The sequence below is a fragment of the Artemia sp. Qi Xiang Cuo genome, chromosome 9, assembly GCF_049724085.1.
Source record: "Artemia sp. Qi Xiang Cuo chromosome 9, ASM4972408v1, whole genome shotgun sequence".
NCBI classification, from domain to species: domain Eukaryota; kingdom Metazoa; phylum Arthropoda; class Branchiopoda; order Anostraca; family Artemiidae; genus Artemia; species Artemia sp. Qi Xiang Cuo.
The window spans coordinates 60,726,727-60,790,075 of NC_142802.1; the positions used below are offsets into that span (position 1 = coordinate 60,726,727).

Sequence of the window (63,349 nt, forward strand, 5' to 3'; positions counted from 1 at the left end):
TCTATTGCTGTGGAGAGTTGGTGCTGGTTAAGTAGTTTGTCAAAGTGCTCCTTCCAGCGATTTATTATTTCGGTATTATTCGAGAGTTGATCGCCGTTTTCACCTTTAACGGATGTGCTAGTTGGTCTACTTGGTTTACTTCTAATTAGATATGGGAGCTTATACATCTTCCTAGTGTCTAATCAGCAAGTAATGGCTTCAATGTCCTTAGTAACTTTCTTCCTGCAACTTTTCTTATCATTCTTATCTGATTAGTGGCATTTCCTTTTCAGGCCTTTGAATAACTCTGATTTTCTGGCTGATATCTGTTGCTTATGTTCAGCCAACTGAATTGTGCGTGTTGAAATCCACTTTTCGGATAGTCTTTTGCGGTATCCTATCGTAGTTTCCGCAGCCTCGTGAATTGTATTCCGTATGGTCAACCACTCTTCATCCAAACTTTGAGTTTGCTCGTCGTTCGCTTGCACTTGGAGAGCTTCAAAGCGGTTAGACAACTCTAAGCAGAATGCCTGTCGTATATTAGGATCATCGAAGCGATTGGTATCAAATCTTCGTGGAGGTTTCCTCTTGGAGCGTGCTGCTAGCCGCAACTCTAGATCTAGCCTGACTAGAAGATGATCTGACCCATGCTTCTAGCCGGTATCTGCTCCAATGTACGATCTACTATTCGTTGCCATTGATTTCCAACGGCGGGACATGAGGATGTAATCAATCTGGCTTTTTGCTCTACCGTCTCTTGAATGCCATGTGGCTCTATGGCTGGGCTTGTGTTTGAATAAGGTATTGGTAATGACCAAATCATTCGTCATGGCAAAGTGAAGAAGTCTTGATCTCCTGCTACATCTAGCTCCAAGACCGAAGAGGCCAATGGCAGACTCAGCATTGGATACTTTTCCCCCAATTCTGGCGTTAAAGTCACCTCCAATAAAGATGAGGTTTCGTTTTGGGACTTTCTTAAGCGTACAAGTTAGAACTTGGTAGAAAAAGATCTGCTTCGCTCTCCGGCGCGTCTCTGGTTGGAGCATAAACTACAATAACTGATATGTTGAATAGGTGGCATGTGAATCGTGCTCTTGCTACTCTATGTTAGATAGGTTCCCACTCTAGAAGTGACTTTTTTGATACGGGGTTGAAAATGGTGCCCATTCCCCCGTACGCAGATCCATCAAGGGACCCGGAGTTGAAAAAGGAGAAAGAAGCGTCGTCCTCAGGAGTTCTAATCTCTGAGCCTTCCACAATGCCTTTGATTCGAGTTTTCTGAGACGCACATTATGTCTATGTTGTAACGCCGACTGGGTCGTTAGGAATATTATTGAGCAGACGTTCCAGCACCCTACACTGAGGGGCTGTCTATGTTTTCGAAGTAGTACCTCAGCTTGCCAATTTTTCGGAGAAGGCGCTGATGAAACCTTCAACGCATCGCTTGCCGGGGATGCCGTAGTATGGGCTAGCCAATTATTTCGGAGAGGACGCCAATGAAACCTTCAATGCATCGCTTGGTGGGGATGCCGTAGTATGGGTTGGACTCTTTATATTGACTTGCATTTGGACAAGGGTGCTAGAACTTTAAATACTGGTTTTTATTAGCATTCTGTCGGCATTTTATGACCATTTATTCATTATGGACCATTTACTCCTGAAAAAAGAACACACATAAAAATTATTAAATGAAAATTTTAACTTTCGCTTTTTAGGCACTTCTTCTGAAAAAAATAAGGTTTTTTTGAGACCCTCCCTCTTGTTTTGTAGACAATCATACGATTGTACTTTTTGTTTAATTTTGAAAGATTGTGACAAATTTGGCAAGGCATTAGTATCGGACATTTGGAGTACAGTTTTAGCACGGGGGAAATACATCTTGTATATTAATGTGGCTTCATCATTATGTCTAATATAGCAATTATTAAGAATATATTTCTTCAGCTTTTTCTCTCATATCAACGAATTTAAATGCTTTATCAAAAGTGGCCTCAATTGGGGAAGGGTCTGAGGGTAATGGATGGATAAGGGAGAAGCCTTGCCCCTAGATTTTGAAAAATACTTTTTCTTTTGGGTTTTCTCATTTAATTTTGTTTTAATTTTCGTGGAAGGAATTGAAAAGCGACAAGTTTGCCCCACCCCCTAAATTTTGAAAGTAAATTTTTCCACCTTTCCCCCTTAATTTTTTATTAATTGATACTGCTATTTGGCTTTTATCTGCACTATTTAAATGTTTAAAACGTCTAAACATGTAAAGCAAACTATAATAAAAAAAAATCAATAAAACATTCAGGTTCTTTATTATTTTTTTTGCCCTAAGTGTAAGTTACCACACATCAAGGTCGTGTCCAAGGGGGGGACAAGGGGGGGGGGGGGGATGGTTACCCGGTTTGAACCCTCCCCCCCCCCCCGAAATTTTTGACCGAGTCGAAAATCTGTCTAAAAAATACCTGTAAAGACAAAAATACCTGTAAAGATGAGAAAAAATCGGGTAAACCCCCCCCCCGAACAAAAATCCTGGATCTGCTCTTGCCACACAGTATTAAATTTTGCTGTCAGATTGGAATAAGATAAAATCTCTGAATTTAAATAATCAGCAAAATGCTAGCAGAGCCCTAATGCTGCTTCTTTTTCTATTTACGTCATCTTACGCTGTAGATGCATGATTATGAGCATTTTCCAATTCAACTCGGGAAATCTAAAAAATTGTTAACATCCATTCCCAGAAGCTCTTAGGGTATCTTCCCACAATAGTCGTTATTTTTGGTTATTTAATATTGCTTTATCGTGGACTAAATCCAAAGACACTATGTGCACCCAGGTTGTCAATGAAGTGCATCTGCGATATCTCAAGAACGGCTAATGATATTATGTTGGAACTTCCAGGGAACGTTGAAGAGGATATTGAACTAGATAATAAGATACCAAGTACAGCAAGGCTGTCAAAATTGCATATTTGAATGAAACGTCAAAGGAACCTTTCCCTCCCTTCCGGAGATCGTGTTTGTGCCATACAAAAGCATGCAACTATGAATTTGACTTGATCAAGCTTTTTTTCTGTCCGAAACTAACATTTCAAACAAGCCATTGCTTGCAAGCAAACGAAACTACCATTTCATATGCCCAAGTTGACAAAATTAAAATTTAAACTTGTAATTGTGTTTTATAACATGTTTCTTGCAGAATTGTGGTTTTGAGAATTTGAGACAACATGGCTCGGGTATAGGAGTCTCGAACCCTTACGGCATATTGGAACTATAAAACACACGTATCAATTAAAAACCAATTTTCAAAATTGCTTATAATCTAGGTCAGAGAATAAATTGACAGAAATTAGTTTTGACAAGTAAGCATCTATTAGTAATGCTCTTGTGACGAACTTATTTGAGCTTCTCTGAAGAGACGTTAATTGCTAAAACTTCTCATCAGTTATATTCTTCCGGATAATCAAAGACTTGATTGGTAAATACTGCAAGTGTTCTTTCTTTTTTACTACTGGAGCTTCTTTGAAAGTTGATAAATGTGAGTTTCTTTCTTCTACATAGGATCTTGCTTCTTCTTAAAGTTTCTTGCGAATTGACACTACTGTTGATCAGCTATTTGGCTATTTTCTGCACTATTTAATTGTTTAAAACGTCAAAATATTTAGAGCAAGTATGATGAAAAAAATTAAGTGTTCTTGCCCTAATATTCTTGCCCTAAGCGTAAGTTAGTATTAAATTTTGCTGTCAGAATGGAATAATGAAAATATCTGAATTTAAAAAATCAGCAAAATGCTAGCGAAACCCCGAGACTGCTTCTTTTTATGTTCACGACACTGTACGCTGTAGATAGAGGCTTGCCACCCGGTGGCAAAAAAAAATTTACTAGATAGTTGAAAAAAATCACTAAATAAACAGAAAAATCACTGAAATTATAATTTAGCTGCTTTGACAATCTTTATCAATGTAATCCATGGTTAGTTTGTTTCTTTAGCATGTTCTATACAGAAGCACTTATAGGAATGGGCTAAAATTACCTCTCTAGATGCTGAAAAATACCTTTAGATTGGTGTCTTGTGGTTTCCTAAGCAATATCTACCCTTGAAATTTTTTAAAATGCCTTTTCATCTTTTTTTGACGGGAATAAAACAAAATCCTTGCTTTCAAGAGTCTTCTCAAAGCAGTTGATATAAGAATTCAACGTTTATTAGAGAACTTCGCTCTAATTAGAGCAAATATTTTAGAAAAATCTGCGATTCAGGTTTTTTGGGTATCTATGAAGGAAACTTGAAGACTAATCGTCTCTTGATATGTGACTGTAGAAATGACAAAAGTCAAATACGTACTAACGATAATCCCCATTCAGACAGTCAAACCAAATAGTGGGCAATCGCAGTTGCGTCTTTGGTCCCAGAATTGTTTGCTCGCCAGCTGTCGACGTCTAACGAGTAATGTAATGTCATATCCGTCTGTGGCTTTGCAAATGTTGACTTCCTTTTTGAGAGCTTCTTGTGCAATTCGCAGGGGAATTTCCGGGAAAGACTTGTACACATAAAACAGTGAAGATCCGACAAGGTGAAAAAAGAAAGAGAAACAAAAACCCAAAAGTTCGCAAAAGGATGGATTGTTAAGAAAATAAAAGAAAAAGTGGTATCTCTACAAATATTGTTTGTAACAGTCACCCCTGAACTACTACCAGCTCATGTGGTGACATTAAAAATTTATTTTTCTCTGGTTCCATTCGAAAACAATATCAAACAGTTCGTGGTAACGAACTGTAAGTAAGGAGTGACACCAATAGTAGCCAAAACTCTAGAAATGGAAACTTAACATAAGTAGACACATTGAAAAAATCAGTTTATTATTCAGATTCCAAATATATAATGCCCATCAATTTAAGTGTTACCCATCAAAAGTTACCAGGCTGAGGAAATTTGCCTGATTTTCTGGAAAGGAAAAAAACATCCCCTAAAAGTCAAAGAATCTTAATGAAAATTACAGCATCAGATTCAGCGTAGCAGTTAACCCTGCTGTAAAAGCTTTAAGCTTCTATTTACAAAAATGTGGAATTCTGCATTTTGTTTTTCCAGAAGTAAGTTTAGTGACAAAAAAGATTGGAGGTCAACTAGCCCTCCTCCCACGCCCCTTTTTTCCTCAAAGTAATCCGATTAAATTTTTAGATGGCCATTCTGTTTAACATAGTTGAAAAATCCAATAATTTTGTCTTTCGGGGTAACAAGACCCCCATACTCCGTGGGGAGCGGCCTGTAAGTTATAAAATTTCCCCATTGTTTACGTATAGTATTTGTTATTGGGAATAATACATTTTCAGGTGGGGGGGGGGATTTGTGCTTTGGATGGGTTTCCATAAGGAGAATTTTCCTTGGGGAGGGAAATTTTTTGGGTGGTGAACTTTACTGGGAAAATTTTGCAGATTTGACAGAACCCTTATACGAAATTCTTTTTAATCGTCTCCTTCTCTTTGCCAACTCAATTTTGTAGGTAGAGATGTTCCAGGGAATTATCTGGGGGCTATCCCGTGAGAAGTTTCCCGTTAGGGGGTGGGGATTTTTCATGTTAAGTGAGCCAGATTTACCAGCATTATTCGAAAAGTGATCAGAAATTAAACATAAAAAAACAAGTTTTTTAACTGAAACGAAGGAGCAACATTAAAATCAAAACGAAGAGAAATTATTACAAGTATGAAGGTGCCTCTTCTTCAATACCTTGCTCTTTAAGCAAAAGTTTGACTGTTTTTCCCAATTCTTTAAGAACGGCTTCTGAAACACAAGGATCGTTTAATTAGAATAGGAAGGGTTTTTTAAATGTGCTAAAACTTTAGCGTAAAGAGCAAGGTATTGAGGAGGGGGTAAACCCTTCATATACAGAATAATATCTGTTTGTTTTGAGTTTTAATGTTGCTCCCTACTTTCAGTTAAAAACACTCGTGTTTTTGTTTAATGAAATTTAAAAGCTAGCTAGCAAATCTTGCTAGTCATCGAATAATAAAGGCTTTTGTTGGTCTAAAATAAATTTTGAATGTCCCCTATAATAAAAATAATCCTCTATCTTTTTTAAAGTTGTCTCTGTTGTGAAAGATAATTTCAACCAGGTATAAATTACCTTATAAAGTTTGTCACAACGCCATTTTGGTCGCAACTTGTTTCAGGCCAGAAAATAAAATAAAAAGGGGCTCAGTTGGCCTTCCATCACTTTTGGCTCTTAAAAAGATCACTAAAACTCTGGATTTCTGTCCGAGTGAGACTCCAGAAATTTTGTACATGAATACCATGTCTGCATCTTTTTCCAGACCCATCATACTGATGGGCCAACTGCTGCTCCAAGCTTCAACCTTTTCTGATTAGGAAAATCGTGCCTTCAATCTTCACTCAGAATGGTCAGAAGTCAAATTTTCTACATTTTGAAGATGAATATAACCCAATTAAGCAATCTAGATGTGAGCAGCACGCAAGACACCTAGACTATACAGTGTTTCCACAGTTGTAATCATAGATTTATAATTTTAATAATACGTCTATGGTTGTAATGAATGTTTTGGTCACTAGCGTAACATCAGTCAGTGTCGATCCTGCATAACCTACAACAGCAAAAGATTTAAATAAAAAGGAACAAGTGTAAAATTTTTCGTAAGGAGATTTTTGCTATCTTGGAAGTTTGTATAGTTAGTTGACTGGAATTATTATGTCAATCACACCCTTGCTAGAGTATTGACTTTTCATGAACTTGAAAATTTGGTAGGCTAAATTTTTCGTTGTTCATATTATTGACTTATAAATAAAGTATATAGGGGGGGGGGGCTGAAATTCATTTCCGATAGAAATGATTATTATATTCGTAATCAGCATAAAAAAGGTATCAAGTGTTATATTCACTTTATGCGTAAGTCAATAATATGATTTGGTAGAAATTTACCAGTGAACATAGGCCTACCACTTGATGCCTTTTTTATGCTCTTTACAAATATAATAATCGTTTTTGTCAGAAATGAATTTTAGTCCCACCTTGGTAAAATTCTACTTTAGTTACTTTTGGCTATCTTGGAAAGGGGGTGGGTTAGGAAAATGAAACTTTCAGGGATGGATCTACATGATAAGGTATGTCTCGGGAAGGTTCTTTGAAGTACCTGCCTCCACTCCTCCCCCCCTCTATGTAATGGTAAATTACTGCACATTACTATTTGTTTTAGCTCAAATTTCATCCTATATTACTATCATAATTATAAATCATTGCTTACCTTACACAACTTCAGCTTTTAACCTTGTTCATTAAAATATATTCCAAAATCCTATTTTCATTTAACAGCCATCCCTTTAAACTTATTTACTATTAATAGCTAACATTTCTTATGGAACCCATTTGTGATGTCACAACTTTGCTTATCATAACCCCTTTAATAGTAGCATGCAGGTGCCATGGGGTAGAAGACAACTTGGTGTTGATAAGCCATTTAAACTTTATTAATTAGGGAAAGGATTTGACAAGAGATAGACCAGTAAAAAAATCCAAATTGTTTTTAGAGGACAAATCATGTTATGAGAAGATATTTTTATTTTTATAGGTCTATGCACTCATAAAGTTTCTGTTGAGTTTATTGAAACACTAGCATGGACTTTCTGTAGTTACAGACTCTCCATAAAACGTTTAAAACTGCAAAGATGTACCTTAGCCAGGGGGGGAGTTGTGCTTGGGGTGGATTTCTAAGGGGAGAATTTTCCTTCAGGAGGGAAATTTCAGAGGAGTAAATATTCTGGGGGAAATGTTACACTGGGGGGTATTGACAGAATTACTATATGAAATTCTTTTTAATTGTCTTACATTTTCTTTGCCAAATTTTTTATATGGAGATTTTCAGGGGGCTTTTTTCTGTGCGTTTTGTTTTCTGGGAAATAATTTCCACAGAAGGGGGCATTTCTGGAGTGGCCAAGAAACCGATCTATAGATTAAAGTCTTATTCCAATGAAAAAATGCTAAGGAGAATTTTTCAGGGTGAATTGTCCACAAGCAATTTTACAGAGAGGGGTGATTCTCAGCAAGGAAAGAATTGTCCAGAGGGAATTTGACAGGGGGGGGTGCACTTTACATTGGATGAAATTTCCACAGAGGAGTTCTGTGAGGGGGAGGGGTATATTTCATAGAGGGTGAGCCAGATTTAGCAGCATTATTAAAAAAAAAACACAGAAATTATGCCATATATGAAGGATTGCCCCTCCTCAATACCTTATTCTTTATGCTAAAGTTTGACTGTTTACTAAAATTGAAACACAGGGGCTTTTTAATTAGAATAGGAAGCTTTTTTAAATGTGCTAACAGCTTTAGCGTAAAGAGCAAGGTATTGAGGAGGGGCAACCCTTCATATCTGTAATAAATCTGCCAAAACTAATATGCCAATTGTGTTTTAATTTTTCATGCACTTTGAGCCAAAATCAAACCAGCATTAGTTGAAAAACGTTCAGAAATTAAATAAAAAACAAGTTTTATTAACTGAAAGTAAGGAGCAATGTTAAAACTTAAAAATGAGCAATAATTATTCGGTGTATGAAAGGGGCTGTCCCCTCCTCAACCCCTAGCTCTTTACGCTAAAGTAACGTAAAGATCAAGGCATGGAGGATGGGACAGTCCCTTTCATATATGGTATAATTGCTGTTTGTTTTAAGTTTTAATGTCACTCCTTACTTTCAGTTAAAAAAAAAACTTGTTTTTATTACTTAATCTCATAAAGACAATACTTTTGTCAGCATATGAAGATCTGTGTATATTGCAATTATATCTGTCTGGTTTATATGCAAAGTAACACAAGAGACAAAAATTAACGTACAAGAGAGTAGTGAAGAATTATGGTATACAAAGTAATATTTGGCAGGGTTAGTCACTAGTGATAAATCACTAGGGGTGGCAACATGATTGGATGATTTTCGGAGATTTGGGGAACCAAATTTTTTTGGGGGTAGCACATATATTTTTGGGGAAATCTCTGAAAATTTGGGAATAGTGCAAGCCCTGCTTGATTTCTAATCAGGAAAATCAAAATACTTAAACCAAACACTGTGGCCTCTTCCAGCGGCGCGCACGCAGCACGCCAGCGACGTTGTGACACTTCAGCAGTGGTCAACCAAGCCTCTTGTTGGAGGCGGTTGGTTGATGTGCCGGCATGGTGCTGGGGTCTAGGTAAGACACAGAGCGCTACAAATATCAGAATCGACTTTAGAGGACAAGTTATGTCATGGGAAGATGTTTCTGAAATCCCCCTCCCCCCAAACTCAAAAATTTCTAAAATTCTATTTTAGAATCTTTTTAAATATTTCTAAAGCACTAATAGATAGAGCGCTACAAATATCAGAATTGACTTTAGAGGACAAATTATGTTATGGGAAGATGTTTTTTGAAATCCCCCTTCCACCCAAACTCAAAATTTTCTAAAATTCTACTTTAGAAGCATTTAAAATATTTTTAAAGCACTAAAAGATAGAGTGTTAAAAACATCAGAATTGACTTCAGAGCACACGTTATATCACGGGAAGAGGTTTTTAAAATACCCCTTTGCCCCAAACTCAAAATTTTCTAAAATTCTACTTTAGAAGCTTTTTTAAATATTTCTAAAGCGCTAAGACATTGAGAGCTATAAACATCAGAATCGACTTTAGAGGACAATTCATGTGATGGGAAGATGTTTTTGAAATCCCCCTTTGCCCCAAACTCAAAATTTTCCAAAATTCTACTTTAGAAGCTTTTTAAATATTTCTAAAGCACTAAGACATAGAGCGCTACAAACATCAGAATCAACTTTAGAGGACAAATTATGTTATGGGAAGATGTTCTTGAAATCCCCCTTTGCCCCAAACTCAAAATTTTCCAAAATTCTACTCTAGAAGCTTTTTAAATATTTCTAAAGCACTAATAGATAGAGCGCTACAAATATCAGAATCGACTTTAGAGGACAATTTATGTCATAGGAGGATGTTTTTGAAATCCCCCTTCCCCCCAAACTCAAAATTTTCCAAAATTCTACTTTAGAAGCTTTTTAAATATCTCTAAAGCGCTAAGACATAGAGTGCTACAAACATCAGAATCAACTTTAGAGGACAAATTATGTTATGGGAAGATTTTCTTGAAATCCCCCTTAGCCCCAAACTCAAAACTTTCCAAAATTCTACTTTAGAAGCTTTTTAAATATTTCTAAAGCACTAATAAATAGAGCGCTACAAATATCAGAATCAACTTAAATATTTCTAAAGCACTAATAGATAGAGCACTACAAATATCAGAATTGACTCAGAAACTCAAAACTTTCCAAAATTCTACTTTAGAAGCTTTTTAAATATTTCTAAAGCACAAAGACATAGAGCGTCACAAATATCAGAATCAACTTTAGAGGACAATTTATGTCATGGGAAGATGTTTTTAATTTCCCCCTTCCCCCCAAACTCAAAATTTTACTTTAGAAGCTTTTTTAAATATTTATAAAGCGCTCAGACATAGAGCGCTACAAACATCAGAATCAAATTTAGAGGACAAATTATGTTACGGGAGGATGTTCTTGAAATCCCCCTTCCCCCCAAACTAAAAATTTTCCAAAATTCTAATTTAGAAGTTTTTTTTTAATATTTTTAAAGTGCTAAAGAGCGCTACAAATATCAGAATCGACTTAAATATTTCTAAAGCACTAATAGATAGAGCACTACAAATATCAGAATTGACTCAGAAACTCAAAATTTTCCAAAATTATACTTTAGAAGCTTTCTTTAATATTTGTAAAGCGCTAAGACATAGAGCGCTACAAACATCAGAATCAAATTTAGAGGACAATTTATGTCATGGGAAGATGTTTTTGAAATCCCCCTTCCCACCAAACTCAAAATTTTCCAAAATTCTACTTTAGAAGCTTTTTTAAATAATTGTAAAGTGCTAAGACATAAAGTGCTACAAGCATCAGAATCGGCTTTAGAGGACAATTTATGTTATGGGAAGATGTTTTTGAAATCCCACTCACCCCCAAACTCAAAATTTTCCAAAATTCTACTTTAGAAGCTTTTTTCAATATTTGTAAAGCGCTAAGACATAGAGCTCTACAAACATCAGAATCGACTTTAGAGGGCAATTTATGTCATGGGAAGATGTTTTTGAAATTCCCTTTCCCCCCAAACTCAAAATTTGCCAAAATTTTACTTTAGAAGCTTTTATAAATATTTCTAAAGTGCTAAGACATAGCGTAATACAAATATCAGACTTAACTTTAAATGACATTTATGTCATGGGAAGATGTTTTTGAAATCCCCCTTCCCCCCAAACTCAAAATTTTACTTTAGAAGCTTTTTTAAATATTTCTAAAGCACTAAGACACAGGGCGCTACAAACATCAGAATCAACTTTAGAGGACAAATTATATTATGGGAAGATGTTCTTGAAATGGCACTTCCCCCCAAATTCAAAATTTTCCAAAATTCTACTTTAGAAGCTTTTTTAAATATTTGTAAAGCGCTAAGACATAGAGGGCTACAAACATCAGAATCGACTTTAGAGGAAAATTTATGTCACGGGAAGAGGTTTTTGAAATCCCCCTTCCCCCCAAACTCAAAATTTTCCAAAATTCTACTTTAGAAGCTTTTTTAAATCATTTGTAAAGCGCTAAGACATAGAGTGCTACAAACATCAGAATCGAATTTAGAGGACAAATTTTGTCATGGGAAGAAGTTTTGAAATCCTCCTTCCCCCCAAACTCAAAATTTTTCAAATTTCTACTTTAGAAGCTTTTTTAAATATTTGTAAAGCGCTAAGACATAGATCGCTACAAACATCAGAATCAACTTTAGAGGAAAAGTAATGTCATGGGAAGATGTTTTGAAATCCCTCTTCCCCCCAAACTCAAAATCTTCTAAAATTCTACTCTAGAAGCTTTTTAAATATTTCTAAAGCACTAATAGATAGCACGCTACAAACATCAGAATCGACTTTAGAGGCCAAATTATGTTATGGGAAGATGTTTTTGAAATCCCCCTTTGCCCCAAACTCAAAATTTTTTAAAATTCTAGCCTTCTTTTCCATGGGGGGGGGGGTATTTTCCCCGGGGGGTAAAGTATTTGGACAGTTTGAAGTCGGAAAATAATTATTTTTAGGTAATAGGGCCACTAAAAAATTACAGAAGAATAGCGAGGTATCTGGAAATGTTGTTAACTAAAAAAAAACAAAAAAAAAAACATCCTTATATAAAGTAAATGTAATCCTTCAATTAAGTTTTTTTTTAAAAAAAATCAGTGCTGACCCGGAAGCATTACGGTTTCTGCCAAAGTTAAATTTATGCAACCTGGGACTAAACAAGCTGAATCGTTGGGTCAACCATGTAGGCTCAACACTTGGATATTTGCATCTGTTAAGAAGTGACTATTTCAGATGCAGGAAAAACGCATACTAAGTTGACCTATCTTTCCAATATATTCATAACCCAATTCACTTTTATCTTTGTTCGACTATTCCCGCCGTTTAACAATGAAACAATTTTGAAAGCCGCAATTGATATTATGAGTTATAGCTTCAGTTTGTAAATGACAATTATTGAAATATGTCTTGCAATTTTTGTGAAATAAATTTCTGTGGTGGTATCATTCAATTTTCTACTGTGGATGGCTGGTTCACACCTTTCTCTGCTAGAAAATTTCCATTTTTTGATGATTTGGCTTCAAATACCGCCTCCAAGGGAGGATTTCATGATCAACAATGTTATTTGGTGTAAAAAAAACCTTTGTGGATTGGAGCCAGTTCTGCAGAGAGGTTTGTATGTACATATGTCATTCAAACTCCACTCCTTTGGGAGAAGAAGGAGTCATTGTTGAGATAGATGAAGCCAAGTTTGGGAAGCGTAAATATAATTGTGGTCGGATTGTTGCGGGTGCTTAGGTATTTGGTGGAATAGAGCGAGGAAATGGTAATTCATTCATGGTTTCTGTGCCGGATAGAAGTAGTGCCACGTTGTTGGGAATTTTCCAAAACCGAATCCTGCCAGGGACAACAATTATCAGTGACTGTTGGAGGGCCTACGATTGCCTGGCTAGCCAGGGCTATCAGCATTACGCGTCAACCACAGCATAAATTTTGTTGACCCTGGAACAGATGCTCACACACAAAACATCGAAAGACACTGGCGTGAAGTTCGAGACAATATACCCAAATATGGCAGAAGAGAAGAACATGTGGACGGGTATCTGGCAGAGCGCTACTTAAAAAAAAAATATTCAATATCCTCGAGAATACACCATTTCATGCAAAATTTATTAAAGCTTTATAACCCCAAGTAATTTCTTTTTCAAGGGCATTATTTAGAATTTAATTTTTAAAACGTTGTAACAGAAAATTGGCAATTTAAGATGTCTAACTCCATTTGTTTTTAAAGCAAGTCAAATGTTTTTTTCCAAATAGTTTAGTGTAGCAATCTTAATTCCTGAAGATATTAGACGCTACTGAAGTGTAAATAGGGAGGGGGAGAGAGGGGGCGGAAGTAAATATTTAACTATAGAATAATTGGTACTTGTGCATTAGAAATAACCCACCACTATACAAAAAAGAAATTAAGTTTGGTTACTGTTAATGAAATAAAATGAAATAGGATGAAAATATTATCGTTTAGAAACAAATTTGGGCTATATATTTGCACATTCGGGGGTGGGGGGGTAAGTCATAGCATATATTAAATATGTAATCTAACCCAGGTACCTTTTTCCCTCCCTAAACCCAAACAAACAATAGTTTAAATATTGTAAACGCAATAAGAAATCACGCTTTGCGATCCATTTGTCTAACAAATACCCGTTTGTCTGATTTCCTTGTACAGTCTATAGCGGTGGGTTATTTATAATGCACAAGTACCGAATAATCTATATTTGTTTTGATTATTTTTTTTGGAAACCCCTTAACATTTTGAGTTGGGTAACCACATAAAACATATTCAAATAGCTTAATCCTATAATGTTGAAAAATTTTGCTTTTCTTTTTTACATCTGCAATTTAAAATATGTAAAAAAAAGCTGGAACTTATGTAAAATTTTCTTTCGAGGGTGGAAAGGTTAGCTCCAAGGGGATTTGATAGCAGGGGGAGGGCGGGGACGGTGGACAGCAACCTGCTCGCGGTGGATACCCCCCCCCACGGGAAATACCCTCACGGAAAATCCCCCCTTCCCCCCCCCAAAAAAAAAAATACCCCCGTGGAAAATAAGGCTTTTCAAATTTCAAATTATCAACCAGATTTTAGAGTATGAAGGGGGAATGGGATGAATGGTAAGAGGGATTTCAAAAACTGAATGGCGTTTAAAAATTAGTGAGTTATAGCAATGGAACCTTACAAAATAGATCTTCTGTTTAAATGAAGTACAACAAAATTGTTTTCAGCTTCAAAACTTTGCTCATTCCCAACTTATAAGGTTTTAATATATATGAAAATACATTTCCTAAATTTTGGAAATAAAACATTGATATGGCTTAAAATTCTGCTCAAATAACTGAAATTGCATTTTCAGAACTAAAGCCAGAGAAAAAGAAACTGATACCGTAACTGAAAATTAAGGTAAAATGTTGTTTTGTCAAAATTTCAATGGGTAATGGGTTTTTCAAAAACATTTTCAAAGGTTTTCAAAGGGGGATTTCAAAAACATCTTCCCATGACATAAATTGTCTTCTAAATTCGATTCTGATGTTTGTAGTGCTCTATTCTTAGCACTTTATAAATATTTAAAAAAGCTTCTAAAGTAAAATTTTGGAAAATTTTGAGTTTGCGGGGAAGTAGAATTATGGAAAATTTTGAGTTTGGGGCAAAGGGAGCTTTCAAAAACATCTTCCCATGACATAAATTGTCCTCTAAAGTCGATTCTGATGTTTGTAGTGCTCTATGTCTTAGCGCTTTACAAATATTTAAAAAAAACCTTATAAAGTAGAATTTTGGAAAATTTCGAGTTTGGCGGGAAGGGGGATTTCGAGAACATCTTCCAATAACATAATTTGTCCTATAAAGTTGATTCTTATGTTTGTAGGGCTTTATGTCTTAGCGCTTTAGAAATATTTAAAAAAGCTTCTAAAGTAGAATTGTGGAAAATTTTGAGTTTGGGGGAAAGGGGGATTTCAAAAACATCTTCCCATGACATAAATTGTCCTCTAAAGTCGATTCTGATGTTTTTAGTGCTCTATGTCTTAGCACTTTACAAATATTTAAAAAAGCCTCTAAAGTAGAATTTTGAAAAGTTTTGAGTTTGGGGCAAAGGGGATTTCAAAAACATCTTCCCATGACATAAATTGTCCTCTAAAGTCGATTCTGATGTTTGTAGCGCTCTATGTCTTAGCGCTTTACAAATATTTAAAAAAGCTTCTAAAGTAGAATTTTGGAAAATTTTGAGTTTGGGGGGAAGGGAGATTTCAAAAACATCTTCCCATAATATAATTTGTCCTCTGAAGTCGATTCTGATATTTGTAGCGCTCTATCTATTAGTGCTTTAGAAATATTTAAAAAGCTTCTAAAGTAGAGTTTTGGAAAATTTTGAGCTTGGGGCAAAGGTGGATTTCAAAAACATCTTCCCATGTCATAAATTGTCTTCTAAATTCGATTCTGATGTTTGTAGCGCTCTATGTCTTAGCACTTTATAAATATTTAAAAAAGCTTCTAAAGTAAAATTTTGGAAAATTTTGAGTTTGGGGGGAAGTAGAATTTTGGAAAATTTAGAGTTTGGGGCAAAGGGAGATTTCAAAAACATCTTCCCATGACATAACTTGTCCTCTAAAGTCGATTCTGATGTTTGTAGCGCTCTATGTCTTAGCACTTTAGAAATATTTAAAAAAGCTTCTAAAGTAAAATTTTGGAAAATTTTGAGTTTGGGGGATGGGGGGATTTCAAAAACATCTTCCTATGACATAAATTGCCCTCTAAAGTCGATTCCGATGTTTGTAGTGCTCTATTCTTAGCGCTTTACAAATATTTAAAAAAGCTTCTAAAGTAGAATTTTGGAAAGTTTTGAGTTTGGGGCAAAGGGGATTTCAAAAACATCTTCCCATGACATAAATTGTCCTCTAAAGTCGATTCTGATGTTTGTTGCGCTTTATGTCTTAGCGCTTTAGAAATATTTAAAAAGCTTCTAAAGAATAATTTTGGGAAATTTTGAGTTTTGGGCGATAGGGGATTTCAAAAACATCTCCCCATGATATAGCTTGTCCTCTAAAGTCGAGTCTGATATTTGTAGCGCTCTTTGTCTTAGCGCTTTACAAATATTAAAAAAAAAACTTCTAAAGTAGAATTTTGGAAAATTTTTAGTTTGGGGCCAAGGGGGATTTCAAAAACATCTTCCCATGACATAAATTGTCCTGCAAAGTCGATTCTGATATTTGTGGCGCTCTATGTCTTAGCGCTTTACAAATATTTAAAAAAGCTTCTAAAGTAGAATTTTGGGAAAATTTTGAGTTTAGGGCAAAGGGGGATTTCAAAAACATCTTCCCATGACATAAATTGTCCTCTAAAGTTGATTCTGATGTTTGTAGCACTCTATGTCTTAGCACTTTACAAATATTTAAAAAAAGCTTCTAAAGTAAACTTTTGGAAAATTTTGAGTTTGGGGCAAAGGGGGATTTCAAAAACATCTTCCCCTGACATAAATTGTCCTTCAAAGTCGATTCTGATATTTGTGGCGCTCTATGTCTTAGCACTTTAGAAATATATAAAAAAGCTTCTAAAGTAGAATTTTGGAAAATTTTGAGTTTAAGGCGAAAGGGGGTATCAAAAACATCTTCCCATGATATAACTTGTCCTCTGAAATCGAGGGCTCTATGTCTTAGCACTCTAGAAATATTTAAAAAAGCTTATAAAGTAGAATTTTGGAAAATTTTGAGTTTGGGTGTAAGGGGGATTTCAAAAACATCTTCCTATGACATACATTGCCCTCTAAAGTCGATTTCGATGTTTGTAGTGCTCTATTCTTAGCGCTTTACAAATATTTAAAAAATCTTCTAAAGTAGAATTTTGGAAAGTTCGGAGTTTGGGGCAAAGGGGATTTCAAAACATCTTCCCATGACATAAATTGTCCTCTAAAGTTGATTCTAAGGTTTGTAGCCCTCTATGTCTTAGCGCTTTATAAATATTTAAAAAAGCTTCTAAAGTAGAATTTTGAAAAATTCTGACTTTAGGGCAAAGAGGGATTTCAAAAACATCTTCCCATGACATAACTTGTCTTCTAAAGTCAATTCTGATGTTTTTAGCGCTCTATGTCTTAGCACTTCATAAATATTTAAAAAAGCTTCTAAAGTAAAATTTTGGAAAATTTTGAGTTTGGGGGGAAGTAGAATTTTGGGAAATTTTTGAGTTTGGGGCAAAAGGGGATTTCAAAAACATCGTCCCATGACATAGATTGTCCTCTAAAGTCGATTCTGATATTTGTTGCGCTCTATGTATTAGCACTGTAGAAATATTTAAAAAAAGCTTATGAAGTAGAATTTTGGAAAATTTTGAGTTTGGGGCAAAGGGGGATTTCAAAAACATCTTCCCATGACATAAATTGTCCTGCAAAGTCGATTCTGATATTTGTGGCGCTCTATGTCTTAGCTCTTTAGAAACATTTAAAAAAGCTTCTGAAGTATAATCTTGGGAAAATTTTGAGTATGGGGCAAATGGTGATTTCAAAAACATCTTCCCATGACATAAATTGTCCTCAAAAGTCGAGCCTGATGTTTGTAGCGCTCTATGTATTAGCACTTAACAAATATTTAAAAAATCTTCTAAAGTAGAATTTTGGAAAATTTTGAGTTTGGGGGGAAGGGAGATTTCAAGAACATCTTCCTATGACATAAATTGCCCTCTAAAGTCGATTCTGATGTTTGTAGTGCTCTATTCTTAGCGCTTTACAAATATTTAAAAAAGCTTCTAAAGTAGAATTTTGGAAAGTTTTGAGTTTGGGGCAAAGGGGATTTCAAAAACATCTTCCCATGACATAAATTGTCCTCTAAAGTCGATTCTGATGTCTGTTGCGCTTTATGTCTTAGCGCTTTACAAATATTTAAAAATATTCTAAAGTATAATTTTGGGAAATTTTTAGTTTGGTGCAGAGGAGAATTTCAAAAATATCTTCCCATGACATATCTTGTCCTCTAAAGTCGATTCTGATGTTTGTAGCGCTCTATGTCTTAGCGCTTTACAAATATTTAAAAAAAAGCTTCTAAAGTAGAATTTTGGAAAATTTTGAGTTTTGGGCAAAGGGGGATTTCAAAAACATATTCCCATGACATAAATTGTCCTGCAAAGTCGATTCTGATCTTTGTGGCGCTCTATGTCTTAGCGCTTTACAAATATTTAAAAAATCTTCTAGATTAGAATTTTTGGAAAATTTTGAGTTTAGGGCAAAGGGGGATTTCAAAAACACCTCCCCATGACATAAATTTTCCTCTAAAGTCGATTCTGATGTTTGTAGCGCTCTATGTCTTAGCGCTTTAGAAATATTTAAAAAAGCTTCTAAAGTAAAATTTTGGAAAATTTTTAGTTTAGGGAAGAGTGATTTCAAAAACATCTTCCCCTGATATAAATCGTCCTGCAAAGTCGATTCTGATATTTGTGGCGCTCTATGTCTTAGCGCTTTACAAATATTTAAAAAAGCTTCTAAATTAGAATTTTGGAAAATTTTGACTTTAGGGCAAAGGGGGATTTCAAAAACATCTTCCCATGACATAAATTGTCCTCTAAAGTCGATTCTGATGTTTGTAGCGCTCTATGTCTTAGCACTTTAGAAATATTTAAAAAAGCTTCTAAAGTAAAATTTTGGAAAATTTTGAGTTTGGGGGAAAGGGGGATTTCAAAAACATCTTCCCATGACATAAATTGCCCTCTAAAGTCGATTTCGATGTTTGTAGTGCTCTATTCTTAGCGCTTTACAAATATTTAAAAAAGCTTCTAAAGTAGAATTTTGGAAAGTTTGGAGTTTGGGGCAAAGGGGATTTCAAAACATCTTCCCATGACATAAATTGTCCTCTAAAGTCGATTCTGATGTTTGTAGCGCTCTATGTCTTAGCGCTTTACAAATATTTAAAAAAGCTTCTAAAGTATAATTTTGGAAAGTTTTGAGTTTGGGGCAAAGGGGATTTCAAAAGCATCTTCCCATGACATAAATTGTCCTCTAAAGTCGATTCTGATGTTTGTAGCGCTCTATGTCTTAGCACTTTAGAAATATTTAAAAAGCTTCTAAAGTATAATTTTTGAATGTTTTGAGTTTTGGGCAAAGGGTGATTTCAAAAACATCTTCCGATGACATAACTTGTCCTCTAAAGTCGAGTCTGATGTTTGTAGCGCTCTATGTCTTAGCACTTTACAAATATTTAAAAAAGCTTCTAGAGTAAAATTTTGGAAAATTTTGAGTTTGGGGGGAAGTAGAATTTTGGAAAATTTTGAGTTTGGGGCAAAGGGAGATTTCAAAAACATCTTCCCATGACATAAATTGTCCTCTAAATTCGAATCTGGTGTTTGTAGCGCTCTATGTCTTAGCGCTTTACAAATATTTAAAAAAAGCTTCTAAAGTAGAATTTTGGAAAATTTTGAGTTTGTGGCAAAGGGGGATTTAAAAACATCTTTCCATGACATAAATTGTCCTGAAAAGTCGATTCTGGTATTTGTGGCGCTCTATGTCTTAGCGCTTTACAAATATTTAAAAAAGCTTCTAAAGTAGAATTTTGGAAAATTTTGAGTTTAGGGCAAAGGGGGATTTCAAAAACATCTTCCCATGACATAAATTGTCCTCTAAAGTCGATTCTGATGTTTGTAGCGCACTATGTCTTAGCATTTTAGAAATATTTAAAAAAGCTTCTAAAGTAAAATTTTGGAAAATTTTGAGTTTGGGTGAAAGGGGGATTTCAAAAACATCTTCCCATGACATAAATTGCCCTCTAAAGTCGATTTCGATGTTTGTAGTGCTCTATTCTTAGCGCTTTACAAATATTTAAAAAAGCTTCTAAAGTAGAATTTTGGAAAATTTGGAGTTTGGGGGAAGGGGGATTTCAAAACATCTTCTCATAACATAAATTGTCCTCTAAAGTTGATTCTGATGTTTGTAGCGCTCTATTTCTTAACGCTTTAGAAATATTTAAAAAAGCTTCTAATGAAAGATTTTGGAAAATTCTGAGTTTGGGGGGAAGGGGGATTTCAAAAAAATCTTCCCGTAATGTAATTTGTCCTCTAAAGTCGATTCTGATGTTTGTAGCACCCTGTGTCTTAGCACTTTAGAAATATTTAAAAAAGCTTCTAAAGTAAAATTTTGGAAAATTTTGAGTTTGGGGGAAAGGGGGATTTCAAAAACATCTTCCCATGACATAAATTGCCCTTTAAAGTCGATTCCGATGTTTGTAGTGCTCTATTCTTAGCGCTTTACAAATATTTAAAAAAGCTTCTAAAGTAGAATTTTGGAAAGTTTTGAGTTTGGGGGAAGGGGGATTTCAAAACATCGTACCAAAGTATAACTTGTCCTCTTAAGTTGATTTTGATGTTTGCAGTGCTCTAAGTGTTATTTCTTTAGAAATATTTTAAAAATTTTCTAAAGTAAAATTCTAGACAGTCCTGGGTTTAGGGCGAAGGGGGATTTCAAGATCATCTTCCCATGACATAATTTGTCTTCTAAAGTCGATTCTGATGTTTGTAGCGCTCTATGTCTTAGCACTTTATAAATATTTAAAAAAGCTTCTAAAGTAAAATTTTGGAAAATTTTGAGTTTGGGGGGAAGTAGAATTTTGGAAAATTTTGAGTTTGGGGCAAAGGGAGATTTCAAAAACATCTTCCCATGACATAAATTGTCTTCTAAAGTGGATTCTGATGTTTGTAGCGCTCTATGTCTTAGCGCTTTAGAAATATTTAAAAAAAGCTTCTAAAGTAGAATTTTGGAAAATTTTGAGTTTATGGCAAAGGGGGATTTCAAAAACATCTTTCCATGACATAAATTGTCCTGCAAAGTCGATTCTGATATTTGTGGCGCTCTATGTCTTAGCGCTTTACAAATATTTAAAAAAGCTTCTAAAGTAAAATTTTGGAAAATTTTGAGTTTAGGGCAAAGGGGGATTTCAAAAACATCTTCCCATGACATAACTTGTCCTCTAAAGTCGATTCTGATGTTTGTAGCGCTCTATGTCTTAGCACTTTACAAATATTTAAAATAGCTTCTAAGGTAAAATTTTGGAAAATTTTGAGTTTGGGGGAAAGGGGGATTTCAAAAACATCTTCCCATGACATCAATTGCCCTCTAAAGTCGATTCCGATGTTTGTAGTGATCTATTCTTAGCGCTTTACAAATATTTAAAAAAAGCTTCTAAAGTAGAATTTTGGAAAGTTTTGAGTTTGGGGCAAAGGTGATTTCAAAAACATCTTCCCATGACATAAATTGTCCTCTAAAGTCGATTCTGATGTTTGTTGCGCTTTATGTCTTAGCGCTTTAGAAATATTTAAAAAGCTTATAAAGTAGAATTTTGGAAAATTTTGAGTTTGGGGGGAAGGGGGATTCCAAAAGCATCTTCCCATAACATAATTTGACCTCTGAAGTCGATTCTGATATTTGTAGCGCTCTATCTATTAGTGCTTTAGAAATATTTAAAAAGCTTCTAAATTAGAATTTTGGGAAATTTTGAGTTTGGAGCAAAGGGGAATTTCAAAAACATCTACCCATGACATAAATTGTCGTCTCCAGTCGATTCTGATGTTTGTAGCGCTCTATGTCTCAGCGCTTTACAAATATTGAAAAAAGCTTCTAATGTAGATATTTGGAAAATTTTGAGTTTGGGGGGGAAGGGGGATTTCAAAAACATCTTCCCATAACATAATTTGTCCTCTGAAGTCGATTCTGATATTTGTAGCGCTCTATCTATTAGTGCTTTAGAAATATTTAAAAATCTTCTAAATTAGAATTTTGGAAAATTTTGAGTTTGGGCAAAGGGGGACTTCAAAAACATCTTCCCATGACATAAATTGTCTTCTAAAGTCTAGTCTGATGTTTGTAGCGCTCTATGTCTTAGTACTTTATAAATATTTAAAAAAGCTTCTAAAGTAAAATTTTGGAAAATTTTGAGTTTGGGGGGAAGGGGGGTTTCAAAAACATCTTCCAATAACATAATTTGTCCTCTGAAGTCGATTCTGATATTTGTAGTGCTCTATCTATTAGTGCTTTAGAAATATTTAAAAAGCTTCTAAAGTAGAATTTTGGAAAATTTTGATTTTGGGGCAATGGGGGATTCCAAAAAACATCTTCCCATTACATAAATTGTCCTCTAAAGTCGATGCTGATGTTTGTAGCGTTCTATGTCTTAGTACTTCAGAAATATTAAAAAATGTTTCCAAGGTAGAATTTTGGAAAATTTTGAGTTTGGGGGGAGGGGGGATTTCAAAAACATCTTCCCATGATATAATTTGTCCTCTAAAGTTGATTCTGATGTTTTTAGCGCTCTATGTCTTCATCTTCCCATAACATAATTTGTCCTCTAAAGTTGATTCTGATGTTTGTAGCGCTCTATGTCTTAGCGCTTTAGAAATATTGAAAAAAGCTTCTAAAGTAAAATTTCTGAAAATCTAGATTTTGGGGGGAAGGGGGATTTCAAAAACATCTTCCCCTGGTATAAATTGTCCTCTAAAGTCGATTCTGATATTTGTGGCGCTCTATGTCTTAGCGCTTTACAAATATTTAAAAAAGCTTCTAAAGTAGAATTTTTTAAAATTTTGAGTTTGGGGAAAAGGGGGCTTTCAAAAACATCTTCCCATGACATAAATTCTAATGGGGGGGGGGGGTTCAGCTTTTTATTTTATTATACATTAATGAGGGCGTTTTTAACTAATTCTTCATAAGGGTATTTTCAATTAAATCTTTAGTTGGCGGTTTGCGAGTCGTATACCAGAGTAGAGGGGGAACTTCGAGTGATGGAAGATTAAATCAGCGGTTCAAGTGGGGAGCGTATATTAATGGCCATACTGAGTCGAAATCAGATTGAAAGGATTCAGGTTCCCTTGAGAGCGGATGGAGCCACAAGGACTAACTATCTTGAGAAATACTAACATAAAGAGAAATAAATAAGAAAGTAATACATTTATTTTTACTCACATGATCGGTATAAAGCTTGACGGGAATATTAAAAGCACTTCGCAGTCAAAGACACTAAGATAAAGTTGATGACTGGGGCAATAGAAGTAACAGTTAAATCACTAATAATAAATGTTTTCAGAAGTTCATTCTAACTGCAAATAGACTCACATAAGACTGTTTCTAAACTCACATAAAACTCCTCATAGACTAACTCAAATTTGCTAAGTTCGAAGGTACTATACACTTTGATTTTTGCCGAAGGTTACATTCAGGCGTTGCTAAAAAGTACATTACACTGATTCTATTGGTTCAGACTGTATGTCCCATATTACTATTGGACAGGGATGTACCAATAGGCTAGTCGAATTTAATTAACTTTGATACGATTTATAACTTGTAAAACATCACTTTGGAATTTTTCTTCAACGAAATAAAGTTTTACATTGTAATTAAAGTTGGATAAATAGTTCTACTTTGTACCTCGAGAGACTATTTTTTTGTATAATAAATTCTACCATCTCTTGGCAGTTTGGAAATCAAAACTCTTAAGATTTAAATTACATTGTTGGTCGCCTGTCTTGCACAATTGGTCACGCTGATATTTATTGCTGTTACATTTTTCGTGGGAAATATTTTCTCATAGAGTTACAAATGTAATACAATTGTTTTCGCTACATTTTAAATTTCAAAATTAAGTGTTACTTGATCTGTGGGTTATTTGAATTTTTGGGTTCGTATTTTGGGCGATTTTATTTTACTTGGAAAATTTCGGGGTCTTGAAAATTCATTCCATTACATATCATCCTTCCCATTCTTAACGATGTCCTCATCGTTGTGTTACCTTACTCTTCCTACTCTTTCAAATTTTGATCTTGCTTCTTATTTTTTAATTTTAACTTGGTACTTGTTACTTGAATTAACTCAGCTTTGGTAAGATATACATTTTTTCTTCATATTCCCGATTGCTTTATGAGACTACATATATTAAGACATTACTTTAAAGTCCATCACCTATACACTCTATTTGACGAAAGGGTCAAAGAGTTTCTATTGACTAACACATTTGGTTATATGATTACGTAATGATTATTGTATCCTCCACCTAATATTAAAATTCCTTCACCTGATATGCTAATAATTCTACATGGTTTTAATTAATTAAGTTCTGCTTTTGCAATTATTTTACTACTTGACATGGTACACGTTTACCTCTTCTAATACTAGACTATACTTCCACCTGACGCTATATTGATACGATAAGTAACTGACTTCAAGAGCACCGAATGTATGGATTAAAATAATTTACAAATAAAAGTTTTACACATTGATAGGTTTAAGCCTAATGTCTGATTGCAACACTGGGATAATGTAGCTTCCACTTGTTTTCATCTGTTTTATGAAAAGTTTCTCAATATTCACTAAAGTTACAAGTTAGATACATAAGATTCATACTTACTTCATCGTTCTACGTGTCTATAATACTCACATACGTTGTCACTTTACTTTGCGCTTCCATTCAATTAATCACTGGGTTGGCTAATTGTTTATGGTTTGTCTTCGTGGTGTATCACGGTTTTGGCACTCGTTCCTTGGGATAAGCGTTTATGTTGTTCATAAGTATGACTTGCACAAAATTGTCCGTGCGTGGTTTGTCACGTCATATACAAAGGGTCGATGTTATAGGTTCGTTGAAATGTTTCATGGGTACATAACCCTTGGGGAATTAGTTACATGAAATGGGTATCTTGATCGCTGGACTGGGTAACTGTTCTTGGGCACTTCTACTCTCTGGAAAATTTTATACTCGTACAGTCTATGTTTCCCATAGATTGTTCACGTTCAGTCCTTCTTTTAGTTGAACAAAGGGCTGTGTTACGATATGTAAGGGTTATTATGGTTGGATCAAAACTTGATCTCAGGTTCTGTGTTCGACGCATTGTCTTTGATTCTTGTTTAATGATACAATATCATTGAGGGCTTAGTCATGGGGTTATGGCTAAGATAACTTTGTTTGGTCTCGTCTCTGACACTTTATTTTGGGAAAGTTTGCACGTACAGTTTATATTTCCCGCAAAATTGTTCATGTTTCGTTCTTCGTCTCATGGGGGACGGCTTGTTTCTACCACCTCTAATAATGATTGGATTTGGTCGAAACTTAAACTTTGCATCTTGTTTACGCATGACGTCTTTGATTTTGGGCTTAAGATGTATAACTTTTGAGGGATTACCTCCAGAGTTAGTCCTGGTCCTTGGGATTTAATGTTTTGGACCTTGCCGTCTAAGGATAGTTATCGACGGGTTTGATGCAGTTTCGCGACATTCTCAGGTCGGGGTGGTTCTCTAGATAATCATTAATTCAGATATATACCTATATATAAGGTTCTTGGTATGCCGATATTGTTTGGGGTAATGTTACCTGGTACTAGGCTTAGGTGACTTGGATTGTCATCAGGGTATTGTCTTCAGGGGTTTCCTTGGTGATTACTTATCGCTGGTTGACGAATGATGAGAGTAGATGCTACTGAGTTGAATCCGTGTTGCTGGCTGGTACACCAATAGTTAACTTGCATTGATTGTTCTGCTTCCTGGAATATAAATATCTGGGCGGAATCAAGTGCTCGTTATAGTTATATAAGTTAAAACACATACAGCAGTAATACACAACTTATACAATATTATACGGGGACTATCGTTTGAAATAATAGTCGTAGTTAGTCGTACTAATAAAATCAATTTAATATGGGTACGGCTAAACTTATAGATGAAACGAATAAGAGCAATTTTCATGCTTTTACCTGTATATTGCAGCAACGCAAGATTACTGTGAGATAAGCTCAGTAATCATAAGAAAAATGATTGAGTTCACGAAAAATAACACAATATGAGAATTTCAAGATTTAACGATTACATATATACATATATAGATATATGTGCATTTGGCACATGTTCAATATTCAATATATTTTAAATGTTTTTCAGCACTCAACTACTTTAGCATTTACTTTTCTATTATATAACTACATGTGAGGTAGGTTACATTGTTTTATGAGAGGTCCTGATTTACTATAAATTTTCAAGTCTTAAGTGTTTACGCGCGTGCATGCTGCTTAAGAAATACATCTTTGCAGCTGCACGGGTTTACGCAAACAATAAGTAGTGATTTGGGACTGGACGTGGCATGAATGAGGACCTCTACTCCCATTCGCTCGATCATGTCCTCCCTTACATTTTTTTGGCTTAAGGGTTATCAGGGAGTTCCGGGTTTAGGCTTTGCATCTCACACGACTCGATGTGATCTGTCTTTGCCCTTTTTCTACGTGGTATCATAATTCTTCCGTAATTCAGGGTCAATAGCATTCTTATAGTTAGAGAAATCATGAATACGAATCCTACTGTCAGGAGGATACTCCACCAAAAATTTGTTGAGAATAGTCCGTATCTACTTTCTACATACGTCAATCTTTGGTCTTCATTAGTAAATAGGGGAATTTGAGAGTCTAAGGCTTCTCTTATTTTTGTTAGTTGTAAGGTTCCTTTGACATTCTCTATTTTTGACCATATATTGGCTTTTACTTCTTTGTTTTCGATATTGGGAATTGTATGCGATAAATTGACTGGTTTGAAATTGACCACCTTGGGGTTTATTATATTCATGCTTGTGGTTAGCAGTGGTGTTTGTACCGTGGCTTCTTTGGTTACTAATCAACACCCTTGTTTTATGGTTATTGTTCCCACGTCTTGTAATAGTAGTTCAGTTCTGTAGCTTGGATCGATTCTTTCAGTGTTATTATAGCAAGAGATAGTCCCAACTGTTTCCTTTGGGACCAAAAATAGCCATAGATCATTTCTAAGATGGATAAATAGTTCTCGTTTTGTACTATCTACTAGCACTTCATATGAATTAGTAATTTCTTCTTGTTGAGTATCTTTTAAAAATATGTATAACATACAAGATCCAGGTTTTACGTTATAAATAGGCAGGGTTAGTTGACATACTAGGTTTTTGAATGCTACACATTCCTTAAGGTCCTGTGGATTTCCTAAGGCATATTTCCTCCTATCTTGATCGACAAGTAAGTATTCCGCTTCGGGGGTGATAGTCATGAACGAATTAGTTTTACCTATGTTGGCTGGGAACCTATGTTATACAAGTCATATATTGATTGTTGACTTATTGATGGAATTGTTATTACTGCAAATAGTTGTTCGTTTATCTCCGTGATTTGAACCTTTAGCTTGGTGTAGTAGTGGAACAGGTTTGCTACTTCTGGTTCTGTGGGTAGATGTAGACCGAATGTTAGATGTGTTTTTATTTCATCTAAGATGCTTTTTAGGTTCGAAGGGTCCACCAGGTCATAAGACAAGGTTCCTCCAGTAAGGGCAAATAATGCAAATTCAAATTTGCTGACATCAGTTGCCAGATTAAGTAATGCCATTGTCACTATGTCGAGTGATACCATGGTGAGGCTCGAATCGCAAATCACACGATCTACTTCATTTTTTAAATAATTCATTATGTTTACTGTCTTTGATATTTTTTTCGAGATAGCCTCAATTTTGTCTCTCTGATAATTGGCTATACTGGCTTGTATTTTTTGGAAATGTAGGGTCACGTTCATGGCGTTATTTAGTTTTTTCACATTTTCCCTTAGGATATCTAGGTCTGCTTCTGTTGATAGTCCAAATAAGCGTGAAGCTAATTCTCCCACCATTGGTATTAGACTAGCTGATCTGCGGTATTTCCTTTTTCGAAAGTATACTTCGAAGATTCTTGTGGTACTTTGCTTTAACTTTTATATTTTTATATTAAATAGTTCAAATAGTGCTTGGAGTCTCTGTCTATACAATATTAAGAAAGATTGGTGAATTGATACTCTCAGGGCGTTTTTCTCATTTAGCTCTGGTAATGATTCGACGTTTTCTTTAATTGGCTCGTCGGCCATGGCCAATCTGGCACATGTATATTTCCCGTCAATTGTCCAACACTTCTCGGGTACGTATTTTTCCTTCTTTTTACTTTCAGAAAGTTTCCTTTTCTTATCCGAATGGTAACCTTGAACTAATATAGTTTGAGTCTCGGTATGCAATGTTGGTAGTCTTGCTCTTAAATTTATATACATTTCGCCGAAGGAGTGGGTCTTTGTAAATGTTGGTCCTGTGGACCGTGTCCATTTTGTAAACGTCTTTGGTTTTAAATGCGTTATGGTAATTAATTTTCTTGGGAAAATTCATTGAGTTTGATTAACTCTGGACTTGCATTGGTGGTGATATCCGTTAGCGAGGGCTGTATTTCCTCTGTTCTTGTCTCGAGTTTGTGGTTGGTTGTCGTGGTATTTTTCTTTTCTTGTGGCTTGTCGATATTTTTCTTTACTTCCTTTGGAGATACTTTGTTGGTAACGTTGCTCACTGCCATAGTTGCCATAGTTGCTTGAGGTATGTCCATATGCTTGGTAATTCGTTTAGCATGGCGTAATTTCCATCATAGAGCTTATTTTTCTTGGAAGTTGTCAAGGAGGAACTTGTAGTATATTTTGTCGTAGTATGTTCGCTTCTGGAACCGTCCACATTACTCAATGCTCTTTTCTTCTGTTTTCTCTGTTGTTAGTTCCTAGAACCTTATCGATCTCTGCCATTTTCTTGTCAAGATCGTCTATTAGGAATTTCGATTTTAGTTTAGGAATAATGGGGGGTAGATCTCCTTTACTTTCCTTGTGTTGCATGTCTTTCGTGGTCTGCAGGCTCTTGTCTGATTTTAAGAATTGGAATATAGAGTCCTTTAGTTCATTAGTATTCTTCTCTAGACTCATTACTTGTTGAAACAGGGTTTCAAACGGTTTGGGATGCAATTTCATAAATATCTTCCAGGCATTGTGACTTGCAAGTAACGAATTCTCATGTTTGAAGATTATTCGAAGCTTTACGATATCTTGGGCTACAGTTTTGGCGACGAAAATTATCATGAATTTTGTTAGCCACGTCCTTTTTTTGATGTTTCTGAAATTAATTTTTCATTAAACACGATATAGGGAGATTTGTTATGATTGATAATCGAATGAGAATTTAGATTCCTGTTATATGGGATTTTCTTTTTTTTCTTTTTTTTCGGGGAAGGAAACAAGGTGAGATTAAGATTCGTGGTCATAGAATTTTTTGGTTGCTTATGGTACATACATGGCTGATTGTTGGTTTAGGGGGGGGGGGGGGGTAGTTATTTTAATTGATTTAATTAAAGAATTTTTTATTTTAATGTAAAGGGTGCGTGAGTTGACTTTGATTTACGTCATACGAAATTATTTCAATAGAGACGGTTTTCTTGATTTTTTGGTTGCTTTTGATTTCGATTCATAGGTTTTTATTCTTTTAAATATAATTTCTTTTCTTTTCGCTCTATATATTACGCTTTTTGGATTATATAGATATTGTTTGTAGTATTTTATTTCTTGGAGGGGGTCGTGTTGACCTTGATATTTTACGCAGTTTGAATTTCCCTCAATTTTGTAAACTAATTTTTGTTTTCTACATTTGTCAAGAAGCAATAAATCTGTCTGACATGGACCTTTAACGTCTCAGTACCGAACTTTATATTGTTTTTGCGATTTTCTTATCTCATGTTGAATATAATGGAGGTACTTGCCCTTTCTGCCGTTATATTTTACTCCCAAATTCCCTCTCGCGGGTCGATATTTGGGTGTGTTTGCTAAACTTAGACCGAATCTATATGATTCCACGTCATATTTCCTTAAATCATACTTGACGTTCTATTTTTTCGCGAAGACTTCGTCCCCTGATTTACTCACAATGATCATTGCCGTTGAGTATATGACATTTTCTTTTGCGTGCTTTATAGTTATGAACTCTGTATCAATAATTGCTTTGGCCATTGTTCTGAAATGAAAGGTAGTTTCTATTGATCTTTGTCTAGTTAATTTTTTTAAGATTAGTTATGATCATGGTACACTCTAGGTCGAGGTCAAACTACGTTTTCACCGGTATTTCCTCATACATCGGGTACTTACTCGTTCGATGTAATTCGAGTCATCTAAAGCTCCATATTAACCAATGATGAATATATACTTTGAATGGAAAACAAGGTAACTTCAGGTCGAAGTTGAACTACTTTTTCACCGGTGCCACCTTGCACCTGGCTATTTGTGTATTCGAACGTAATTCGATTCCCTAAAGTTCTGTACTCTAGTTTAACAAGTTTTCGCTCGACTAATAACGAGTTCCATATAGGCTTAAGTATTGAGACTTTCGAGAAACTACCTTTTTTGTCAATATATTAACAATGTATTTAGATCCCGTGACATTCACTCTAATTCATAGTTTTATAATTATTAATACATTACTGGTTTATTCATATAACGCACTTTTTTAAATTATGATAATAATCGATTTACATAGACATAACACTTCAAATAATATTGGACGGTTCTTTTATTGTTCGTTTCAACGAGGTTATTTATTTATACAGTTTCTTCCACTAATATTGGGTTTTAATTTCAACATAGATGCATCATCCGGCAGTGCCGCCTTTGAACTTGAAGATGTAAGCATATCGACTAGTCGATAATTTTCCCATGACGATACATTTGAGCTGAGAAACTTGAGTTCAAATACTATATTATTTTTTCCGCTTTCAGGTATATTTAAGTACATTAAATACACTAAAAATTGGTTTGGGAGGTGCAGGCCCTCCAATGTTGCAGTTATATCATTCCTTCGCATATTTTGTCGAATGACTTTCCGGCACAACTGTGATAATGACAAAGGATCACTTATTATTTTCACTACGGAGAAGCTTAAGTTTACGTGTGATCGGCAACAGCATAGTTGCTCGCGCACGATTACGTCTAAGCCGGGGAATATTTTGGTTCCAAAATTTTCGTCTTCTTGGAAAAAGTTCAGGGTTATTTTTATGTCTTTATAATCCCTTGGGGTGACTTGAAAAATAGCGGATCCCATTGAAGGGTTTATTGGATTTAGATATGTGTTATTTACACAGTTGACGTATAAGGCCTTAAGGAAGCTTTCACCTTTTAACATATGTCCTTGGTCTATTAGGATGGGGAGAAATTTAATGGGCCAAATTGTAGTGACGTTATTATCATCTTGATCTACGTTTCAGACCGTATATCGTTTCATCAGATCTTTTCATTTGGTATGATCAAGACGATTGTTTAGCTATAGACTATTGGTTATATGGAAATTACAGTATTTCAATGTGTAATCTTCAATTACAGTATTTTGAGGAATAGAAATACTTACGTTTTAACTGTATACCTTTTATTTACCAAGGTTTGCGTTAGGTTACCGTAGTCAAAGGATAGTAAATGATTACTTAATATTAATAGATTTTCAATTTAGTTATGTTAAGTTATAGTAGTTTAAGGTATAACAATGATTACGTAATAGTTATGCACTTTCAATCTAATAATCTTCATCAAAAGTATAGTTATTTATTTGGCCTTTCAATTTTTTTTATTTTGTTCTTAACGAGGAGATTTGCCATGTATATTGCGTTTTTATTACTTATCGAACGTAAAAAATTTTTTTTTTTTACCACCCGGAGTGTGAGGGGTATCCCTACTGATTTTTAGCTAAAAGTATCTTTTACGTGGTTCTGAGTGGGCTTTTCGAGCTTAAGTCGTTAAAGGAAGGGTTGTATTATATTATTGGCTAGCATATTTCAATTAAAGCGATAACTGTCGATCAATTTGAAGGGGTTCTTAAATTTTCACTTAAGATTTAATGTGGGCATTCGATCTCCACACTCGGTAAATCCTTATATACAACAAACAATTTTTTTTTCTTAAGTATCTGTAGTTAACAGAGCAAATTTTGTTTTTAAACGATCTTTTTAAAGCGTCCATAGTTATTTTGTATCCTGTCAACGTGAACAGATCTTATTGAGGCCGAAGTTTGAGAATATAAACTTATCTTTTAAGGCTTTCAAAAATTAAGCTGTGAAACCGTAGCGCATTTTCATTTATCGTCATACTTTATTCAGCTTTGATTACTGCGATTAAAATACCTATTGATTTATTTTCTTCAGCTTTGTACACGATTAATTAAAGGGAGTTAATTTATTTTATATTTAAGGTGATTCTTCCTTAATTGCTTATTCTGATAGCTATTGTTTAAGTTGAATCGAATGAAGAGTCGCGTATTGATGTTTACTCAAATAATATCTTTAGAAAATGTGGGAATAAGCTCCCTATTTCAGGGTATTTTAGAATTATTCTAAATTAGTGGAATACAAAGGCTTGTTAGTTGAGATTAAGTCTTCTCGTTCAAATGAGTTAAGAGAAAAACACATTCGCTTTTAAGGTGTCAACTTATTTTCTCCCGTGGTGGAGTTGTCGCCATGTGGCGGAGATGCTTATATTCATGCAAGATATTATCCAAAATTTTGTCAAGGCATAAAAATTTATTTCTTTATATTCCCCTAAAGAAAGTGAGGTATATTATACGTATTGCACTGAGCCATTGGTAAATTAGAGTTAGTTTAGTCTCAATATAAATGTAATAAGTTATAATAAGCTGTAATCTTTTTGCTGTAAAGTTATAGGAAATGGGACCGAAAACGCTGTGGAAGCTGTGGGTTAAGCTGTGGAAAACGCGCTGAATTGAAGTTATCAAGTATTTTGGGCAATAGGTTGCATAGGTTGCATCAAGACTGGGCTAGGTAATTGCAGACAGAGAAAAGTTTGTTTTAAATTCGTGTGAAAACAAAATCATCACGTAGAAGAAACTTTCTTAGGTGGCGGTCTTATAATATTGTAAAGTAAACTATTTTAATCATAACCCTATTGGGTTGTTGTAGGGCACGTCGCGTCCCTTTACTGGGACGAATAGACAGAATTCAGAGTATTGGGCCGGTTCTCGCCTCAAATGCGCGAATAGCTGCTTTTAGTCTGGGTTTATTTTTGAATGGGAGTCTTTGCCTAAGATATAGGAATTTATTTACTTTATATTATTTTAATATAATTTCTCATTAAGGCTATTACTCGTTAAGGTTAGCGTGGACTATTTTTGTTTCCGTACAACTCAGAATTCTAAGGTTATTAAACCTTATTGTTTTATCTGTCTCAGTATTGCATACTGGAATAGGGTTTTTCAAGCATGCTTCTGAATAACAACAAATTTTAACTTTGGGCCGTTTTTATTACTTTACGGTACTAGGATCCTGTTCACCTATTCATAAAATTTATGGCTCCCACTTTCGTTTGACTAGATTAAAAATTATCCTTGACTCCTTTTATACTTCATATAAATGTTCGTCTTTATTTTATTGATTTTAGTTCAAATCTGTATTTGCCTTAGTGAACACAATTTTTTGAACACATATTCCTAAATAGCGAGCATTCTGTAAAGCTTGGCTTTGGTGAATAATATGTTTTTTTACTATGTTTATGTTACATTTCTTATTTGGAGGATAAAGTTTAGCAAGGATCTTAGGTTGGACCAGTTTATAAGGTTAGTGAGAATTGTTAAATACTGTCTTTCTCCTTATATGAGCGTTTGTGAATTACGATAATTTTGCGGGATTTGCGTCTTTTACGAGAACCTATAGAAATTGGATCACGCTATTTTTTGTAATTTCTCGAGAGCTAGGCTAAAACCGCAGCCTTATTTTTACAGGTAACTATAGCGCTGGTTAGTTTCAAAATATCCCTTTAACGAAAGAGTTTTTGAATTTTATCGGATGCTTTTCTTTAAGGCCTATTATTTATTGTTTGAAACAGAATAATATCTGCTATTGTCAAAAAGACATTAGCTATACGCGTTGCCACTTTTTACTTTTTTTATACATGCTATGTTGTCGTCCTTTAAATATTGTGTTTATTTTCTTTATCCGCGAACTACGATATTTTAGGATTTAACTGATTGGTTTTATGCTTTTACCCTTTTGGAAAGTTATTTCGGTAAAGTGCCTGCTTCACATATATAACATATAATTGATTCCTGGATTGTAGGTAAATAATCTTATTTGAGCCGAGTCTTGCATTTGACTTATAGGTTTGTAATTATCTCTGAATTACGTTACGAAACTCTTTCGAAAATTAGGTAACCATTTGGCCTACAAATTTCTTTCTTTGACTTGTTATTTTGCGGGAACTGTTTATCGAAATAATTTTATTTATGATTTTTGTCGCACCTGACTCAAAGATATGCGAGTTAACATTTGATCATGCCGCAAAAGAAATTCAACTAACCGATTGGGTAAACAGGCTAGGCCATAAAAACTTTTCTTTTAGGTTTTCCTATGTTCTACGTATTTGTGGGGCTTATTTTTATAACTTAAGAATTACATTGCCCTCGAGGTTTTGTTTACTTCCATGGACTTACCTCCTATTAAGGTTTATATCGCATTTCTATAGGTTGAAACTTACGTGCAAAGATAAGTATTTTAAATTCTACAATTTTGGTTTATTTTTACACTCAGGGCTATTGATCTATTTTTTTTCGATTCTTTAGCAATTATTCCTTTTACTTATTTAGGTTCCGAAACTGACTAGCACATTATTTCATGTATTTTGGATAAGTATTTTTGTATTTTGGATAATCCACGCCAACCTATGATCAAAAATATAAACAAAGACACATCGAAGATATCAATATTTGAGACCAAAAGAGATTTTTTTTTAATCTCGTCATTTTCACCGGGGTAATTTTTATCTTATTGCTGAAGTTGGCGTTGTTTATTCTTTGGTATTTAATGAACATTTTAGCATGGTAAGTTATTTATTCCTCTGATCTTTAGTTTTCAGGCGAAAGGATTGTTCATTATAGGTATCCAGGTAGTTTAGATTACCCATCGGTATACGGGTTAATTACTCTTATTATAAGCAATAGAAAAGGGAAAGTGTTTTACTTCGAGAAGAATATGCTTAGGCGATCCGACTAAACTGTCAAAGATTTTTGTGGTTTGAACTGCGTTTGGAAATTGCAGACGGTGATATATCATCGTATTATCGCTTTACATGGGGTCAATTGGGCTGCACCCGCGACTAATAACATTTGAGACAATTCGTATGATTTTTTTTCTATAAGTCACAACGTTGTTTTTCCGTTTAACTTATGAGAGGCCGTAATTTTATTTGTAGGGGCTCTTTTTTGCTGACTTTTATTTGAAAGAATACTTCCGGTTACTATTTGCATTGAAGCCCTTTTGAGTTTTACTGTGAGAATTGGTTACTAAGAATTAACATTTTACATAGGGTCACTTTAACTGTGTAGACCATTTATAACATTAAGAGAAGTGGTCTCAGTTTAGTAAAAAAAATTGCGAAGGGAGATTTTTTTTTGTCTCGCTTGGTGATTTGCAGGGGTATTTAAATAATTAAATTTATTTTAAATATCAGAAGAATGCCTTCAGTTCCCATTGGCTGTTTTTAATTTCCTTTTTATTTTATTAATAGGGATGATTTTTTGATAATTCGATCTTTTCGTCATCACGTATCTTGCCTACGGATTAAGGATCCATCCAACTCGCCAAGGAAAAGATGTAATTTTACTTAAATTTAATTTCAATTAGTGAGTTTTTGCCAACTTCTTGAGTTCATGCGTCGACTCAAATAATTGGTGACAAAATTTTTTTTTCTTTTAGTAGGCCTATATGAACGAATTTGAAAGATTATTCAAACCTGATTCTGTTATTAGATTGACGGAAATTGTTTCTACATACTAACAACAACGTTGGTTATAATTAATGGGATAAAAACTTGTACATATTTCCTTTGTCGAATAAGTATTTTTAGGTTGTCGAGTATTTTATAAATTTTACAGCGCGTTAGGTTGGCTACTTCCGGTCATCTTTTCTTGTGATTAAATTCGGACAATTTTATTGTTCTTCGAACGCATGTTACTTTCGTTGATACTTGGCTTAAAGTTTTTTTTTAGCTTTACTATCAGAAGTGGTTATTTATTATTTAGGCAATTAAACGTTGCGTGTCCTTTTAGTGGATATTATCATAATGCTAATGATGATAACAAGATATTACTAAAATAAGGTTTTACATTTGACCAATTGTTTTAGCAGTTTGTCAAGAATTCTAATGCTGAAATGTCGTAGTAAAAATACAGCGTACGCCTTATACTTGGATAAGTTATCAGATAAGATTAATTTCAATAAAGGTAGGATCTATCCTAAAGAAACTCTCAGTTTATCAAACATCAAAATACAAAAATATCAAGCCTTCTGAGGCTCGATACACCGAAAGTCTCCTCAGATCGGCATTTGAATACTCCATTAAAACTAAAAGTAATTTTTGAATTATCGTGGTTTGGGGTTACGCATTGATACACGATTGAACCCAGCACATGGAAGTGATCCTCATGCACTGAGGTCAACCGCCTGCCAAGCGATCACCAGTGAACCTCATAATCATTTATTTCGGGGGCTACCCGGGACAGGTAAAGTTGGGATGGCTGTCAATTACACTTTCTCCTCTATGACTGAATTTGGAATATATTTTTTTTTTCGTCATAACTTGGGAAATATTATATTCTGGTCAGCATAAATATAGGTACTCTAGTTTAACGAGTTTGTGCTCGATTTATTACTGTATTAAACTTGTTAAAAAAAATATTTCTCTTCTTTTTGCATTTAAGCGAGAAAAGACTTTTTACCTCCTCCTTGAGTTTAATTAACTGCCATGATTAATATTTTCCTAGTTTTCTGTATCCTCTGGTAATGGTTGTGTTTTGGGCGTTCCTTGTGGTGAGGAGATCTCTGATGAATTTTGGCCAGTTGTGTCAGTTATTTGGATATTGCGGTATTGGGTCCTAATAGTTATATTATTGTCCGTTGGGGGGTTTTGTTGAATAGACTCCATTTGGGATTTCATATGATGATGCCGGGCTCGGTTTGGGATTGCAAAATACGAGGGTTGCGATGGCCCTTCGTTGTAGTTGTTAGCAAGAATATTTTACAAATGGGGATTAAGGGGTAGGTCAATTTCAACTGTAAAATATGTTGCCACCATTTTCTCTAAGTTTGAGCAGAATTCTCTTTGTTTTTGCAGTTCTCTGTTAATTTTGACTTGGTTTTCCTTCAATTGTTTCTCTAAGCTGTCCTGTTGTAGTTTAATTATTTCTTTCTGTGCTTTTAAGTGGTCGTATTTATGTTGTAAGTCTAGGAGCTTTACTCGTTCAGGTGCCAGGGCTTCTTGCACCGCTATTGTTGCAGATAGAACAGTACTGTTTCTATAATCTTGCACTTTTTTACCAATTTCCTGCATTTTATTATATAATACCTGTAATTTTAGGACCTTGTCGGAATAATTATATCCTTTAACGAGCTTGGCGTCACTTATTGATTCCATTTCATTCTGGATTTTAGCGGTCTGCTCCTTAACTGCCATAAACTCGGTTTCAATTAATTTATCCATTTGTTTAGTTACTAGGATCTCATTTATTTTTTTGTTCATTTTTTCGTTGGAAGCCTTAACTTCTCTAAGAGATTTAAGCGTGGCTTCTATCATATTATCGATTTTCAGTCGTTCTGTTATCAATTGTGCCGAGGCGTCTAGAAGTTTCGATCGTATCTGAAATAGCTGGTCCATAGTCGTTCCGTCTGTAACGAGGTGATACTAGGTATTTTTTTTTGAAGGAGGGGTTGAACAATTCTTGTCCTGCTTCTATCTTCGGGGTTTTTATTAAGCCGGGATTCAGTTTATCTGGAAAAATTAACTATTAACTTCCTTCGACCTTTTACGGGTAACTTTCATTTAAGTGTTTTATTCATACACCTTTGTCTTAAGGTTTTTTTTTCAAGATGCTCATTTCGTCCTAGTATTATTTTAGGAGTTTTTGGGGTACTTAATCTCTTGACGTATTTCCATTTATCTGGTTTCTTACTTACTCTGCCAGACTTTGTGGTAACTTTCTGTTCGCTTTCTGGCGTTTTATTCTTTTTTTACTTTCCCGTAGAGATCAGGTCAAATTTCTTATACTGTTTCAGTAGGAATTTTTGACCTTTTAATTTTGCGGCTTTCGCATGGGCCGCGGCAGAAGCCGGTTTTCGTTTTTGTGCATCTTGGGGGTAGTCAGGATCTGATTCATCGTCGGATTCAGTAGAACTAGTCTCTGAAGATTCATTATTTGGGGTTTCCGGGGCGGTCCTTTGCGATTTAGGAGTATCACCTGCCCTCGCTTCATATATTTCGTCTCCTCTCGAGGTGGAGGGTTTGTTTTCCATTTTCTCGCGCTGAAGTCCTGTTTCGGGGGAATTAAAAGATTCTTGGGAACCCTGGGAGGAGTTGAATGTTTGTGGAGAGTGTCTCCATTGTTTGAATGCTATATCCTCGGGGGGGTGGGGTATTTTTTGTAACAAGGTCTGGCGCCAGCAGGATGATCCTTAGGGCTTTACTTTAGGTATCATTATGTCATGATATTGTCCTAGATTTTCATCCTTAGGGTGATCTTGGGTCCAAGGTAAGGTATTATGTCTTGTTTTTATAGGATAATTGATGATGTCCATGGTTTCTCTCAAATTTTTTATATTTCCTTTATTTGTATCCCTGGGTGGAGTTTTCCTTATTTTTGCACCCGGGGTTTCCATAGCTCTGTTTAATTCATCCTGTAACGATAGGGGTCTCTCTATCGGGGTTGCTGGGGATACCATATCGTCTGGAAATCTTTTGGGGGGACATGGGGTCGAAATCATATCAGGGAAAAATTGGGTTTTTGGGGACAGCGTGTAATCTAATTCTTCCGAGCTTTCTGATGATGAACTTTTTGGACCTTTTGGGGTTCTTATTAGTATTGGTATTAAGGGTTTTCTTTTAGTGATGAATAAATTTTTCATGGCCAAAAATTCTTCAAAGTTTTCCTCGTCGCTATGATTCTCAAAATAGTCTTGTTTGAAATTGAAAGGTTTTAACTCGGCTAGCCTTGACTTGGGGACTTCATTTTCCGGATTTGATGAATCAGTAGATGAGGGTTTGGGTGCCCACCTGGCTGGGTACTTGGCTCCTTTTATACGGCTAAGATGTGCCTTATATATTCTTCCGTTGTCTGGGTTTATCATTTTAAAAGTAAAATCATTGTTGTATTTCTTGATTATTCTGTACGGTCCCGAATACTTATTGGAAAGTTTTTTGCCTTCTACCTTTGCTTCATTTTTTAGATATACATAATCTCCTACTTCAAAATTTATATTCCGTTTGACTTTGGATTCATTTCTAATTTCTTGGTTTATCTTACAATTTTCTAATTCTTGTCTAAATAACTTATAGGTTTTCCTCATCATATTTATAAAATCTTGCTTGTAGTCCTCTATATTATTGTAGTACTGTCTGGATTCTATAATTTCCTAATAAGATATTTAAAAATGGCGTCCGAACAAAAGAAAAAATTGACTTTCTTTATTCGTTTCTGAATAAGCAGTATTAATTACATTGGTTAAGTAAGGTAGATATTTATCCCAATCGTTTTGATTGTCTTTTGTATATATACTCAAGACATTGGAAAATATTTTGTGCCGATTTTCAATTTTTCCATTAGCTTGGGGATGGTAGGGGGAGGTCACTAATTTTTCTATTTTAAGGAAACTCATTAAATCTTTTGTTACTTTAGAAACAAAATTACTTCCATTATGGCTAATAACTTTGTTAGGGACGCCAAATTTTAAAAATATTTTTGCTAACGCTTTACTTGTGGCGTATGCCCCTTGATTTTTCAATGCTTTGGCAAAAGTGAAGCCGGTAAAATGGTCTATAACTGAAAGAACGCAAGTATGACCTCAGCTGGAAACAGGTAATCCTCCGCTGGTCCCGTATCAATCGAATGAAACAATGTCGAAAGGAAACCTTGCTACTGGCACTCTTCCCATCGGGGGGTTAGGACACATTTGGGGATTTTTTCGTAAATTACACGCTGCACACGTATTAATAACATCTATAAGGTTTCTTAACGCCGACGGTACGAAAAACTATTATTTTAACTTGCGAAATGCCTTGGCTATTCCTAAGTGTCCATCGAAGTCGGAGTTCAGGTACTCGAAGGTAGGTCTTACCAAGTTTTGGGGCAGCCCTGGGATTATTATAGTTTGATTTCTATTTGTTTCACCTGCTATTATTCTGGAAAGGATTTCTTCGTCTAAGTCATAATAAAAATTGTCTTTTCACTTCTCATGGCTTTGAATTTATAAGGAAGATTATAGGAATTCACAAAATAATTAATGAGAGCCAAACACATTTCATCCTTAACTTGGTTTCTTTTAATGTTAGCTATCGATAAGGGGCTATGATTGACTTCGTCTCCTTCTATTTGGACTTTAGGTTTATTCTTCTCATGTTTTTATTTACTGGAATGAATGGCATTCATTTGTTTAGTTTCATTATCTGAGGAATTATTCTCAGGATATCTACTTAGGTAATCACAGGGGGCATTTTGTTTACCGGTCACATGTTCAAATTTGTAATCCAGATCTTGGATTTTCATTATCCATCTAGCTAAGATTCCAGTTGGATTTTTGAATGTGCTTAGATACTGTAAGCTTTTATGGTCCAAACGCAACTTGAACTTCTGACCTACTAAATAATATCTGAATTTGTCTAAATGGTAGATTATAGATAGTAGTTCCAATTGCGTTGCAGAATAACTGCTTTCGCCTTTCGATAGAGTTCTACTTGAATAGCATATGACTTTCTCTATATACTGAGGGGATTCTTGTAGAGGATTAGGGTAGTTTTCTACGGGGATTAATTGGGAAAGGATTGCAGTCATGCCCAGAGCTGAGGCGTCAGTGGTGACTACAAATTGTCCTTTTTCAAAATCTGGTAGTGATAATATTGGTTCAGAAGTAAGTGCTTTCTTGAGAGTATCCAAGGAAGTTTGAGCTTCCTTCGACCAGGTGATATTTTGGTGGGTCCCTTTAGTCAGGTCCGTTAGGGGTTGTGCAATTTGGGCGTAGTTGCGTATGAATTTTCTGAAAAGACTTGTTAAACCAATAATGGCTCTTAATGGTTTTATAGTTTTTGGCAGTTTGAGATTCTCTTCGCATTTTATTTTCTCAGGGTCCGGTGATATTTGACCCTGGGTCACTATAATTCCTTAGAATTTTATTTCAGGTTGAAGTAAATTTACTTTTTCAGGTTTACATTTCAGATTACCCTCTCTGAATTTTTCGAAAAATTTGGGTAATGTGTTTAAATGGTCCTCTGGGGTTTCTCCTACACAGATCACATCATCCACAAAATGGATAATATTTTCTATACCTCGTAATAAGTGTAACAGAGGTCTACATAGTGCACTTGAACTAGTTTTGAGTCCGAAGGGTACTCTTAAATATTCATAAAAACCACATTCCGTCATCGAAAAGGCCGTTTTATAAACGTCATTGTCTGCTATCTTAACCTGATGATAACCTAGCGTAAGATTGAGATGTAAAGATTTTGTTTTTGGTTGAGATGGAGTCTAGGATTTCATCGATTCGGGGCAGGGGAAATTTGTCGCTAACTACTTGCCTATTTAATGCTCTATAGTCTACTACGAGCCTAAGGTCTTTGTTCTTCTTTGGCACAAGTATAACGGGGGCCGAATACGGGCTTATGCTTGGGCGTATAATATTGTTTCTTTCTAATTCGCGGATTTTATTTTTTAACCAATTTTTGTAAGGATGAGGGATGCGATAGGGCTGTTTATCTACAGGCAACCCTGTAGTTTGGATAGAATGTTCATAGAACGGTATCAATCCAATGTCTTCTTCACATGTGGAAAATATGTCTCTAAAATTCCAAAGCAATTCACATAATTTTTCTCTTAATTCCGCATTTTTGATGTGCTCTAATTTAAATTTTTCCAAAAATTGGGGTCTTGTTAGGGGGTACCTATTCTTTGGATATCTAACACCAATGCTATTAACTAATCTTTTCTTGGAGTTTTTTCCACTTTTTGAGCTCATGCTCAGAAATCACTTGTATTTCAACGAGGCATGTTCTCTTTTTTCATGTGATTGTATCGTTTCCGGTTGTATTGGTCAGCCAAATAATACCTTCTCCTTTATCATATAAAATGATCTGTTCCTCGCAAAACAGATTTTTGGGGATTTCTCTACACGGGGATGCGAACCAAATTTCGGAATTGTCATTTACGGGGATGACCATTTGTGAGATTTGGACTCTTTGCATAGTTTTTGGGGGGATCTTTGTTTTACGCATCGCGATTCCATCGTATTTTTCTTCTCAGTTTTTTTCTATTAAATTAAGAATGGCGCTTGGTTGTGTCGAATATTCTACTTGTGTGGATGATTGTAGGGGGACAGTACTTGGATTTATTATCTCATTCCCTAATTCTACTATTTTCTTAATTTCTGTTTGTCTATACTCCTGCATTTTCCCTATTTTTGTTTTTATTGACTCGATCCATTTTCTGCTGGAGTTTCTTCTACAAAACTAGAAACGCGATACAAAAGACTTTATTCTATTTCCTTTTGCTTGTCCTTTCTTCACGCGTCAGAGAGTAGGATCGAATGGATACACGAGTCCCTCATTTGCTGCATCTAACAACACTTTATTAGATTTTAAAAAATTTGCACCGATTATAGCCTCATATGGGAAATTTTTGCATATTATGAAGTTTGTAGGAAAGATTCTATTATCTTTTGTCACATCTAGGCGTATGGAGCCTACTGCTTCCAATCTATGTCCTGTGACGCTAGTTAGACAGGGAATATTAAAATTTTTCCGTCGCTTAATATATACTGTTAATCTATTAAATACACTCGAGTTTATTATGTTAACTGCTGCACCGGAATCTATTAACGCTTTGAAATAAATATTTGCAACATTAAAATCATTTAATATAGGTAATATATCATTATTATCACTGAAAGAAGGTACCATCACTGGAAGAGACCTATAAAAAATAGTGACCTCTAGTGTGCCGGTTCATTTTCTTGGGGGCCTGATTCGTTTCCCTGTGCAGCTATTTGATAGGTTGGTGTTTGACATTAGGGCTCGGTGGGAACCTCCCTAGCGAGTGGATTGACAGTTGATTGTCTTGGTTGCCACGTATTATTACATGGGTTGGAATTTCTTGTGCCGACGGCTCGCGGCATTTATTTATTTTGTATTGACGAAAAATTTATTTCGTTTCCCGACGGGAAGAAATATCTTCTGTCATCGCTCGTATTCCTGTTAAATCTAGACGGATACACTGTCCGTGAATTGAATTGGTATAAGTTTTGTCGCGCATTTGGGTTGGGGAACCAATAATTATTTTTTGGTTTGGGAAAGGATTTGAATACGTAAATCCTTGTTGGTAGGGGTTACAGAACGATGGGAGGCGCGGGGGATTACTTCTATAAATTCTTGATCCATTAGCATTTAAGTTTGTTCCCCTGAGCAAACGGCTATTAAACCTAGGGATTACTCGTTTGTATCTGTTTTTAGTACGGCATTTACTGGCGATATTGCCCTGTTTATCACATGCGTATCATATAATTGGGGATTTATTTACTTAGTTTGCCGTATTCGTAGGTACGAAACGTACAATTCTTTGCCTGGTAGGGGTTGAGGATCTATTTTGGTTCAGTTTTGGTGAATTATCTCTCGAGAAAAATGCGGGTGAAATTCCTCCTAATCTTCCCGGAGTTGATTCTCCGACATTATTTATTCTTGACCTATTGTGATTTGCCACAATCGTGTCAATTTCAACCATTCTCTCTACTTCCTGAACTGCCAGCTCTAATGTTTGAATATTTTTTGATATTAACATTCGGTACAGTTTGGGGCTCAATCCTTGCAAGAAAGCATTCAGTACAATTTTATCATATAAAGGACCCGATTCTTTCCCATATTTAGCCTCAATGGATACCATTACTTTGTGTAGGTATTCCCTAACATTCTGGGCTTCATCGAAACATACAGTTCCGTGCTTTAATTTGTGTGTTGAACTGGTTTCAACAAATCTTTCTCGGAACGCTTTTAGCAATTTTTCTATTGAGTATTGGAAGGTTGTTATCTTCCCCTATTGTATTTTTTATTTGTTTGAAGAATATTAATGCTTGCCCCTTAAGTCTCATTAATAACATGCCTACTAATTATTTTAAGTCTGTTTTAGTTACTTCTACAAATTGGTTTAATTGGATACTAAATTCATCTACGTCTGGGTCTCCGTTATATGAGCGAAGGGATTTTGAAATTTCTACTGTTTTGGCAATAAGTTTTTGCTTTAACAATTGTTCGTTTGGATCTAACGACATTTTGATTTGTTTTTTTGTTTTGTTTTTCAAAATAAATTAAAATTCGGCACCGGTTTTATTTTTTTGATATAACTCAAATTTGACACTTCCAAATTGTATTTTTTTTGTTACTATTTCAAGGGGATTTAGGCCTAACAAAATATTGCACTTCAAATCATGCACAAAATATTGCACTTTCTCTATGCGTAATATTTCTCAATAATCTTTTTTTGTAGAAAATTTTGTCCTTGTGATTTGCTCCTTTAAACAGGCCGTGCCAATTCTAATGGGGGGGGGGGTTTCAATTAAAATTTTGTTCTTATTTTTCCGTTGATTCCTTATATGGGAATTTTTCAATTAAATCTTTAGTTGGCGGTTTGCAAGTCGTATACCAGAGTAGAGGGTGAACTTCGAGTGATGGAAGATTAAATCAGCGGTTCAAGTGAGGAGCTTATATTAATGGCCATACTGAGTCGAAATCAGATTGAAAGGATTCAGGTTCCCTTGAGAGCGGATGGAGCCACACGGACTAAATATCTTGAGAAATACTAACATAAAGAGAAATAAATAAGAAAGTAATGTATTTTTTTTACTCACATGATCGGTACAAAGCTTGACGGGAATATCAAAACCACTTCGCAGTCAAAGACACTAAGATAAAGTTGCTGACTGGGGCAATACAAGTAATAGTTAATTCACTAATAATAAATGTTTTTAGAAGTTCATTCTAACTGCAAATAGACTCACATAAGACTGTTTCAAAACTCACATAAAACTCCTCATAGACTAACTCAAATTTGCTAAGTTCGAAGGTACTATACACTTCGATTTTTGCCGAAGGTTACATTCAGGCGTTGCTAAAAAGTACATTACACTGATTCTATTGGTTCAGACTGTATGTCCCATATTACTATTGGACAGGGATGTACCAATAGGCTAGTCGAATTTAATTAACTTTGATACGATTTATAACTTGTAAAACATCACTTTGGAGTTTTTCTTCAACGAAATAAAGTTTTACATTGTAATTAAAGTGGGATAAATAGTTCTACTTTGTACCTCGAGAGACTATTTTTTTGTATAATAAACTCTACCATCTCTTGACAGTTTGGAAATCAAAACTCTTAAGATTTAAATTACATTGTTGGTCGCCTGTCATGTTTAATTGGTCACGCTGATATTTATTGCTGTTACATTTTTCGTGGGAAATATTTTCTCATAGAGTTACAAATGTAATACAATTTTTTTTGCTACATTTTAAATTCGACAATTAAGTGTTACTTGATCTGTGGGTTAATTGAATTTTTGGGTTCGTATTTTGGGCGATTTTATTTTACTTGGGAAATTTCGGGGTCTTGAAAATTGATTCCATTACAAAATTTTCCTCTAAAGTCGATTCTGATGTTTGTAGCGCTTTATGTCTTAGCGCCTTAGAAATATTTATAAAAGCTTCTAAAGTAGAATTTTGGAAATTTTTTAGTTTGGGGGGAAGGGGGATTTCAAGAATATCTTCCCATAACATAATTTGTCCTCTAAATTTGATTCTGATGTTTGTAGCGCTCTATGTCTTAGCGCTTTAGAAATATTTAAAAAAGTTTCTAAAGTAAAATTTTGGAAAATTTTGAGTTAGGGGGGAAGGGGGAATTCAAAAACATCTTCCAATAACATAATTTGTCCTCTGAAGTCGATTCTGATATTTGTAGCGCTCTATCTATTAGTGCTTTAGAAATATTTGAAAAGCTTCTAAAGTAGAATTTTGGAAAATTTTGAGTTTGGGGCAAAGGGGAATTTCAAAAACATCTTCCCATGACATAATTTGTCCTCTAAAGTAGATTCTGATGTTTGTAGCGCTCTATGTCTTAGCGCTTTACAAATATTTAAAAAAGCTTCTAAAGTATAATTTTGGAAAATTTTGAGTTTGGGGGGAAGGGGGATTTCAAGAACATCTTCCCATAACATAATTTTTCCTCTAAAGTTGATTCTGATGTTTGTAGAGCTCTATGTCTTAGTGCTTTAGAAATATTTAAAAAAGCTTCTAAAGTAGAATTTTGGAAAATTTTGAGTTTGGGGCAAAGGGGGATTTCAAAAACATCGTCCTATGACATAAATTGTCCTCTAAAGTCGATTCTGATTTTTGTAGCGCTCTATCTATTAGTGCTTTAGAAATATTTTAAAAGTTTCTAAAGTAGAATTTTGGAAAATTTTGAGTTTGGGGCAAAGGGGGATTTCAAAAATAGTGGGCCATATGATATAGCTAGGATGAAAGTGAAAACATCATTTGATGCTTTTTTACGCTCTTTCATTGTTCATATAAAATACCTTTGGGGCTCTTTAAGGGCTCAAGATGCAATTAGCCCCAGAAGCAATTATTAAATTATGAAAGAGCATAAAAAAGGCATAAAATAACATTTTCACTTTCATATTAGCTAAATTATAAGGCCCACTAGAAATTTACCAAATAGTTATAGTTAACAAATTTAGACTGCAATTCCACTATAGTTTACAGCCTACCCCCTAATGTGCAAATATATAGCCCAAATTATATATTTCCCATGCTTTTTGCCATGCATCACTCTTGTTTCAACTAATCTAGGCTTGAATTAACTCTGATGAAATAAAAAAACAGAAAAACATGGGAAATATATAATTTGGGCTATGTATTTGCATGTTACAGGGGGTTAGGGGTAGAGTGTAACAGAATTACAGTCAAAACATGTTAACTACAATTATTCTGCATATTAAAAATTAAGAATTTTTTTCTTAACCAGTTTCCTTCTCAACAGCCCCAATTCAAGGCTTAGACCAAAATTTTAAGTACCAAAACAAGCTTATATAAAATATTTTGATATTACGTATATTACATTGTTGAAACACAAGCACAATTCACATTGCTTCTGACAATGCACACAAAAAGTTTTTGTAGTTCCAACTGAATGTAATATTATTCTGCCAGAGTGAGAATAAGTAAAATGGGCTTTATCAAGCTTTTAAGTATGGTCAGCAAGCTGCCCTTAATTATTTTTGTATGGTATTGTTTTCAAATGGGACAAGAAAAAAAAATCAATTCTCAACATCTACTTATTAATTAATTGCAGTTCTGGGATGACAACCAATTTTGTGGGTATGAAAAATTTCAACAACTACTACTTAAAAAAAACCCAAAAAACTGTCTTTCACATATGACAGGAATAGTATCTTCTGAGAGAAAAATTAAAAAGTTCAAGGAGTAATCTATAAATACCCATGCCTGCTGGACTGTATTGCAATTATTTAAACTCCATCTCTAGAAAATTGGAACAGACTCAAACATTGTTGGGTATTTTCTGAAGACTTGCCTCAAATCTAGGAAAGAAGATTCTGATACCAGTGTAATCTAGTTTAGAAGCCATGGAGGCTATAGGCAAATTGATGATTAGTGAATCCTGAAGTGGCATTCTTTATTTTTCTCATGTGAAATATGAAGGACCTGAACATAAAATAGGTCTTCATTGTCCCTGCTTTTCAGATAGAATGTTTGCTCTTGGCTCTCACCCCTATCATGATTCATCTTTGACACAACACATGGATAGGGTAAAGGTACCTGTGATATGACAGTTTTTGTAAAAACCAGTTTTTCTACACCAGAAGTCCTAATTTAAATACTTTTGGTTTGAAAAGGGTTTCAGTATGTAGGAAAAACATCTAGGAATCTAATTGTTTGATGATAAGTTTGAAGTTTTATCTGAAAAGGGTACAAAACTCCGATTTTCTGAAATTAGAGCATTTTCACCTACAAATTCAACACAACAAAAAATCACCTGTTTTTGATGCAAGTCAGAACCCAATTTGACACATGTCGAAGTACTTGGGGAATACCTTTGGGTGGAACCTGGTGTATTTGAGATGTACATTCTTGTTTCTTTGTTTCAAAGTCATTTAATGTATAAAAGTATAAAACACTATTCAAAAAGTAGAAGTAATAAAAATAACAAAATTGTTTCAAGTATGTAGTATTTATTATAACAAAACTGGTTTAACAAATTTTAATAAATAGTATTAAATATAAATAGTATTTAGTATAACAAAATTATTTCACTAGTATTTCTGAAGGGATAGGGTCTAGGAAAACAGGAGTGGATTTCAAGAAATTTAAGAAGTTTATTGTCATTATATTTGATTTAGTGAATTTTATTTTCATATGAAGATTCTTAGCTTCATCCAAAACATAGGTTAGGATTGACTAAATTAAATATTCTTTTCTTATCTTGGTGTACCAGATATTGTGTTAACGTTTCCTATTGTCAAACAGTTCGTCGTAACGAACTGTAAGTAAGGAGCGACCCGGCTCAATGGTAAGCGACACTCTAGAAAACGGGTTTTTGATACCAATAGATACATCAAAAGAATCAGATTTCAATGCTGATTACAAATATATAACTTTTATCAAGTTTAATGCTACCTATCGAAAGTTACGTGCCTAAGAAAATTTGCCTGATTTTCGAAAAAAGGGTGAAAGACCCCTGAAAAGTTATCGAAGCTTAATGAAAATCACACCATCATATACAGCGTATCAGAAAACCTTATTGTAGAGGTTTCAAGCTCCTATCTACAAAAATGTGGAATTTTGAATTTTTTGCCAAAAGAAAGATCACGGATGCTTGTTTTTGTTTTTTTTTTGTTTTTTTTTCCAGGGGTGATCGTATCGACCCAGTGTTCCTAGAATATCGCGAGAAGGCTCATTGAAACATAAATTAAAAGTTTTAGTGCCCTTTTTAAGTTACAAAAAAATTAGAGAACAACTTGGCCCCCTCCCACACTCATTTTTTTCCCAAAGCCACCCAATATAAACTTCAAAACAATCACTTTGTTCAATATAAATGGAAATAAAAGAAGTATGTCTTTGAGTTTGACTTACTCCCTCAAACTCTCCGGGGTGAGCGCTGAAAGTTATGTACTTTAGCCAACGTTAACATATATTATTGGTTATTCAGAAGCATACAGAAGTTTTCAGGAGGGTTTTTTTCTGGTAGTGGGGGGGGGTCGTTGGTTATGTTGGAGGATCTGTCCATGAAGGAAGTTTTCATGGGGGAAGGGAAATTGCCATGAAGGGGGTGCCGGACTTTCCAGCATTATTTATTGGTTATTGGGAAATATACAGACATTTTCAGGAAGGATTTTTTCTGGAGGGTGGGGCTGTAGGAGGGGGTTACTCGGGAGAATCTTTCAGTGGAGGATGTTTCTTTGGGGTAAGGGACATTTCTATGAAGGGGGCGCCGGATTTCCAAGCATTATTTAAAAAACTATCAGAAATTAAATAAAAAAAAACAAGTTTTTTTCAACTGAAAATAAGGAGCAACATTAGAACTTAAAACGAACAGAAATTATAACGTATATGAGGGGGTTCTCCCCCAAGTCAATACCTCGCTCTTTGCGCTACAGTTTTTTTTAGTGCTTTCAAAAGAGCTATCTATTCTAATTAAACGGTCTTTGTGATTCAGGGGTTTGTGAATTAAATTTTTTTTAACTTTTAACGTAAAGAGCGTGGACTAAGGGGAGAACCCCCTCATATACGTAATAACATATACGTAATAAAAAAAAAAACAATATAAAAACAAGCGACACGGCTCAATAGTAATCAAAACTTTTAAAAACGGAATTTTGATGTCAATAAATGTATCAAAAGAATGGGTTTATAATGCTGATGCTAAATATATAAATTTTATTAAGTTTAGTATTACTCATCAAAGGCTACGAGCCTGAGAAAATTTACCCGATTTTTTAAAGAGGGGGGAAACATCCCCTACAAGTGAAAGAATTTTAATGAAAATCACACCGTCAGATTCAGCGTATCAGAAAACCCTATTACATAGGTTTCAAGCTCATATCTGCAAAAATCTGCAACTTTGTTTTTTTTGCCAGAAGAAAATTATACGAATATAGAAGTTCGTTACGTAAGTTAATTTGTAAATTACGTCATAACCAAATTTAGAGACATCCATTTAGCAAAAGAAAAGTAAAATTTTTATGCAAATTTTGTTTACTTATTCAATGACGGTGGGCCAAAATAAAAGCTGCATTACATAAAAAACGATCAGAAATTAAATTAAAAAAAACAAGTTTTTAAACTGAAAGTAAGGAGCGACATTAAAACTTAAAACGAACAGAAATTATTCCGTATATGAAAGGGGCTGTCCCCTTGTCGACGCCTCGCTCTTTACGCTAAACTTTTACTCTGTCTCTATTTTTTAAAACAATAAAAAACTTTAGCGTAAAGAGCGAAGCGTTGAGGAGGGGACAGCCCTTTTCATATACGGAATAATTTCTGTTCGTTTTAAGTTTTAATGTCGCTCCTTAGCCTACTTTCAGTTTAAAAAACTTGTTTTTTTTTATTTAATTAAAATACAAAAACGGCTTCAAGAAATGGCACTCCAAGTCACGACTAAACAGAGTTATTCTGTTTTGAAGGAGAATTTCAACAGGGGTTCCAAAATTGCACTGTCAAATCATTGGTACCTTTTCCCTATAGACAAAGGCATGAAACAGAAAAAAGTTAATAGAAGAATTAGTATAAGGAAAACATTTGGGATTTTACAATAACCTCTAAAATCTATATGTATTGTCATAAGTTGCCTTTTAGGGCCCCTTAAAGGGCTCAAAATAGTATTTAGCCCTGAACCAATTATTACATTTGGAAAGAACATAAAAAAGGGATTAAGTAATGTGTTTGCTTTCTTCCTAGCTAAATTGTAGAAAAGGAAAACTGACTTAAACATGCTGGGCTATACAAATAAAAGTAGCACCAATTTCCTGATAATATGACAAACAGATTTTTGCAGTTTCAACTGGGTGAAATGTAGTTTTGCCTTAGTAAGAGCAATAAAGTGGTGAATATAAAAACTATTTGAAATAGATTTTAAAAAGTAGATATCAATGAAAGGTAACATGATAATGTGATTAATAGAAACCTGCTTTATATTATGAAGTATAAATTGCATTGTTCCAGTGTCTTATTTTAGGCTAGTTTTGCTTAGGTTCTCAGGGCTATATGTACTGAAAGCACTAGTCTAGCCAAGGGCTAAAGGCTGGATCTTGAAATAGACCCATCGTTATGGGGTAATTAACATCTATTTGGACTTGGACTGTTCTTTCAGTTAAACGTTTATTTACACATTGAATAAAACCGTCAGGAAAGTCAGGATTAGGTAAGACTTTTAGTAGTCTTAATTGTCTCAATGCCTTGCTGCTAAGCACATTCATATTGCCCTTTGCTGCTAAGCATATGCCCCTTGCTACTAAGCAAATTCATATTAGCAGCAAGGGGCATAGTCGTGTCTTTGGTATTGGCAGAGACGTAGATTAATAGAGACGGCAGAGACGTAAATTAAAAAAAAACTCAGGTTGACGTCCTTTCAGAGGCTGCACCGAGGGACAGCCGTCCCCCTTACCTCCCCCCCTCCCATAGCTACGTCACTCGGTAGTGGTGAGATGAATCCTATAAATAATTTCCGAGACCACACTGGCTAATCATGACAAAACGATAAAAGAGCCGCAAAGAAGAGAAAACGAGGATAAAAACAGCCAGTGAAAAAAAAACGCAGACTACAATGTAAATATTTTGGTTAAGACCTCCACTTGGCCGTCCTCGGTGCAGAATATAATTTTTTTTTTTTTTTTCACTGAGGTCGGTCAAGCGGAGGTCTCGCCCAAAATATCTCCATTGTAATCTGCGTTTTTTTCACTGGCTGTTTTTATCCTCGTTTTCATAAATAGCGACAAAGACCACACTGCTTTTCCATCATAAACATTAAGTAGAACAAAGGGAAATTCTTTATGTAAGACAGTGGAACGCAACTTTAAATGGATATTTTGACCCTATATCCAAGGGCAAACATCCTCAGCAAAACAAATGAAGAAAAAGCCAATGTAAAAGAAACTCACATTAAAATTCAATCGTTAAAACTAAAAAAAATTCTTCAGAACATCGCTAGTATTATTACTTCAAGGAAGTTGAACCAGGACTTGTTCGTTAAAACTAAAAGTTTTTCTAGTTTTAACGATTGAATTTTAATATGAGTTTCTTTTATATTGGCTTTTTCCTCATTTGTTTTGCTGAGGACGGCCCTGGGATATAGGGTTGAAATATTCATTTAAAGTTGCGTTCCACTGTCTTATATAAAGAATTTCCCTATTGTTCTACTTATTGTTTATGATCCTCGTTTTCACTTCTTAACGGTTTTTTATCACTTTGTGATGAATCCTATTACTTATAGAACATTTTCTTATTTATCTCCTTTGCATCGGAAAATGTTTTTGTATTCGTATAAATTTTGAATTTATGTTAGAAACAATTAGTGATTTAAAAGATAGATGGGTTTGTGAGAGTATTGAACTAAAATTTGAATTTGCTTAGGTACGTCCTGTTGCTTAATTTGGCAGTATAATACTTAAAATTTTCGTTAAAATCCTCGTTTTCACTTCTTAAACGGTTTTTTATCACTTTGTGATGAATCCTATTACTTTGTGATGAATCCTATTATAGAACATTTTGTTATCTATCTCCTTTGCATTGGAAAATGTTTTTGTATTCGTATAAATTTTGAATTTATGTTAGAAACAGTTAGTGATTTAAAAGGTAGATGGTTTTTGTGAGAGTATTGAACTAAAATTTGAATTTGCTTAGGTACGTCCTGTTGCTTAATTTGGCAGTATAATACTTAAAATTTTCGTCCCTTCTATAAAAAAGTGTCAGCCTCTTAATAGCTTATTTTGTAAGCATTTGGTGTAATACTTTTGAGGACGAAGTGAAAATTCAGATGTTTTATAACCTGAATTATATACCTGTTTGACAAAACCTAACTAAGACAGTTTTGGCCGGAAATTCTGTTTTTTATTTTAAGGAACAGAATTTATATTCTGGGCCCCGTTTTGACAATAAGAGCATAAATCCACTGTGCTGTAACAGGGTTTCATTATTTGAAACCTTCTATTCTTTCAATTTGGGTTTACCCAATTTATCATTGGAATGATCTTAAGTTAGAACCATTTTTTTTCGTTTTACCTGCATAACAGATTCGGTTTTCTTCTTGACTCTTTTTATTTTTCGTTTCATTCAACTTTTTTATTTAATCATTTTTTTTTTAACTGGCCATCTTTATAGCTTGCTTGCTTGCATAGTAATTTTGTTAACTGCTCATATTATGCTAATGAGATATTTCTCCCGTTTAGGTATGGGAGCTCCCTCAAGTTCATTACTAGAAAATTAAAAGTCAATCATTACAAAGTAATGTGGGGGGATTTATCTTTGGTACTGTTATTCTTTTGTATTTTGATCGAATATCCAAAAGTACCTCTATATATAGGTATTAAACATTTTTTCAATATAGAACGTTGTTGTTTTTTTAATATCGTTTTTCTCTATGGCGTTTCCCCCAATCAATATAGTACAACATGTAGCTGTCAGATTCTATATTAGTAGATAAAGTTGTGAGGGCATGCTGCAAAAACTGACAGCAAAAAATAATAGCTACCGGAATCTAATAAGTGAAATTAAATAGTCGTTGAAAACTATTTTAAAAATTAAAGAGACAGGGGGTTTAAACCCTGTACTGAATTAAAGATAAATAACCAAATAGTGATAAAAACTAGTATTCATGACTTGGAATCATATAACATTTTTTATTAATTACAAGTAAAATTGATTAAAAGAAACAAAATACGAAAGGAAAGTCAAATTATGTTGAACTAATCTCATTCAATTTATATCAAAAGTATAGCCAATCTAGTAGTTCCATATATAAATCAGATTTGAATTGATAAAAACTGTCTAATCCCTTTATGCTTAGATTAAGTTTATTCTGAGGCTTAGACACTCTACAAGAATCGTAAACATTACAACATTAATATATTTCTAGGTCATATTTATGCCTTTTGGCATCTATTAGCAATGAAAAATATATTTAAAGTTGAAGAATAATTCCCCCCCCCCTCACTCTCTCTCTCTCTCTCTCTCTCTCTCTCTCTCTCTCTCTCTCTCTCTCTCTCTCCCTCTCTCTCTCTCTCTTTCTCTCTCTCTCGCTCTCTCTCTCTCTCTCTCTCTCTCTCTCGCTCTCTCTCTCTCTCTCGCTCTCTCTCTCTCTCTCTCTCTCTCTCTCTCTCTCTCTCTCTCTCTCTCTCTCTCTCTCTCTCTCCCTCTCTCTCCCTCTCTTTAAGACAACTGCCCTTTATATAAAGTTTTTTGAACGTTAGGTAACAGTCAAAATACTTTTTGACAACTACTTTCATGTTTAAATGTGAAGACGAATTTTTTTTTTTATAAATAAATTTTAAACTATCTATTTTTTCTAGATCGATTGTATCACTAAGCTGAAGAAAAATGGCTGAGTTTGTGGAATTGCGTCTAGAGGAGATGCTTGGGGAGTTGGAGCAAACAGAAAGGGTTGGTCTATTTTCAACTGAAGAAGTACGGTCCATAATAAAAAGAAGAAGAGACTTTGAATACAAAATTCAAAGATTTAAGAAAAGAAAGGAAGACTACTTGAAGTATATTCAGTATGAAATAAGTATTTATAAACTTCTGAAATTGAGGCGAAAGAAAACTGGGTACTCCTTTAAAAAGGAAGAAATTGATCATGCCATTTCAAACAGAATTGGCACATTGTTCCGTTTTTGCGTTTTCCGTTTTCAGGACGATGTTAAACTTTGGCTTTCGTATATTGACTTTTGTAAGCAGGTCAATTGGACTAATAGAATCAGCAAAATCTTCGTGAAGATGTTAGCTGTTCATAACGATAAGCCTTATTTGTGGCTGATGGCTGCAAAGTGGGAATTTGAAGAGAACGTCTCAGCTGAAAACGCACGCGCAATTCTGCTTCGCGGTCTGCAATTTTTACCACAAAGTAAGGAATTATATTTAGAGAGTTTCCGTCTAGAGTTGTTGTTTGTTGACAGATTGAAGAAGAGGAAACAAGTGCTTGGAGTTGAATCGAAAGAACTTAATGAAGAAACAGAAGACGACGTCCTTAAAGGCAAATTAGCTCAATTTATCTACTCTGCTGCAATTGAAAAAATCACAGAAAGTAGCTTCATCGTTCAATTTCTTGGAATTGCTAAGACTTTCACCTTCGCCAAGTGGTTAGAAGACATCATTATGAATGACTTAATAAAAAATCATTCAACTGATGAACATACTTGGGACACTTTAGCCCGACGTGAAATTGAGGGAAGGAATTCTCAAGCAGAAATTGTAACTAGTGAAGACTCAAAAGTCGCTTTAGAGGAAGAGCAAACATCCCAGATTAAATTGGCAAAGTTTAGTGTTCGTTTTCAAAACTGTTGCGATACATACGAAAAAGGAACTGAAGTAATTGGAACCCCATTAATGTATCAGTTATATTTGGGTACATTGCTAGAACTCCGAAATCAAAGTAAACATTTAAATATTGTTATCCCCAAGCTCTTTGAAGTTTTTGAAGTTGCAAATGATAAAGGCTATTTGACCGAGATTCTGTATGAAACATGGATCTGTTTAACTAAGGATTTGAGAAAATGGGATACTTTGGATCATATTCTTGCTAATGCCACGAAGAATTTTCCAAAAAGTGCGAAATTTTGGCTTGAACGACTTCAGTCAGAATTTGATGTAAATTTGTTGGATAGCAACAATGCACTTTTTATGATCGATACTGGGAGTAAGCCTATGCAAGAAAATGACTCTGCTGTAGATACTGTTGTTAAATATTCGGAAGATTCAGAAGACTCAGAAAATTCAGATGCAGATGAGGCAACATACGAATTACCAAAAGTATTTTGGGATGCTGTAAAGGCGCTTGGGGATACAAAAGAGTCTCTTCAAATTTGGCAGTTTTTATCCAAACATCTGATTGAGAAAGGAAAAGAAGCGCGAAACGCTGTCCAAAAGCTTTTTGATGAATCTTTAAAAAGAAAACCTGTTATTTCAAAAGTCTTGAATGTAACTTACCTTGAATGGACTTCCAAAGTGAAAGGTCTTTTGAAAGCAAGGGAGCTGTACAGAAAATTGGCGACTCAGCCTCCATTTAGTCTAGAGCTTCATGAGAAAATGATTCTCTTAGAAAATAAAACAGCTGATAAAGATATGATTGTGAATATTAGATTTGGTTACGATTGTGCTTGTGATCAATTTGGCAAAGAAAATCCAAATATTTGGATGAGTTATGTCCGGTTTGAGCGTGTATCAGGCGACCCAATGAAAATACCTGTCATCTATAAAAGAGCTCAGCAAGTCTTAGATGGTGATGCAGCCATACATTTTCAAAATGAATTTGTGCTTTTATCAACCGGTTCTTGCAAATAAAAGTACTTATTCTGTCTAATTTTTGTTTTGGTTGAAAAGGTTCAAAAGGTCTTCTGACATTAAACAAAGACAAAAAGACAAGTTCCAGCAGAAAGAAAACATATTACCATATAGTAAACAAAGTGAACCTTTCTTTTGTTCACTTTTTTGTTTTTACTCTTCCTCGATTATACCAAAACTGATTATACTGTGAAACTGGAAACTGATTTTTTAAAAAAGCTTTAGATTTTAGTTTGACCAAGTTCATATAAAAACAGAAAAAAACTGTTCATTTGGACGTGAAGCCACAATATTTGGGTTTTATTAGTATTTATTTCTTTTTACTTTCTTAATTAAAAATTGTATCATTTCATTTTATTTTATAAAAAAACTAAGAGTTTCGACGATAATGAATAATCCGTCAGGTAAAAAAAAAACACATGGTGTTTTTCTTATGTGCCTGAAAGTTGATAACATTGTAAATTGTAATTTAAGGAGATTTAAACTAAATAATTTTTTTGAATAAAATTTACTTGGCAAATTAATTTTAAAAATGTCCTAACTGCCTCTGTGAAATTAAGCTTCAGAACTTTGTGAACCTAACAGGTTTTTCAGGTATTGGTGTCGAAACACTTGTTAGTCTCTTATCCTTATTCTTTTTTTTCTACTCTTTTGTGTTTTTATTTACTGTGATTTTCATTATTTTACCAAATTTACTGGTCTTATATTTTATTTTAAATTATAAATTTTTCCTTTGTTAACTTTAGTATAGTTCACAGTATACACTTTAGTTGTAAGTTAAAAAAAGTAAGTATGACGGCACTAGACCCTTAAGGTTCAAATCCACGGTGCTGACCTCCGTTTTGTGGCACTTCAGTTAGGAGCGGCAATAAGAGGCTGGGGGCCAGCTACCTTTTGCTTTCGCACACCCGTCCTGCGTATCTTCCTCAGATTTCTCCACGTGCCCATTTAGAGCTGGGTCAACTTTGGCCGAGCTTACAAAATCACACCACTGACCCTCGTCCCGAACCAAATAACTGGCCACGCCAGGGATCGAACCTGTGCCCTTTGGACAAAGAATTCTCAACCCAACGCACTTCCACCTAGTTGATGTTAAAAATAACGCGAATACTTAGATTGACAGTATCAGAACTAATTTGAAGTAGACAAACAGACAAAAGTACCAAGAAGAGCACAAAAAACATACATACTATTAAAAAAATGCGGAATAAACCTAACTTTTGTTCACTTCGTTTTAGACCTTTTTTTCTTCTTTTGTATTGAAATTACAGTCCCTGAAAATTTTAATTTGTCACTTGGCAAATTTTTCTGGGAAACGCTCTAAACCTTTTAGCTCGTTTAAGGCACTGGTGTTAACTTATTTGCGCCATCACCTCTTTTTTATTATTATAACATTTTTTTTTTGTTTAAAATGATAATTTGTCTCTTTTTAAACTTTCATTACACCACATGATGTGATGTAATGCACTACTTGATTTGAAGCAAATACTTGGATTTGCGTAAGAAGTAATTAGGTTTTATCTACCCGCGTTTGAAGCTCCAAGTATTGAGGAAAATTCTCTCTAGGGTATTTATGTCTTGTCTTTAGTATCTAAGTCTTGGTACTTGATTTTTTTTTTTTTTTTTACTCTTGGTACTTGGTACTTTTTTTTATTGAAATTACGATTAGCCGCACCACTGTTAATATAAAGCAAATTCTTAGATTAAACCATAGGAATTAATGTGGTGAGAATTAATTTGGTACCAGTATTTCTGTTCAAAAGGCAATTTTATTTGTCAACTCATTTCATTCAATTTCATTCTGAGTATGTATTCAATATCTCTAGCTTCTTTTTAAATATTAATGTCCACGAGCTTCTTAACCTCTTAAATTTATTCTTTTAAGATTGACTTATGCCTTAATTTATTCCTTTACTAAATTTATTGATTCTATTGACATATTATTTTTAATTATAATCTTAATATATGCCTTTGCAAACTTTAGCCGCGCAACCGTTAATGTAAAGTAAATTCTTGGGTTAAACCAAAAAAAAAAATAAATAAATAAATAAAATTCAAATGAATTTACTGAAAAAAATGTGTATTGTCAGTTTAATATACATAATGATGATATTTATTCCTTAAAATCTTAATTAATTTTTGATTTCTTAAAGTTATAAAAGTGAAAATGTTTAAACGATTTTTTTTCAGTATAGTACAAATTATATTCTGGCTTTTAAAAAGCATAAGGTTTAGAACCCTACTCAGATTAATTTCTGCTCATTTTGAGTTTTACTTATTTTAATTTCTGTTTGTTTTGGGTTTCATTTATTTATTAATATTGATTTGTGGTAGCTGTATGCTTGGTAGATTATTTGATTCTATTATTGTTTGATTTTGGTTTAGTTGAGTTATTTATTTTTTTTTTTGAAAAGCTTTTTTTTTTCAAAAAAAGTTTTTTTGATTAATTTCTGTAAGTTTTATATTGACATAGTCTTTTTCAGGGAGAAAGACTGAGCCTCTTCTGAAGTTAAAGAATCTTCACTTCTATAAGAACCTTTAATATCCCCTGGGCATAAGTTACAACCCCTGCCCCTAGTCTCTAGGGGATTTTTTAACCCGAAAAACCTTATCATATGATATGTAGACTATTTCGAATATAATGAGTATCTCAAAATTTCTGTTAGACGCATTTCGGGACAATATGACGTGTGTGTGTAGGGGGGGAGGATATCTTCCCTCTGATCACTTTGACTCTTAAAAAGGGCACTAGAGCGTCTGATTACCAACACTTTCTATAAAAACCCTATACGTGCCCAGGCCAAAACTTACAACCCTTGCCCTGAGGGCTGAGGGGATTTGTTATCCTCAAAGACATGATTTCCAGACCTTTCTGATAGGTTTAACAAAATGGCTATATCAAAATTTTGATTGGAAGTGTTTGCGGAAATGATAGGCGTGGAGGGGGACATTTGCCCTCTGATCACTTTCGACTAATAAAAAAGGCACTAGTTCCCTCAATTTCCAATCAAATGAGCCCTTTTTGAAGCTTCTACGACAAAAATTTCTATAAAAACGTTAAATACCCCAAAGGCATAACTTACGGCCCTTGTCCTAAGGGCTATGGGGCGAGGGTTGTCATCCTCAAAGACATAATTTCCAGACCTTTCAACTACCTTGAACAAAATAGCCATGTCAAAATGTTTGGGGAAAGGATTGGCGTGGGGGGGGATTGTCCTTTAGATTCCTCTTAACTAATAAAAAGGGCAAAAACCCTCCTAATGTCCAATTGATAGACTCGTTTTTGAAGTTTTTACGACAAAACTTTCTATATGACATTATATACCCCAGGGATTAACTTACAACCTTAGCCCTGAGGGCTGTGACGGGTTGTCATACTCAAAAACATAATTTCCGGACCACTCAACTACATTCAACAACATTGCTACATCAAAATGTTGATTGACAGTGTTTGGGGAAATGATGGGTATGGGGGGCATTCGCCCTCTGATCACTTTTGAATATAAGTAATGATACTAGCCCTCTCAATTTCCAATAATAAAAACCCTTATATGCCCCTAGGTCATAACTTACAACCCTCACCCTGAAGGTTGGTGGGGCTGTCATCCTCAAAGACCTAATTTCCAGAACTTGTAACAACGTTAAACAAAATGGCTATCTAAAAATTTTGATTGAATGTGTTTGGGGAAATGGTGGATGTGAGATGGGGGTTAGTTGCCCTTCAATCGTTTTTTCGGCTATTAAAATGGGTACTAGCCTTTTCAATTTCCAATCAAATGAGCCCTTTTTGAAGTTTCTACTACAACGCTTTCTATAAAAACCTTATATGCCCCCAGGGCATAACTTACAACTCTTACCCTGAGGGCTGTGGGGGCGTTGTAATCTTCAAAGACCTAATTTCCAAAACTTTCAACTACTTTGAGAAAAATGGCTATCCCAAATTTTCATTGGATGTTTTGGGGAATTGGTGGGCATGAGAGGGGGAGTTAGTTGTCCACCAATCACTCTCGACTATTTAAAAGAGCACTAGCCCTTTGAATTTCCAATCAAACGAGCCCTTATCAAGTTTCTATGACATAGTTTTCAATAAAAACCTTATATGTCCCCAGGGCATAACTTACAACCTTAGCTCTGAGGGTTCTGGGGGGAATGTCATCCTCAAAGACCGAATTTCCAGAACTTTCAACTACGTTGAACAAAATCGTTATCTGAAAATTTTGATGGGAGAAATGATGAAGATACATGAAAACATATACATATTTTGAAAATATGTTGGGAGAAATGATGAGCGTGAGAGGGGGGTTATTTACCCTCCAATCACTTTCGACTTAAAAAGGGCACTAGCCATCTGAATTTCCAATTGAATGATCCCCTTTTGAATTGTCTACAACAACCCTATCTATAAAAACCGGATATGCCCCCAGGGCATAACTTACAACCTTTCTCAAGGGGGCTCTCGGGTGTTTGTCACCCTCAAGGTCTTTATTTTTATACCTCTATACTATGTGCAACGAAATGGTTCTCTAAAAACTCCGATTAGATGTGTTTGGGGAAATGGTGGGTATGAGAGTCGGGTTAGTTGCTTTCCATTCACATTTGACTATTAAAAAGGGCAATAGCCCTTTCAATTTCCAATCAAATGAGCCCTTTTTGAAGTTTCTACGACAAAACTTTCTACAAAAGCCATAAAAAAAAACTTTCTAAAACTTTCAACTACGTTAGACAAAATGGCTATCTCAAAATTTTGATTGGACTTGTTTGGGGAAATGGTGGGCTGAGAGGGGGGTTAGTTGCCCTCCAATCACTTTCGACTATTAAAAAGAGCACTAGCTCTTTAAATTCCCAATCGAATGGGCCGCCCTTTTTGACGTTTCTACAACAAAGCTTTCAATAAAAACCTTGTATACCCCTAGGGCATAGCTTATAACCCTTACCCTGAAGACTGTGGGGGGAGTTTCCTGCCCAAATATATAATTTCCAAAACTTTCAACTACATTGAACAAAACGACTATCTCAAAATTTTGATTGGATGTGTTTGGGGAAATGGTGGACATGAGAGGGGGGTTAGTTGCCCTCGAATCACTTTTGACTATTAAAAAAAGCACAAGCCCTTTGAAGTTTCCATCGAATGAGCCCTTTTTGACGTTTCTACGACAAATCTTTCAATACAAACCTTATATGCCCCCAGGGCTTAACCTATAACCCTTACCCTGAAGAATGTGGGGGGAGTTTTCTGCTCAAAGATATAATTTCCAAAACTTTCAACTTCGCTGAACAAAATGGCTATCTCAAAATTTTGATTGGATGTATTTGAGGAAAAGGTGGGCGCGAGGGGGGGGTTAGTTGCCCTCCGATCACTTTCGACTATTAAAAAGGGCTCTAGCCCTTTACTAAATTTATTGGTTCTTTTGACATATTATTTTTTAATTAAAATTGTAATATATGCCTTTGCAAACTTTAGCCGCACCACCATTATTATAAAGCAAATTCTTAGGTTAAACCATAGGAATTAATGTGGTGATAATTAATTTGATATCAGTATCAGAGGCAACGCTGTAGCGTTGCCTCACAGTTATCACAATTAGCAATTAGCAGTATGATCATACCCTATCTCACCCATTATAAAAACCCGGACCAAGGTGCGAGTGCTCCAGAGAACGTTTTTGCAGATAGAAACATAAGCGGCATTAGATCTTTGCACGGGTAGACAAGTCAGATTTCTCTTGGACACGAAACAAGTGGAAACCCGCTATTACGAATAATGCACTTTGTAACCATTTCTCATTGATTGACGGAAACAGACTAACCCGCTAATGCAGAAAGAAGTGGGAGGAGCTTTTTGTTCGTACCGAGAATGAAGACCAGAAATGATCTGCGATAGATTTACTGGATAATTCTATAAACTGTGCGTTGCCTATAGTAAAGGCCATACGGCTCTAATGTTTTATTATTTATTATTTTTTTTTTCCAGAGGCACTTCATACGGAAGGGCTTGTCGTATAAACTTCAAAGGGGGCTCATTCGATTGGAAATTGAGAGTTCTAGTGGCCTTTTTGATAGTCAAAAATGATTGGAGGGCAACTAGGCCAACCCACGCCCATCATTCCCCCAAACACATCCAATCAAAATTGTGAGATAGCTATTTTGTTCGGCGTAATTGATTTACAGATAGAAAATATCTTGTTGAGGAGGACACTCCCCCACAACCCTCGGGGCAAGGGTTTTAAGTTATGCCCTGGGGGCATATAAGGTTTTTATAGAAGGTGTTGTCGTAGATACTTAAAAAAAGACTCATTCGATTGGAAATTCAAAAGGACAGTGCCCTTTTTATTAGTCGAAAGTGATCGGAGGGCAAGTAGCCCCCCTCCCCCCACTCCCATCATTTCCCCAAACACATCCAATAAAAATTTTCAGATAACCATGTTGTTCAGCGTAGTTGATTTTGAGATAGAAAATATATTTTTGAAGAGGACACTCCCCCCCGACCCTCAGGGCAAGGGTTTTAAGTTATGCCCTGGGGCATATAAGGTTTTTATAGAAGGCGTTGTCGTAGAAACTTCAAAAAAGGCTCATTCGATTGGAAATTCAAAAAGCTAGTTGATTTACAGATAGAAAATATGTTTTTGAGGAGGACACTCCCCCACAACCTTCAGGACAAGGGTTTTAAAATATGCCCTGGGGGCATATAAGGTTTTTATAGAAGGCGTTGTCATAGAAACTTCAAAAAGGGCTTATTCGATTGAAAATTCAAAGGGATAGTACCCTTTTTAATAGTCGAAAGTGATTGAATGGCAACTAGCCCCCCCCCCCCCCA

At 34.8% G+C, this 63,349-nt stretch overlaps 1 protein-coding gene across 4 annotated transcripts; it reads left to right on the forward strand.

The window, feature by feature from the left end:
* The first annotated feature begins 6,525 nt into the window (after positions 1-6,525).
* On the forward strand, positions 6,526-56,603 carry LOC148948897 (U3 small nucleolar RNA-associated protein 6 homolog). Of its 4 annotated transcripts, none has more exons than XM_089094808.1 (2): positions 6,526-6,607; positions 54,549-56,603. In XM_089094808.1, the coding sequence occupies exon 2, from the start codon at positions 54,577-54,579 to the stop codon at positions 56,533-56,535; it is 1,959 nt and encodes a 652-aa protein (XP_088950934.1). In that variant the 5' UTR covers positions 6,526-6,607; positions 54,549-54,576; the 3' UTR covers positions 56,536-56,603. The 4 variants fall into 4 exon arrangements, with proteins under 4 accessions (XP_088950934.1, XP_088950933.1, XP_088950935.1 ...); XM_089094807.1 differs by having other exon boundaries at positions 6,603-6,715; XM_089094809.1 differs by lacking the exon at positions 6,526-6,607 and adding an exon at positions 6,620-6,685.
* The last annotated feature ends 6,746 nt before the right edge of the window (positions 56,604-63,349 follow it).

Bases quoted from the DNA above. Each gene is read 5' to 3' on its own strand.
- LOC148948897 (XM_089094808.1), top strand. From the start codon at position 54,577: ATGGCTGAGTTTGTGGAATTGCGTCTAGAGGAGATGCTTGGGGAGTTG.